The following is a 72,089-nucleotide window of genomic DNA, read 5'->3' on the forward strand; positions in this document are numbered from 1 at the left end:
AGGCGGACTCAGGCAGGTGGACTCAGGCGGGCGGACTCAGGCGGGCGGACTCAGGCGGACTCAGGCAGGTGGACTCAGGCGGGCGGACTCAGGCGGGTGGACTCAGGCAGGCGGACTCAGGCGGGTGGACTCAGGCAGGCGGACTCAGGCGGGCGGACTCAGGCGGGTGGACTCAGGCAGGCGGACTCAGGCAGGCGGACTCAGGCAGGCGGACTCAGGCGGGTGGACTCAGGCAGGCGGACTCAGGCAGGCGGACTCAGGCAGGTGGACTCAGGCAGGCGGACTCAGGCAGGCGGACTCAGGCAGGTGGACTCAGGCAGGCGGACTCAGGCAGGCGGACTCAGGCAGGTGGACTCAGGCGGGCGGACTCAGGCGGGCGGACTCAGGCGGACTCAGGCAGGTGGACTCAGGCAGGCGGACTCAGGCAGGCGGACTCAGGCAGGTGGACTCAGGCAGGCGGACTCAGGCAGGCGGACTCAGGCAGGTGGACTCAGGCAGGCGGACTCAGGCGGGCGGACTCAGGCAGGTGGACTCAGGCGGGCGGACTCAGGCGGGCGGACTCAGGCGGGTGGACTCAGGCAGGTGGACTCAGGCAGGTGGACTCAGGAGGGCGGACTCAGGAGGGCGGACTCAGGCGGGTGGACTCAGGCGGGTGGACTCAGGCAGGCGGACTCAGGCAGGTGGACTCAGGCAGGCGGACTCAGGCAGGCGGACTCAGGCAGGCGGACTCAGGCGGGCGGACTCAGGCAGGTGGACTCAGGCAGGCAGACTCAGGCAGGCGGACTCAGGCGGGCGGACTCAGGCAGGCAGACTCAGGCAGGTGGACTCAGGCGGGCGGACTCAGGCGGGCGGACTCAGGCGGGCGGACTCAGGCGGGTGGACTCAGGCGGGTGGACTCAGGCAGGCGGACTCAGGTTGATCTGCCCAGCGCCCAACGCCAGGCGCCTAAATGAAGCAGCAGTGAGTGATTAAATAAAAAGGCTTCTCACACTGCCTCAGCTCATCTCGGGAAAATGGAAACTGATTGATGACCACTCAAAAGTTGTTTCTGTTATTGCTCTCAGCCCTCCTCCTCTTCCTCATCGCCTCTCCATCCTCTTGTCATGTCCTCTGACAACTTTTTTTATTCCAGTCTAATTAAACTCTCTTCTCCATAATGCTCAATCTTTCCTTCATTCATCGTCTCTCCGTCTGCTTTCTGTTTCTTTCCACTCAGCTGCCTTACCGCTCTTTTATCCCTCCTCTCCTCTCATGTTCTACCACTTCTTCTCCCCTCTCCATCTTTCATTTCTTCCCTCTTTCCCTCTTATTTCTTTACCTTTCTGTAATCTCCACTTTTTAGTCATTTTCTCTCCTCTTCTCCTCTTCACCACTTATCTCCCCATCATGTCATTCTCTCTTTGTTTTCCTGTCCTCCCCCATCTCCGTTTCGCCCCTCTCCATATCCTCCCACGCACACTCTCCTGTCTAATACCTTCCTCTCATCTCTCCATCCACCTTTCTCCTCCCTCCTCTCTTCCAGCCCGTTTCTACCCTCAAATCCCGCTGGTCTTCCTCCTTTCCTTCAAAAGATCTTGTCCTCGCTCCCTCTCCTCTCTCCCTTTTCTTTCATCTCTTCTCTCTGTTAGTCTCTCCTCCTCCTCCTCCTCCTCCTCCTCCTCCTCTGTTTCAGCAGTCGAGAGCCACTGAACAGCGGAGGCAGCAGCAGCTCCGTCACTCAGCTTGGCAACAACTCGCAGCAAAGTGAGGACCCCTGATTTTCTGTCTTTTACCTCTCTTTTTTTAATTACATCCTCTTTGTACCTTTTTTCTTCCTGATTGACGGTTTCTGTAAATTCTTCTGCACTTTTCAAGCCTATTTTCTTCTATATTGATTTCTCTCGGGGTGCAGCAGTATGAGGGTACCATGCATCCCAAATAGGGTTTCTGTCCTTGCTCCAACTGGAGCATGCAGCCATATGCTCTTCTTTTCTTTTCTTTGCATCTCACTGGAAATAAGTAGGCCAGTCTGGTGGTTTTTATATGGCATGTTAACTTCTGATTGCCAATGTGCATGGATCTGAACGGATATTTTAAGGTAATCTCACATCATCCAAATCCTTCGTGCGGTGACAGACTGTGTTGGAACATGAAGACTGAAACCCAGCAGCTCATTTCTGGGTTTATTAAAAGGATTTCGTGTGAAAAGGACTGAAAAAATGCAGGTATAACTGTTACTCTGTGAGAAAGATCCTTTTATTTTTTACAAATCAAATATTTACAAGCTGCAGGATGTTTTTGGATGTTATTTTGGGCTCCTGAAAGCTTTTTTTTTTGTCATCATTTTGGAACAAAGTCCGTCTCTTTGCATCAGATGCAAAACTGGAGGATCATAATGTCAGTCATCTAAGCAGGATGGACTTCTCAGTCATATCCACACCGGTCATGGCCACGTTTCCGGCCACTTTACCGCCAAACTCTTCTTTAGAGGACGTCAACCAGACGTCGTCTTCCTTGTCGAGGTCCCCTCCTCTAGCTCCTCACTCGCAGGTGGCCTCGGTGTTCATCGTGCTGGTGGTCACGGTCATCATTCTGGGGACTGTGGTGGGAAATGTGCTGGTTGTGGTGGCGGTTTTCACCAGTCGAGCCCTCAGGGCGCCTCAGAACCTCTTCCTGGTGTCTCTGGCTTCAGCTGACATCCTGGTGGCAACACTGGTCATCCCCTTCTCACTGGCCAATGAGGTGAGGAGTCTATTATCATTATTCTGCCATGAGATGCCAAATACTCTACATCTGGGATTAGCATGCCCCAGAAACAAAACAGGCATCACAACACCTTTTATAAGACATAAGAAGGTAAACATGCAACAGATAAAGAATCCCTTTACCTTTTTACCTACAAACTTAATTATAAGAAAAGTTTCCAAAGTTTTAATTGCCAGAAACAAATACAAAAAAATAATCAGTTGTGTTTAGTAAATATCAACCAGGTTAAAATTTGGTGCCACTTTAAAGACGTTTAGTGGTTAGTAATAATTCACATGTGTTCAATCAGCTTCTTTTAAAGAGTTTATACTAAATATGGACGTTTTTCTTGTTTATTTCATGATTCCAGCTGCTTAGTAGTGTTTAGTTGCTGTTTGATTCACTTCTTCATGATGCTCCATACAATTTTAATAGTTATGGACTGCAGGGAGGCCAATAAAACACAATGTGCTGGAAGCCATGCAGAGAGAACTCTGACATTCTTAGTTTTCCCAAAGAGAAGCTATAACTCTTACTCATCTGACCAAAGAACCTGTGTCAACTGTTTTCCCGCCCATTTGAGAGCTGGACGCTGTGTCTCCACAGACAGATTCTGGCTGCAGCAGTGGACTGTGTAATGTACAAATGGTTTTCCAAATTCCTCCAGCTTTCTCCTGCAGAGCTGCCTGAGGGCTCAGAGGTCATGAATATACAACAGTTGTTTGTGTCCTTGGCTTAACACATGCAGATTTCCCCAAACTCTTTGAATCTGTTTGGAATATTTTGCTCTGCAGAAGAAATTCTTCACAAGTTGTCACTGAGAAATATAACTTTGGAAGTAATTCAGGAGCAACAACCATCCACACTTGACAAGACAAAACTTTAAACAGAGCCTCTTTTTATACCCAGTCCTGACACCCTCACCTTCCACCAATACACCTGCTGATTTACTGGATTGTTGTTTTTTTTTGTTTTTAATGTGTTACTGGCATCAAATTTTACACACATGTATTTTTAAAATTCCATTTCTAAAATTTTATATTTAGTAGAACTTTGTATGTTGAATGAAGCTTTAGCTTGAATCAGAATTTTTGCAAGATTTCCCAACTTTTTAGAAAATGAGGTTTTCTGTAAAGCCGTGTGGATGAGGAAACGAATCTGAGTCCCTCGGCTAAGAGATCTGTGATTTACCACATGACCACCCCTTCACCACCTAATTTAGACTTTGTCACATGTAAATAAGGCAGCGTTTGCTTCCATCTTGTTCTGCTGAAATGCTTCAGTACCGTAGGGGACGAGTGTTAAAATAAGATCCACATGAATGCCAGGATGCAGGTTTTCTCAGCAGAACATTGTGCTGTACCGAGACGAGCAGTTTTACTCAACCCTATGAATAAAATTTGTATATATTTCTATCTATCTATCTATCTATCTATCTATCTATCTATCTATCTATCTATCTATCTATCTATCTATCTATCTATCTATATATATGTATATATATATATACCAATATTACAGTAATATCCTATCATTTTATATGTAGCCTTTAATTAGCTTCATTAAAAGTGCACATTTACCAGAGTTCATCCAAGATGTTACAGGAGTCTGTTAATCAATGTCTTCATTGTGACTTTCACAGTTTCTCCATGTAAAAACAGATAATGCAGATTGTAATGGTGTTTATCTCTTAGATCTGAATATTTCATAAGATTAACTTAACCCTCCTGATATGTTGCAGGTCAAATTTAACCTTTTGAAATTTTAATAATCGGAGAAAAAAAAATTAAATTATACAAATTCCTTTGATTTGAAGCTTCTGCTTGGTGGTTTAATTAGTGTAATCAACATACAAAACAGAAATAGCTCATATTTGTTCACTTCATTTAAAGGAAACAACAAAATATAAATAATAGAAAATAAAATAATGTTGTGTAAAATGGTTGTGGTTTTTCTGTGAAGGTCTTTCCAGTGTACAATAAACAAAAAATAACGTTTTAAAACACATTTTTATAAAGAAAACAACTCACTTATCCTCAGTCAGTCAATCTTTGAGATGTAAATAACACCACTCCACTAAATATTCATTAAACTGTCAGTAACGAAGTCAGATATAACCCATGATTACTGGAATTTCTCAGTTTCTGACATTTTTGAGTGACTATACAGGAAACAAACATAAGCAGAGGATTAAATATATAAAAACTAGGGATGGAGGTGTCAGAATGCTCTCTAGAGGCCACGGCTACGGTAGTAACACTGAATCAGCAGCTGGCATCGCTGATTTCACCATGAGACTGGTCAGACATCAGGTTGGTGGGACAACTTTTGGTCTGCTACTGGATAAAAGGAGATCTTTTCCAGCGTTAAGATCAAATTTCGCTGTTTGGCCTTCACATAAATGGAAAAATAATTGCAATGAGTAGCTACTATAAACAATAACTACATAGTTACTTTAGAAAAACATTTACTTACCAAGTTGAAACAACCAATGCTGTTGGATTGTCAGGAGATGTTTGAAAAATTATTAATCCAATATGTAAAGTCATGACATATGCTCACCGGACACTTTATTAGGTCCAACTGTTCAGTCGCATGTCAACACAAACAGCTGATCTGACAACCACGTGGCAGCAACTCTGTGCTTTCAGGTATGTAGACGTGATCAAGGCGACTTGCTGGAATTCAAACAGAGCATTGAATTTGGGAAAACTGCAACAGTAGACTGAATAACTGATGTTGTTATAAATGGAGTCAGAATTAGGTGAAAATAACATGAGAACATGGATCCATCCTGCCTTGGATCAACATTTCAGGATGCTGCTGGTGGAATGGTCTGGAGGAGATTTTATTGTCCCACTTTGGTCCCCCTTAGTACCACCATGACCTGGTTTAACCTCCACAGCCTCCCTGAGTCCTGCTGCTGACCATGTCCATCCCTTTCTGAGCACAGTGTAGCATCTTCTGATGGAAACTTCCAGCAGGATGATGCACCATGTCACAAAGCTCACATCATCTCCACCATGACGATGAGTTCACTGTCCTCCAACGGCCTCCACAGTCACCAGATCTACATCCAGCAGAGTAGTGCTTCACATCCTGTTTTAGCCGTAAACCACGTGCTGTAACTATGCATGAAGCCAATGAATTAAATAAGTAGGTTTTATTCATCGAATGTTGCAGGAAAAATCTAGATTACCAGAATAGATATGAAGCACTCACTGACATAACTAAACTGACATATCTTTAAGTTGAAAACATAAGATATCCATTGTGATGTGGTGGAAGATTCTCATGGTGATATAGTGGAACGAAGTGGCAACCTCCGGTGGTTAAAGGTGACGCCGACGCAGAAATGCATAAAACTGCAGTTCCCCCTTCATCCACAAGGGGCTGCAAAACAGAGCGAATCTCCATAGACTCCCATGTTAAAAAGACCAACTTCTGTTTACAGCCTGGGTATAAAAATCCATTTTCGGTTTGATAGGTCAGGTTTACCTTCATGACAACTGTGGAGGGAGTGAATTTTTTTCTAACTCACCCGTTTAAAAGTAATTTAATCTGGAAATTCTGCATATTTAGGGGCGTGTCCTTTTGATTGACAGGTACCCAATCTCCTGCTTCAATTAAGAAGAACATAGAACAACCGCGGTTTTTAGCCAGTTAACAACGTGACTTAGCTTTAGCCTGCTTACCTCCGTTAGCTGGTTAGCTCCTGTTATCTCCAGGTTAGCTCGGTTAGCTCTTAGCTACAGGGAACTCGGAGTTTGTTTGATGTCAATCATCCAATATGACGCTCACACCCCCCTCTCAGCTCCACCTCTTTGCCCATATTTGTATTTTCCCGGCAAGATGACATGCATGACGCTGCCAAGATGGTGATGGTAGGAACCGCCCACCAAGCTTCAATTCAGCTCTTCAGAAACCTACGATTGACGTCACGGAGGCTATGTCCATCTTTTTATATACAGTCTATGGGTGGAACAGGAGATTCTCATAATGATGAGGTGGAATGGAAGATTGTCATAATGATGTGGTGGAACAAGAGAGTTGGCGCTCAGGTGGAGTTCATGGATTTTCAGCCAACAAATCACTTCATTTTTCAAAATTGGATAAAGACTTCTTTTAAGGACCGTGCAGGGTTTAAAAAGAGTTTTCTTTTCTTGTTATTGATTACTTTTTTTAATTACAAGGCAGGATTAAAAGGTGGTTTTAAAGCTGTGGGGACTAACACAAAGTAATTAAAGGCATGAGGAATCAAGTTTTTAATTCTTATTTGCTGAACGATGGAAGATTAAAGCTAATTTTCTTTGAGTCAAACAAAGATATAATTTTCAGCTACTTAATGAAAATCTAAAATCTTTGAATGGTCTAGTTTGAGGTCATAACACCTTTATAGTTTTAGGAAACACACAGTTAAGCAGTCATTAAACCTGTGATTAATCTTATAACATGTAAAATCAGGGATGTGCTCCACAAGGACACGAAGCTCAATGGGGCTCTTCTGCTCAGTTCGCACAGTAATGTGATTCTGCAGTCGCAGAGGTGACGTTCAGACTCATCTTTCCTCAGTCTATGGAGTCATTTTTGTTTCATTGACTGTGGTGATGAATACAAAGCGGGCATGACCCATGAAGTCTCTGTGGACAAGTCACAGAGGTGTTCGCAAGGTCATAATAAAATAAAAGACCTCTTTTTAGAAAAACATCACAGTTTTTACGGTAATTAAAATACAGTTTCATTTAAACAGTCTCAATTAAACTTTGTAGTTTTGTCTTTCAGAGAAACTAATGGTTCAGCTGCTGTAAACTAAAGAAAAAAAAAGAACTTAACAGAAGCTAATCTGGAGTTCAGAAGCTGAACCATCAGACTCTACAAACTGTAAATGATACCTGCACACATGACTAAACCTACGTTAAGCCATGCTACATATGTTTTTAAACTTAAAGCTCCATGCTACGCATTTAAAATGTGCATTCCTGGAGTTGCCATTACCCTGCAGAAAATGTACTTGCAACCTGTTTTTACTAGCTTGGGGCATCATGTGATGTTTTGAATGCACACGGGGGGGCTGATTCAGCAAAGAAACCCAAGAGGAAGGGGAGGAAAAGAAAGAGACAAAAGCCAGAGCAAGACAAGACAAAAGCCAACATCAAGCTGACTTTTACTGCCTAAAGAGAGCTCAGAGATGAGACAGGATGCAATATGGATGTCGAATTGGCCTTCATTAGGGGGCAAAGTAGAAGAAGTTATCAAAATCAAAAATACACATTTACGAAAGTATTCCCTCCTAAGTTTAAAATTCTGATCTGAAGATGTGGCGCTTGAACAGTTGTAAAATATAAAACACCTGGAAGCAATAAAAGGTAAGAAAAGATTACTTTATTCTCTGAGGACCACAAACGTCTATATAAAGTTTTACCGACATATTTCAAACAGGTCCAAATTTATTGAGCGACTATCCAGCAGGCTGAAGGAGCACCTTTATCCCTGCTGGCATGATGCATGAGCCTCTGCTATACAAGCTGAGGGCTACATGTATGGATCTGCAGATCAATAGGAACATTTCCATCCACCCAGTTCTATACATTTGTACAAAAGAGGACCTGAACTGGAAAAAAAACAGAGAAAAATGCCATAGAAACGGATAAATGATGAATAACACATGATGACGTTTATGTCGCTTGTTATATTCCCTTAAGTTTTCTCTCAGTTGTAGAGAAAGAAAAGGCTGAGATGGAACTAAAGGCAGCTGCATTACAGAAAATACTCAAATAAAAATCTGTCAGTTGGTAAATTTAGGGCTTGATCAAATGTTTTTTGCGTGTCAAACTTTAATTATTTGAGTTGTTTAAACCTAAAGTGAAATTAAAGTGTGAAGAATCATATCAATGTAATAATTAGATGTAGGAATATTAAGAGACCATGGTCCTCAGCCGGAATAGGGTGGATTGTCCTTGCCGGGTCGGGGGTCAGGTCCTGCCTCAAGTGGAGGAGTTTAAATATCTCGGGGTCTTGTTCACAACTGAGGGAAGGATGGAGCGTGAGATCGTCAGACGGATCGGTGCGGCGTCTGCAGTAATGCGGACTCTGCTCCGGTCTGTCGTGGTGAAGAAGGAGCTGAGCCAGAAGGCGAAGCTCTCGATTTACCAGTCGATCTACGTTCCTACCCTCACCTATGGTCATGAGTTGTGGGTCGTGACCGAAAGAACCAGATCTCGTATACAGGCGGCTGAAATGAGTTTCCTCCGCAGGGTGGCCGGGCTCTCCCTTAGAGATAGGGTGAGGAGCTCGGTCATCCGGGAGGAGATCAGAGTAGAGCCGCTGCTCCTCCGCATGGAGAGGAACCAGTTGAGGTGGCTCGGGCATCTGGTCAGGATGCCTCCTGGACCTCCCTGGTGAGGTGTTCCAGGCACGTCCCTCTGGGAGGAGACCCCGGGGAAGACCCAGGACACGCTGGAGGGATTATATCTCTCGGCTGGCCTGGGAACGCCTCGGGATCCCCGCGCAGAGTTGGCAAATGTGTCTGGGGAGAGGGAAGTCTGGGCTTCCCTGCTGAGGCTGCTGCCCCCGCGACCTGACCCCGGATAAGCGGCAGAAGATGGATGGATGAATATTGACCATCAGCCAGGCTAGGGTGGGCATTCTGACTGGATGACACCAGTAGTTGGAGCATCCCAGGTGTCTTTGACCCTGCAGCATCATACCTTGTTGTTAGCCAACACTGGGAATGTCCTCTTAGACCAGGGCTTCCCAAATCCAGTCATTGAAACCCACTATCTGTTAAGGTTTGCAGCAACCAATCACGGAGCTAACAGCAGGTAAGAAAACCAGTAGCAGCTTTGTTTATTGAGTCCAAAGTCTTCGGAGGTGTCACTAAAAAACAGAGGCATCTCCCATTAACCCCAGGTGAGAAGAACATCCAATCAGCGCCGCCACAATGCCAGTTGTATCTCTGAACAAGCAGAAACCAAACAACATAAACAGCAGTAACATAATCCCAACACTGCAGCGACTTTTAGATGCAACTCTTCTCCTACACACATGAATCAAGTGAATGGCTCGTTACTGGTTGACATGCGGAGGAGGGGATGTTGTACAAGCAGATCCAACGACCGGACTTGGGCACCCCAGCATGACTGATTATTATAACGGTAATGATGGTGGTAATAATTATTACTGTTTTTATGCTGCCTGGCCAAAACCAACAACAATAAAACAAAAAAGTCACCACCTGGGTTAAAATAAGCAAAAAGGAGCTTCCTATTGGATCATTTCTGCAAGGTTACCTTTCAGCTGATATTTAACTCCAGCTGAGCAGCTTGTCGTTTGTGAAACAAGCGTGTGGGAAGACACATGGCGTGTTCATGGAAAACGTGTTAGTCTGTTTAAAAAGGGTCAGATCATTCAGTCAGCATCAGACAGATCAAATATCTCAGGAGGATCAAGAAGTGTGTGTTTGTAAAATCTCTGAACAATTTAACAATTTTTATCAAAAGACAAATGTCTGGAAAAGATGAGCAGATATTTAAGGCTCTTTTTTTTTGTCACATTTGTCCCCGTCTTCATACATTTCCTCTGCCTTGCACAAACAAATGAGCATGATGGTGAATGTCCATAATCATTCCTGTAGTTCTCTAGACGGTGTGTATCCAGTTTAGTTTTATTAAACTGGAACACACACTGTGTATTTTCTTAAGGAGCTGCCAGTTTTTATCAAACAGAAGCTTTTTCTTTAAAAGGGAACCTGAAATATGAAACGTTAATGGATGAAACACTGAGTACATGGAAGAAATTCAATAAACATATGTCACCACTTTCCATATATATATATATATATATGTATATATATATATATATATATATATATATATATATATATATATATATATATATATATATATATATATATATATATGCTATATATTTCCTATATATATATATATATATATATATATATATAGTAATAAAAAAAGATCTAATAAAAATTAGTCTGTTAGTCTCAGAACATCTTGTTAAAGTTTCAAAAACCTCTGATATTTAATAGATTTTCTCCTGTTAGAGGTGGGTGTGTGTCTGCTTGATGTGCAGCTGCTGGTTCTTCTGATGTTCTCGTCTTCACCCAGCAATAACAGCCTTGTGCTTTTTTTTTTTCTCTTATCAGCCATTAATGCTTGAAATCCAACATGAGCGTCACATGCATCTGGGTTTGTTTCTCTTCTTCTCTGCAGGAAGCCTCTTTTATTAAAACATTTTTGTTCGGAGCACATCAAGCCCGGCACTCCGGGTCATCCCAGTCGTTCTGTGTGGTTCACCACTCATCTGATAATTAAACTGCTTATGTTGTTTTCCAGTCATGCACTGATGGAATTATAATGAGGGCGTTCATTGTATTAAGAGCTGCGACTCTGATTGTCGAGTCAATCAAACCCGTTATCACAATACGTCTCAGTTTTCATCACCCACTCATCCGTGAAGTATTTATATAATATGATGTCATGTGAAATTTCCACCTGATTCTGTGTTTTTAAACCATCGTTGTACAACAACATCAGGTGCGGATGTCTTCCTTTTAAAGGCCACTGGAAGCCCTTCTGATTCCTAATCTGCAACCGCAATCCCAAAATAAATGGATTCAATCTGAAGAGCTGCTGCAATGAATCATGTTGCACACAGAGCCAGCTTGTCCAAACACCATCCGTTACAGCTTTAACACACGTTTGTTGACCTCGTGGTGAACTGTGATCACAGACGGTGGTCTCTGGAAGCGTTCCTGAGCCCATGGAGGGATTTTGGGATCACATTGGTTTTTAAAGCATCTGAGAGGCTGAACATCATTTGATGTTGACGCTCATCCATATTACACCCATCCAAAGGCATTTTCTATGCTAATACTTTATTTTGTGGTTGTTTTGTCACATAAGTTTCATAACGTACACAGTGTGCATGGTGTTGTAAGTCTTTATTTGTGTTCTTCAAGGTGTGTTTTATATTGAGTCCATTTATCCTCCATTCCAGTGTCCTGGTCTCTTAGGGCAGATTCACATCAGCGATTTTGGTTCAAAACGGAGACAGTTTGCTTGGAAAGTCCGCTTCATTTGGGGAAATGTGAACACGTGTGAAAATGTGAAAATATGATACGGGCCAAAGAAGCGGATTCGGTCCGCCTACGAATGCAGGTCTCAGTGCGTTTCAAGCAAACCAAATACAGGAAGCGGACTACAAAAAAAAGTCCCTTCCTGCATTGGGCGTAGCATTGCATTGTGGGTAAATCCATAGTGATGGCATTAAGGGTCCTCCGCCTCGTCTGGTGTTCATACTGCGTCCATTGTTGCAGTGTATTTCTGCAGGATACTGGCATAAGACACAATAAAAAAAAACAAAAAACAAAAAACAAAAAACTATAGTTTTGTGCTCTATATTTAACCATAGACTGTATATAAAAAGATGGGCGGAGCCTCCGTGACGTCACCCGTAGGTTTCTGAAGAGCTGAATTGAAGCTCGGCGGGCGGTTCCTACCATCGCCATCTTGGCAGGGGCATGCGTGTCTCGCCCGGAAAATAGAAATATGGGCAAAGAGGTGGAGCTGAGAGGGGGGCTGTGAGCGTCATGGTGGATGATTGACATCGCTCGAATTCTGAGCTGCCTGTAGCTAAGAGCTAACCGAGCTAACCTAGATATAACAGGAGCTAACCAGCTAACGGAGGTAAGCGGGCTAAAGCTAAGTCACGTTGTTAACCGGCTAAAGACAGCGGTTGTTCTACGTTCTTCTGACTTGAAGCTGGAGATTGGGTACATGTCAATCAAAAGGACACACCCCTAAATATGCCAAATTTCTAGATTAAATTACTTTTAAACAGGCGCGTTAGAAAAAAATTCACTTCCCCGACAGTTGTCATGAAGGTAAACCTGACCTATTAAACCTAAAATGTATTTTTGTACCTGGCTGTAAACGTGTTTATTTCTGCTGTAAACATGTTTATTTCTGCTGTGAAGTTGGTCTTTTTAACATGGGAGTCTATGGGGATTTGCTCTGTTTTGCAGCCCCTAGTGGATGAAGGGGGAACTGCAGTTTTATGCACTTCTGCATAGGCTTCACTTTTTACCACCGGAGGCTTCGTCCATCTTTTATATACAATTTATGCTCGCAACAGTTTTCTTCTGGACACAGGTCTTGTCCCGCTAAATACTAGTGCAGCGCCACCTCTGGTGGGAATGAGGATATCCAACAGTTGTAAACATGATCTCGGTCTGAATGGATACACCCTCCTAAAACTGAGCCATGTCCTGAATCGGACCAAGTCTAGTGGACTATCCTGATGTGACGCACCCTTAAAGACACAGAACTTTTACCATTTAGTAGATTTCCTCATGTGTTGTTCCTCTGTTGTTAACAACTTTATAGCGACGCCTTACGACTTCCAACCGATGTCAAGACACAAAAGTGAACTCTGAACTCAGCACTGCCCACTAGTGGAGGAACTGACTCAACAACCATGGCAACATAAAAGGACGCATTGAAGTGTGACAATGTTTGAACGAACGTCCACCTTTACGTACATCAGGGAGCAGAAACGGACTTTAAGGTCCACAAACTTTCTGGTCTCACAAAAATACTTAAAATAAGACGAACCTCTTGAGACAACAGCAAACTTTGACTTTCATTTCCTTCTGGGACATGACATGATGAGACTAGACCATCCCTATGGACGTCTTGGGTCTTTCTTTATATGTTTGATACATCAAATTGCTGTTCAACAAGTTGTCTTTATTTCACAAATTTCTTGTTCTGTTGACAGCTAACATATTTCCACCCTTGCATTTATTTGAAATATTTACCTTAAAGTTGCTAAAATGTGTGTTTTTGAAGCCAAACTGCACAGAAGTGTCATACATGCTCCTTAATTCGCTTCTGAACATAAGAATACAGGTTATGTGTGTTTTGTTTTGGCTTCATCTCCCATATTTTCAGTATAACTGTGGTTAAATCAGGGGCTTTGGTGGAATTTAATGGGTCTAGGGGTGTCAGAATAAATCACTCTCAGCACAGATGGATTGATAACTGTAAACTTCCAGTAAATGTTTCCTCCGGAGTTCACAAAGCTGCAGCCAACGCAGCACTAATGAGATATTGACTGAATTTTTACTTATAGGTGAAATAATCCAGTAGGCGCCAGCAGGAGGCCTCCCTGATCGACTGAAGCTTATTGGAAAATCTAATGCGAACATAAATAACTTCTCGGCTTACATCTTAATGACTTTTTTGTCTCTTTCCAGGTGATGGGCTACTGGTACTTCGGTTCCACCTGGTGTTCCTTCTATCTGGCTCTTGACGTCCTTTTTTGCACTTCGTCCATCGTCCATCTCTGCGCCATCAGCCTGGACCGATACTGGTCCGTCACTAAAGCCGTAAGCTACAACCGCAAACGGACGCCTAAACGGATTAAAGTGATGATCAGCATCGTTTGGCTCATATCCATCGTCATCTCCTCTCCGCCGCTTCTCATGTCCCAGATGGAGACGGATTTGGAGATGGACGATGAGGAAAACGTGCACAGACAGGAGTGTCTGATCAACAACCAGACGTGGTACATCCTCTCCTCCTGCCTGGTGTCCTTCTTCGCCCCGGGAGTCATCATGATCCTGGTTTACTGTAAGATCTACCGCGTCGCAAAGCAGCGAGCCTCCACTGTGTTTGTGGCGAAGAACGTGATGGAGCGGCAGCCATCGCAGTCTGAGACCTGCTTTGTGGGCGCTCCCGTGACCTGTCAGAGGAAAGGCAAAGTGCCGTTTGAGCTGGACAGCCCGCGGCCCGCCAACCGATGCAGCTCCTCCAACGTGGACAGCAACAGCAGCACCCACAGGAGGGAGGAGCTGGACGACATCGACCTGGAGGAGAAGACCACCGAAGCTGACGTGAAGCTTTCCTCCAAGTTTTCCTCATCGCTCCGACTTCCAAGGAGGACCGTTGGGAGGGTGAAAACGGAGGAGGGAAAGGATGGCGAGGAAACAGCAAACAGACTGAAACCTCCTCCTCCTCCTCTTCCCTCCTGCGCCTCCATATCATGGGCCTCATCCGACCAGTGTTCCAACCACTACCTCCTCCCCTCTCCGCTGCCTCTCCGCAGCAGGCAGATGTCTCTGTCCAAAAACAAAGTGGCACAAATGCGGGAGAAGCGCTTCACGTTCGTTCTGGCCGTGGTGATGGGGGTCTTCGTCTTGTGCTGGTTCCCCTTCTTCTTCACCTACAGCCTCCACGCCATCTGCAGGGAGAGGTGCACCATCCCAGACACACTCTTCAACCTGTTTTTCTGGATCGGATACTGCAACAGCAGCCTGAACCCCATCATTTACACCATTTTTAACCGTGACTTCAGGAGGGCCTTCAAGAGGATTTTGTTCCACACTCATAAACAAACATAAACTGAGAATGTATGATGTTTGTGAGTGGCTTTTAGCTTGCTCACACATGCACAAAGACACAAATGTGCACACAGTTTCAATCCTGTTTTCCACTGTGCTGTCATATCGACATTAAAGGGCTTGTCACAGAGCTGGAGTATTGATTCATTATTCAGATACTCACTAATTTATTAGATAATCCCTTTCTTTTCCACCAGAGGAAAATTATTATGACACAGCAATGCAACAGAGTGTGTCAAACCCCGCTTCCTTGATGCAACAATAGTTAAACATTGCTTCTTGTATTGAGGCTGAACCTGAATGTTAATTAGAAGAAAAAGGCTGGAGGGCTGTGAACTGAGTCCCTGCGGTGCTTCAAGACGTATGTGCTCTGTAGCAAGCAAATTGACTGGCTCTGCAGTCCATATATTGACACAAAACATAGAAAGCTAGAAAGAGCAAAGATAAAAAAAAAAAGAAAAAAAAAAAGATGGAGGTGCTTTGAATAATACACAAAGCGTTTAAAGCAGACATGAGAGTAATTAAACACCAGCAGCATCTGAAGCTCAAACTTTAACTTCAAGTGCAGACATCTGAACAGCGCCGTGTGAGAAAGTTACTAGTTTGTCGTGCTACAACAATTTTCTGGCGACACTGCACAGCTCGGGGGCAAAGGCATTAAAAATTCATGCACAGCTAACAGATGGGCTGAGCTGCTGCAAACAGAGAGAGAGGGAGGGCCAAACAGAGGAACGCAGAGGGAGGAAACGACAGTCTAACCGAGCCTGAACCTCTGAGTAAATATAATCACGCTGAGGCTTTTACAGCAGTGGATGATCATAATCTTCTGGAGTTAAAAATGAAATAACTGGACAGGCAGCTGCGGGAGGAACGACCCGAAACTTAAAGAACTGAATGTCAACATGACCTGCAAATAAAGCGAGACGCGGAGCATCAGTCACTGCAGCTTTAATCAATCACTTCATGCTGATTGTAGAAGACTTTGTGTGATTAAAGATCATCAGTTCGCGTTAGGATGATAACCCGGCGTGATGCGTTTATCTGTTCCAACACTGACATGAGAGTCTGCAGCTGCGGGGGGAGCGATAAGTTCATCCTGGTTGCTATGCAACAGCATCTTTGGAAACAACTTATTTGCTTGTTGTTTATGTACGTATTGACTTATTAGCTGATTTTGACCGCATTGTTTAGCCGTTCTGAAGGAAAAGAAACACCTGCAAATGTCTGGGGCTGAAAAAGTCAACACAACTTCTATTTACATCAGCATGGCTGAAACTTAAAGCAGCTGTTTCTCCAACATGACACGCCCTGCTGTTGGTGTTCGTGACCACTGAGTGAGAAAACAGCCATTCTCTACATGTAAACCTAGAAAAACCCTCAGGATCTTCATCAGTAAGGAGGATAAAGTGGGTTTTGGTGGATCACCGCTGTGACAAGACACCTGAATCCCCCAAATCAGCTTCTCTTATGGAGCCAAATTCAGACTTTTGTTATGACATGTGTTCTAACTTTGTCCTTTTAATATCACATCTCTGCATGAATAGCTTCATTCTGACAGCCCAGGTAAAAATCCCAAATGGTCGATATTTTACAACTATCTGGCAACCCTGTGAAAGTATCTGCTGTGTTGCCTTTAAAGGAGCAAAAACTGGAATAATTTCAGCAGCACCGTTACAGTGTTACTAAATGAAAGACATATTCCTACAGTGTCAGTGCATAAACCCGCAGTTCTCGTTAACTCTTGTTGCACGGATGAGTTTACAGCTTTTGACAGGTTGCCAGGTAGCGAGGTTGCCAGGTATTGTTTTTTCAGGGTTTTTGAGGATTTTAAACTCGTTTTTCGAATTCCTTCTACCTCGTTTTCTTTTTCTAATTCCTTGTCAAAATCTGCATTTTGCTGTTCTTTGCTATTAAAGATGGAGGTTATACAGTATGTTTTATTCATTTGTAAAAAGATTTCTGTCCACTCCTCCGTCCTTCCATACCGCGCTGTCTTTGCCTGAAAAAAACTGGTCACGTGACTCGCTACATCACGTCTGGTGTTTTCATTACATGTTTTATATGCAATATATTGAAAATGTCTAAAAAAAAAAAAACCCTCATGAGAGTCAAGCGGCAACCTCCGGCGGTTAAAAGTGAAGCCTATGTGGAAGTGCATAAAACTGCAGTTCCCCCTTCATCCACTAGGGGCTGCAAAACAGAGCAAATCCCCATAGACTCGCATGTTAAAAAGACCAACTTCACAGCAGGAATAAACATAAATATAAACATAAACATAAACAGCCTGGTACAAAAATCCATTTTAAGTTTAATAGGTCAGGTTTACCTTCATGGCAACTGTGGGGGGAGTGAATTTTTTTCTAATGCGCCCGTTTAAAAGTAATTTAATCTCGAAGTTCGGCATATTTAGGGGCGTGTCCTTTTGATTGACAAGTACCGAATCTCCAGCTTCAAGTAAAAAGAACGTAGAACAACCGCGGTTTTTAGCCGGTTAACAACGTGACTTAGCTTTAGCCCGCTTACCTCCGTTAGCCGGTTAGCTCCTGTTATCTCCTGTTATCTCCGGGTTAGCTCGGTTAGCTCTTAGCTACAGAAAGCTCAGAGTTCGCTCGATGTCAATCATCCACCATGACGCTCACAGCCCCCCTCTCAGCTCCACCTCTTTGCCCATATTTGTATTTTCCGGGAGAGACGACACAAATGCCCCTGCCAAGATGGTGATGGTAGGAACCGCCCACCGAGCTTCAATTCAGCTCTTCAGAAACCTACGGGTGACGTCACGGAGGCTCCGTCCATCTCTTTATATACAGTCTATGATGAGAGTGTAAAAACTTTTACTTTTACAACATTACAAGATTCTGTTGCAATTTTTCAATTTTGTCCAAATCTAGTGGAATCCTAGAGGTCTAAGCGAAGCGTCATGAGCTACACATCCCTCTACATCTTCCTTACATTTTTAAAAAAAAATTTCTCAAACAAAGATACAATACAAAACAAGGAGGCACATTTGTGTAACACTATACATTATTTGAGAAGGAGCAGAAGGAAGCCCAAGGCGTATTTAATTACTACTCCTTATTTACAGTCTTTAATTTACACAGTTATATGGCTGTATACACAGATTACATCCTGAAAGTCATCAGCCAGATGGCAAAATATAAAGCAGCAAAATAAATCATGAATTTTCTTCTTTTTTATATTCATCCCAAAAAAAAAAAAATCTGAATTGAATAATTATTCATTCATTTTCCAAACCGCTTATTCCAATTCAGGGTCGCGGGGAAGCTGGAGCCTATCCCAGCTGGCTTTGGGCGACAGGCAGGGTACACCCTGGACAGCTCGCCAGTCCATCGCAGGGCCACACAGAGAGACGAACAACCACACTCACACCTAGGGGCAAATTTAGAGTGAACAATTAACCTAACATGCATGTCTTTGGATGGTGGGAGGAAGCCGGAGTACCCGGAGAGAACCCACACATACACGGGGAGAACATGCAAACTCCACACAGAAAGGCCACTGACCAAACCAGCCAAGGATTGAACCAGCGACCTTCTTGGTGTGAGGCCACAGTGCTAACCACTGCGCCACCGTGCAGCCTGAACTGAATAATGTTTTTACATAATTTTAAATCATCACTTAGTCCATTCCATAAAGTTACTCCATAAACACACACATCTGCTTTTTATGGCGGTGTGTGCGTATGGCTTCTGTAACATAGTTTTACCTCTCAGATTGTCCACAGCAACTCTGTCTTTAAACACATTTTGTATATTACATGTCATATATAACCCCCTAACCCGAACCCCTACATTGTCTGAAAGCAAACAGATTAAGTGCAAACGTGCATCCAAACAACATCACCCTTCTGTAGAACATGTAAGTAATCATGTAATTAATCCAGTTCAGGGTTGTGGGGAAGCTGGAGCTGATCAAGGTGTACCAGATACACCTGAACAGGTCACCAGTTCATCACCGGGCCAACACACAAACGCTCACAGTCTCTCCTGGAGAGAAACCGTGCACACATGAAGAGAAACTAGGCAGAAAACTCCAATTATTTTAATCTCAAGTCTTTATTTGGTTCCTTAATTTTCCATCATTTCCCACCATGTTATGGATCAGACTTATCAGAGTGTAGTCTGGTGCTTCCTGTATCCATCAGGACGCTCATCAGATGGTCTTCAACAGGATTTAGAGCAAAGTTTTTACCGTGAAGTGATGCAAAATGTAGCAGAAACTCTTTAAAGCAAATGATACGTTTGGCTTTGTGGGGTTATATGGATGCAAGAGGTGTTCTCCAAAACTGTCAGAACATTGCAATGAGGAACACAATGACTTATTTCCAGAGAGGAGGATCAGAGGAGACCAGGTGCTGGACTCTGTCCAGAGGTGCATACTGCTGGGTTTAATGAGCTAACACATCAGCCTCCCTCACTGCGTGGGTGTCAATCAGCAGATTAAAGTCAATAATTTACTGGTCAGTAATTAGTATAACTGAAATATTCTGGTTTGCATCACATTTTACCTGATCAGCCTGTTAAGACTTTAATTATAATAAAAATAAAACACAAATTCTCTTCTTTCTTCCTGCCAGCATGGATAAAACTGATCATTTTACTCTCTGAGATGACCACACTCCACTTTTCCTCGCATTTAGTGAAGAATTAAATGTCTGCATGATTTCTCGACAATAGAGCCAATTAAACATCTTTTGCAGATTTAAAAAAAAAAAAAAAAATCAACCTCCAGGATAAAAAAGAAGAGATCTGGAAGGAGTTCAGCTCTTCTCGCTGCATTACTGACTAAATGCTTCTGCCCAAAAATGACACTAACGGCTTTGAATTGATGCTCCGTGTTGAGGTCAGATCAGTTTTTCATTTTCTATCAGGCAGCAGCAGAAAATCCCACTTCAATGGGATTGTGGGGAAGGGAAGCTGAATCCTTCCAGCCCACACTGACCTGTGAGTGGGTGCTGTCTCTCCACACCAGCCAGAATCCACTCAGTGTTTGAGCTGCAAACCTCAGCCTCCAGGTGGAGTCAGATGTTATTTAGATGATGTGGTTCTGTTCAGCTGAGCTGAGATCAGCAGGTGCTGCTGCACTGACTCCATGCACCCAGTAAAATACACAATAGAATTTAAAATCTTTCTCCTTTCAGCTATGATGGAACTTGGCCATGTTTATATTAAAGCTCCATATTTACCAACAAGCTTCTGCAGAATGTCTGAAGCTTCCTGGAGTCTTTAAAGTATAATGAGGAGGTTATGAGACTCCTCCTCTCCCACTGCACCCATGCTTGTGTTGTCTGTCTGTTCACGCAATGTGACACCTCAGTGTGGGTTTACTGGTTTACGTTAAGAAGAATGGAGAGATTTCACTGTTCTGACTGGAGATTCCATCTCAGGATGTCAGAGACACAAATTAACTTACGACCCCTTCAGACAGTACCTGAAGAACACAACGAGAGGTGGAATGAGTCAAAGTCAAGATGGGGTGAAGGAGAAGAAATAAAGATGACAATGAACAGACTGATGGATGGACGGATGGATGGATGAATTAATGGATGGATGATGGATTGATAGATGGGTGGATGGATGGATGGATGGATAGATGAATGGATGGATGGATAGATGGATGGATGGATGGATAGATGGATGGATGAATGGAAGGATGGATGGATGGATAGCTGGGTGGGTGGATGGAACGATGGATGGATGAATAGATGGATGGAAGGATGGATGGATGGATGATGGATTGATAGATGGATGGATGAATGGATGGATTAATGGATGGTGGATTGATAGATGGGTGGATGGATGGATGAATATATGGATGGAAGGATGGATGGATGGATGATGGATTGATAGATGGATGGATGGATGAATGGAAGGATGGATGGATGGATGGATAGCTGGGTGGGTGGATGGAACGATGGATGGATGAATAGATGGATGGAAGGATGGATGGATGGATGATGGATTGATAGATGGATGGATGAATGGATGGATTAATGGATGGTGGATTGATAGATGGGTGGATGGATGGATGGATGGATGAATATATGGATGGATGGATGATGGATTGATAGATGGATGGATGGATGAATGGAATGATGGATGGATGGCTGGAAAGATGGATTAATGGATGGTGGATTGATAGATGGGTGGATGGATGGAAGGATGGACGGATGGATGGATAACGGATTGATGGATTGGATGGATGGATGGAGGGATGGATGGATGGATGGATAGATGGGTGGATGAATGGATGGATAGATGGATGGATGGACAGATGGATGGATTGCTAGATAGGTGGATGGATGGAAGGATGGCTGGATGGATGGAAAGATGATGGATGGATGGACGGATGGATGATGGACTGATAGATGGGTGGATGGAGGGATGGATGGATGGATGGATGGAAGGATGGATGCATGGATGGATGGATGGATGGATGGATGGATGGGAGATGTATGAGGACGAATGAGAAGGAAAAAGTCCAAATTACATTTAAAATCTAAAATCGCTTCCTTTGAGTTTATCTACTTTGAGCTGCGTTTGTACAAAAAGTCTTGTATAAATAAAGTTCATTTTGTCCCAGTTTCCCTGTTTATTTGTAGGTTTTTTTGTTGTCTTTGGTTCCAGTTTGCTGTTTTATCTTGTAGTTGTCCTCTTCTTCCTATTTCCTGTTCGTGAGTTGACCTGGTTTCGTTTTACTCATTCGCTCCACCTGTGTCTTCTTAGTGTTCTGTGTATAAATACCACTTAGTTTCACTTCAGCTTTGCCAGTTAATTGTTTTTATCTCAGTGACAAATCTGAAATTATGTGTTTTTGACAACAATCTGTCAACCCCCTGGAATGATCTGATGATCTCCATGGGTGTCTTAGTGTGAGAGCCGCTGCAGCGAGGTGTCATCCTGGTTAAATTTTACAGGAACCTTGCTTAGTTTCAGGAAGTTTTAATGAGACAACTCAGTTGTATCCTCCTGCTGAGGTACAAATCCCAACGATAATCTTCTTCTTGCACATTTTCAAATAGTACTTGACTCACTTCTTCATGTACCAACATCCAACCAGCTGCATCTGCGTCCGGATATTTGTTTTCACTATTGTTCTCATGAGGAAGATGAAGAAGTCGTCAGATCCAGGAGAAGGACAAACTTCTGCACATGAAGAGCGGTGAAGACAAAAGGAGCTGTGCAGCTCAATGAAACAGACACGAAGAATAAAATCAGCTCTCAGCATGTTGTCTGCCTCTGAATGATCTTCTGGGTCGCCGGGAAGAAAATAAAGTAATAAAACAGACAAGTGAAAATGTTTCCAAAGAAAAAGGAAAAAGCTCAATAAGTGAAGTGACCACAGGTGAACGGAGAGCAGAAATGCTATTAGATCCTCTGTGTGTGAACAGAAAACCTTTGAGATTCCAGTACAATGAAAAGGCCGACAAGCAGCAAATATTCAAGCCAGGAGAGCACAATGTGTAACTGCAGCGTGAACATAATAACCTGGACGATTCTCTCATTTCAGAGACAAAGCAGCTTGTGGAGCACGAAATGCATTTCATTATCGCTTAAAGGAAACTGCTCTTTATTTCTTTTACTCAGGATTTAATTCTGCTTTTCAGGCTGAGATTTCCAGAAGACTCAATAAGCATTTCATCCGTCGGCGTGGCCAGAAAAAACTGCTGAAGCCAAGATAAGTCTGTCTTGTCCTGAAGTTGGTTTTTAAAGAGGATGTTGCATGTTTTCTAGAAATCCTTTTTAATATATTTTTGTCAAAAATACATTAAACGTATCCAACTTCCGGCTGGATACGTTCAGGACTCGTGGGCCAGATGGAGACTGATGTGTCTGGCGGTTCTGTCCTCTGAGGACATGGAGGATGTTTACATGTTTGGATTATTAGTGATCGGTATTCTGCTGATTGGTGCTGGCGGAGTCCTGATCTACCTGAAGACCCGTGAGATTCTGGCAACAACTGGCAGCTTGCCTGAATTCTGCAACAGTATGGGCCGAGCTAGCAGTGCACAGACTCTTGCGCTGACTGGACTCGACTGTAAGCAGGATACCAGTGTTGCCTAAACTAGTCATCCTGCGTCGGTCCCGGAGCTGGTCTGCAGAATTGACAACAACATGGAGAAGATGTCTGCTAGGATTGGTGGAAATTAAAACCCCCATCCAGCTGTTTGGAGCTGCCAGCGTGAGACCTGCTATGGACTCAAGGCCGAGGGCAAATTGCTCTCCTCGCCTGGAACCCAAACAACAATCATATCTGGATTCGGCTTCCCAGCGGCCTTGGGCCGGTGCAACCCCCCGTGAGAACAGAAGAAGAGATGTTCATAGACGCTCTGTCCCCTCCCACATGACTCAACGTCTCCCTGGACTTTGTGTGTCTTGTTTGAGTTTGTCATTAAGTGTATGAGGTTCTTTTCTCTGTCTCTCCGGACCGCGTCATCTAGTGGCGCAGTCCGGAATTACATGATCCCCCATGACCCTAATGTATCTCTGTTCTTATCTGTTATAAGGCGACGGCGGTAAAACTGGCTGCGTGGCCGAAGCTTCAGTTTGGTTCTGTAATTCTTTTTGTTACATGTCTGTATATCAAATCTTGGACGAGCTGGCTTGAACCTTGAATTTCCCCTCAGGGATGAATAAAGTATCTTTGATTAATTGGTTTGATTGATAAGTCCAGGAGGGCCCAAGTCCTGGAGATCTACCATCCTGCTGTTTTTTGGGTGCAACCCTTCTCCAACACACCTGAATCAAATAAGTGGCTTGTTCGCCGGCCTCTGCAGAGCTGAATGACATGCAGAACAGGGATTCAGCTATTTGACTCAGCTGTGCTGGACAGGGGTTGCATCTAAAGATTGCAAGATGGCAGATCTCGAGGACTGGACTTGGGCACTCCTGGATAAGTCTTTCTTGTCCTGAAGTTGTAATTTAAAAAGGATATTGCATGTTTTATAAAAATCATTTTGATATATTTTTTGTCAACTTTTAGCTTTTTTGCGCTTGGCTTTTCTTTGGTTTGGCCAAAATTACAAAACATACTTGATATAGTAATGGCATGAGGGGTAGTATTTGTTTGTAAATTTCTGGGAAATGGAATTTGTTTTGTGTGTTCCTTTACAAACGTGCAGTCAAGCTACACCTTCAGTTCTTCACCTCAGCTCAAACACCCAAACCTGCAGGTTAGTTTGGTCCTTATTTGGCCTTGACTTACGGCTTGGACTCCATGTGGCTGCCAAACTCAGTCACGTGACCACCACATCTGGAGCACAGGACACTCACCATGGTCCACATCCATGCCAACAACATTCATCTGGACCACATGTGGCTCACACAAGAGTCACACCTGAACTACAAGGGCCAAAAGTAGCCTGGATTAGGCCCACATGTCTGTTGTCTGGGAATTTCTGAACCTGTAACTTGAGACACTTGAGAAAAGCACCAGGCATCGTCTCAGGAGGTCGCAAAAAACTATTTCTGTTATGATGTGAGGTTTTTCATGTTCCAGGTTCCTGTTTTATTTTGTAGTTTCCTGTTCAGTTTCCTGTGTAGCCTTTTTGTTTCTGTTTCACCTGGTCTTGTTAGGTTAGTTTACTACACCTGTTTCCTGTTTGGTTTCCAGGTATTTGTGATAAGAAAAACCAACAGACTGCACTGGATCTGGACTTCTCCATCCTGAGCAGCACGAGGCGACAGTGGGAAGGAAAAACCTCCTTTTGAACCCGGTTATAGAGGACGGCCTGCTTGGACCGGTTGGGGTGGAGACCACAGGAAAGAGAGACCAACATGCACTGCAGCTTTTATCCAGGAAGACCTGCAGAAAGAGGAGAAACATGAAAATGATGCAGATACTGTCATATGTTTCTGCATGGAAGATGAGGAGCAGAGAGATGAAGAGGAAGAGCTCAGTGCATCATGGGACGTCCCTCAGCAGTCTTAGCCTTTGGCAGCTTAACTAAGAGATGGCTGGACCTCCGAACTATAAGATTTATCAGAGAAGAAGGTCTTAAGCTTGATCTCAAAGGTAGAGGGGGTGTCTGCCTCCCAGAGCCAGACTGGGATCTGGTTCCATCAGAGCCTTATAGCCGGAGGCTCTTTTTCCCATCGTTCTCTTAGTTCTCCAGCATTTCTTTTTTTTCTATTGAAAACTTACATTTGTTCATCTGTACTTCAACACACTCTGATGTTACTTTCCTCCTAGCCTACAGGAAGAGTCTGTAGATCAGAAGTGAGTGACCTGTCAGATGGCATCCTTTGTGATGAAGCCAGAGTCTGATCCTAAAGATAGAAACGGATGAATCCTCATTTCAACTTTTTTATTTCTAATCCCAATTCAAGCTGATTTAAAGACTCATTTCATGTTAGAGGGCCGCTAATGGTAGAGTTAGACACTAAATGTTCATTTTTTTCTTACTAAATATAGTAACATCTGTTATCACCTTCAGTCTGAAACCCTTATTTTTGTCTGTTTGTCATGTTTTCCCTCTGGGAGCTGCTTCATCATTTTCATTTATAACGTCTATTATGACACATCCAGACAACATGACCCTGTGAAGTTGCAGGCGTGCAGAGAAGAGTTCATTTTTCCTGATCAGCTTTCTTCTGCACTAATTAAACCATTTTACTGCAGAAAGAAAGACGAGCACAATGATTAAAACTCATCTCCAGCAGATATCTCAGAGAGCACACTGCGATAACAAGCGCTGACATTTGTTACTGAGTCAGAAAAACTCCAGAAGCACAAAAACACTGGAACTTTTTATATAAAAATAACTTAAATGTAACTTCTCTCTTTTTTAGGAATGATTCAAATCAGAGCCTTTTCAATCCTGCATGAATTGAAAGCTATATTTGATATTGGAGAAAAGTTGTTTTCAGGCCTGAAAAGTTTTTGTCATTTTGTATAATATTCTAGTTTAATAATAAATTAGTAAAAGTACCTTGCAGCTGCAAAGTCATTCTCATTAAAAGCCAAAACAGGGTTTAGAGCTTGTTATAGCTTAAAGCAGACTGTTAGCTATGCATGTCCATATGGTTGGATCCCAGTGGCTCTCATTCAGCACGACATGCAGACCATTAGCCTCGCCTCCGACGTCCTCCCATCAATCTTTCTTTATGAAACATTTTCTGCTGTTTCTGACCATATGCTAAACTAAATGGTTGTTAGAATTTAATCTCTCACGAGGCTTTCATAACACTTCAGCATGGTTCAAAACAGTTTCATGGGGGATTTTAGTTTATTGAATTGTGTTTTATATCTCCTGCAAGGCGTCAAGGGATCAACAGGAAGCTGTTTGTTATGCAGCCACAACTTCTCTGGTCATTAGAACAGAAGGAAAAGCAAAAAATTATGCATGTTTAATAATCAGCTACTTTAGATGATTGTCATGCAAGGAGACTTTGTAGAGCAAAACGAGGATGGGCATCCCAAGAGACCGGTTGGATGGATGAGTCCAAAATGGAGATGTTTGGTCAGAATGCACAGGAGCACATCTAGAGGAAACCAATCAGCATATCAGCACAAACACCTCATACCAGTTGTTAAGCATGGTGGAGGAGGGATGATGATCTGGGCTTGTTGTGCAACTACATGGTCTGGACACCCTGCAGTCATTGCATGGACCATAAAACCACTGTATACCAAAGTTATAGATGACATTAATATTATCATTATTATTATTATTATTATTATTTCCTGTAATCTCAGCTTGAACCTTCCATCCACATCGTTCTAAACTTCATTTACTGTAAATAAATCATTTCTTTAACGTTCCTTTAAAAGTGTAATATTCATATGCACCAGTTTTCATATCTACGTTCTCATTTCCCATTATCTGAGGCACAGTTATGGTAGCCGCAGGCCAAGCTAAGTGTCCTAGATGCCCTTCTCCCTGGCTGCTTCCAGCAGGCCTTCCTGGGGTTTCAAGCTGTTCCCGAGCCAGACCAGATAAGTAATCCCCCCGGTGTTTTCTGGTTCTCTGCCCAGATGGACATGCCTCAGTAAGGAGAGATATGCTCACCAGATGCCCTAATCACCTCATCTGACAGCTATAGGAGGTTGCAGAGGGTTCGTGGTGACCAACAAAAACCCCGCAAGCTCTGCTGGATTTATTTGGATGGATGTCTGCTGTAGCGGAATAGCCTCTACAAATTATGAATTTATTAATTACCTCGGAGCACCACTCATCACCTTTAATTAACTTAAAATTCAGGCGGATGAGACACCTGAAATAAACTCAATTCAATAAACAGTCTCACTTCAAAGGAGTAAATCCTAAGAACGAATGAACCAGAAATCGTGCATTCAGAAATTATGACAATAACGGATGAATTGATTATACATATTTATTTACAATGATGGTAAACATACAGCAGTGAAAATGAGCAATGATGGAGAGATGTTATTGGTGAGATGGTATGATGAATTTGTCAACATGGAATTTCATTTATAACATTAATAAAGAACGCTGAGATTAATTAAATGAGATGGAGCAGGAAGAAACTGGTTGGAATTAAGCAAATAAATCGGGATGATTATCTTACTTAAATCTTTGACAAGAACGTGTTCAATAACTCTAAATTTGGATAAGAATTCGAATTTAATTATTTAATTAGAATTTGATGTACTGGTTTGGGACATCACAAATGTCAGAGCGCTATCAGATCCTACTTTGAACGCTGAATCCGGAGTGAGGTCGAAGCGGGTGGTTGGTCCCCTATTCGGCGCCTTTCCGGGGGAATTGGATCCCTGGAGCGTCAGAAGATGTAGGTCTACGCAGCTACTCTGGCCTTCTGGATCCGTTCAGCGGAGTTCCAGAGCGGTGTGATGATGATCCAGATTGTCCCAAAAATAGATAGTTCCAGATTTTACGTGTAAAGACGTAATGGAAAAAGTTGGAGCTACGGTTCTAGTTAATTACTGATCTCGGGAAAAATACTGGTTACAAATAAACACTTGTTGTACTTTCTCCTGTTCGGAAGAACGGAGAGGTAAAAACTTATAATGAAATAACAAAAGAAAAGAAGACGAAAGGCTAAAGACAAAAGCTAAGGACAAGAAAGAAACTTAGAGGAGACAAAAAGCTTAAACGAAGACAAAAAGCTCAGGAGGAGAAAAAGCTAGGAAGTTGGTCTGCCAGTCTAATTTAAACAGACCCGCCTTTCGAACTTCCAGCCAATCATGAGTTGCTTCTGTCAGAGGCTGACCAACCTTATCCAATCAGGTCAGCTCCAGTTCCTTCTCTCTGCATCTCATTAATGTGAACAGGATACTTTCAATTCCTTGCTTTGTCTGCCGCAATACACATCAAATCACATTCTTTCAGAGTTATGCAGATTCCTCGTTTGCTGGGGAAGGAAAGCATTTTATAGTATTACTTTCACACATGAAAAGATTGGCTACATGTAATTTTTATTAAAGGTGGATTAATTAATTGTCATGACTCGTCCTCATTGGGTGATCCTAAAAAGAAAACTCACATTTTATTCATTCACATTAGTAGCTTAAGAGAAGTCCGAAGCTTGGAAAACATAATCAACAATTATTTACTGCAGTGTTTATGATTAATGTGTGTGTGTGATCAGTTCAAAGAATTAAATCACATATCAAGATAAAATAATGGAAAAGAAGAAATTCAACCAAAACAATTAACCACAGTCTTTTAGACTAAGTTAGATCAGTTCCTTCAATTGGGGAAAGAAGTTTGGATTCCTTTTGTCTCCTTCTCTGTCAGGGTAGGGGTTGTTCTGGCACCATGGAGTCTTGTCTTTTGGCTTAGAAGTGTCATTTCTGACAAGAACCAGGGTTTGGTCAGATGCGACTCTCGGCATTTCCCCCGACCTGCGACCATAAATTGTTAGATGTGCTTTAATCCTTCGTGTTGACACAGCTGCATTCTGTAGGGAGTAAAGGTGTAAATCTCTGAGTGTCACCATGCCTCTTGGGTCAAATGGTCACTCTCTCTTCGTCCTGTGTGGACCAATCTTACTGCAGAGAAAGAAATACAACTATTGTTTAATCCAGTCGAATGTTTTTAATCCTGGGAGGCCAAGATCACTACACTGCATTCATTAGTAGAGTCCAAAGTCTTGTGGTGTCAACAAAAAGTCCTGTTTGATGGGATATGATAGATTAAACAACATGGTTTTGTGTTAAAATCACATGTGTTTGTATAACTTTGTTAAATTTGTTTCCTGTTTGTGTTGCAAATGTTCTTCATCTTCATCTTACAAATGACCAGTTAATTAAATTTGTTTACTCGTACTTTCACCACTACTATTAACCTGCTATTACACTGGTATCAATATCATTGATATTTGGATCAATGTGCCCACCACTAGTGGAGTAAACACAAGCTGAAAAGAAGAAGAGGATGTGAGTAGGAGTTCAGAAAGAGATGGAGGAGCAGGATGATGGAGGACATTGAGGATGAGGAGGAGGATTTTGTAGGTATGAAGGTGATGCTGAACAGGAAGCCAGAGGAGTTTGTCGACACGCGTGATGTGTTGAGTGATTAAAGCAGCAGACTTCTGACTTGTGGAACAAACCAGATAGAAGAAAGTTGGAGTAATAAAGGTGAGAAGATGATAATTAAGACTGTCACACTTCTGAACCCATGCGTGTTGGGTAGTTATAGAACGGGGGTGTCCAAATTCGGTCCTCAAGGGCTGCTGTCCTGCAGGGTTTCATTGTCTTCCTGCTTCAACACACCTGACTTAAATTGAATGGATCTAGCAGCCTATGAACTTTGGTACAATGACTCAGGTGCATTTGAGGAGGGATACATAAAAAACCTGCAGGATTGTAGCCCATAAGGAACGGAGATGGAGACCCCTGTTACAGAACAAGCATCGGCCCTTGTCAATATGACTGAACTTGTCCCTCAATTCATGTCAAAATCAGAAATGATAATCACATTTAGTTTAATTTTTGTTTATAAAAATAACATTTCATATATATATTGCTGATGCTCAAAACAAGAACATGTCAAAGCCTGAATACATGCATGTAATATAAGCAGAGAAAATGATGTAATGTCATTATAATGCAAAGCTGAGTTTGATAATGCTACCCTGTCATTTGTTCCCAAACAGAGAACTTTTTTATATCAAGAGGCTTTTTTACATGATACGATATGAAACGATACATTATGATACAATACAATACGATACCATAGATGTGATGTGATGTGATGTGATGTGATGTGATGTGATACAATATGATGCGATATGATACAAAATTATACGAAATGATACAATACCATACAATACAAAACAACACTATGCAATACAGTATGATGGATGACATGTGATGTGGTAAAATACGACACAATATGATACAATATTATACAATACGATACGATGCGATACGATATAATGTGATGCGATATGATGGAAGTGGTGTGAAACAATACAATGTGATACGATACAAAACAATACAATGCCATTTGATCAATGGATGTTATGTGATACAATACAATATGATGCAATGTGATGCAATGTGATGCAATGTGATACAATGTGATGCAATATGATGCAATGTGATGCAATGTGATGCAATGTGATACAATGTGATGCAATGTGATACAATGTGATGCAATGTGATATTATGCTATACGATACAATGCCATACGACACCATGGATGGCCATACAATACAATGGATGTGATGTGATACAATATGATGCAATGTGATGCAATGAGATGCAATGTGATGCAGTGTGATGCAATGTGATGCAATGTGATATTATGCTATACGATACAATGCCATACGACACCATGGATGGCCATACAATACAATGGATGTGATGTGATACAATGTGATGTAATGTGATGCAATATGATGCAATGTGATGCAATGTGATGCGATACGATAAGATACAATGCGATACGATGTGATACGATGCGATACGATGCGATACGATACAATGCCATACGATACGATGGATGTGATGTGAATCCACCTTTATTGTCAGGCATTTCTGAATTTTGCTTTATGTCTCGGCCACTTTTTGAGATCTTTTTGGCTCGTTAGCAAGTTGCAAAGAACTAGATAAAGAAGTTCATGACTCTGAATCACGTGTGGTAAAGTAGGGTTCTAAAGGTTGTAGAACGGTAGATCTCTGCATTTATTCGGATTGAATGTTAAAGTCCTGGTAAGTCTCAGCATGTTTCATAGAAGTAAACTTTTGTAGCAGGTAGAATTACAGGACAGCAGGACGGACATGATCGCAGATGTGCTGTTAAAACATGGGTGGAGATCTGTGGTCCTTCAGAGCTGGAATCCTGCAGGTTTTCCATGTATCCCTGATCCGGCACACAGAGCCAAATCAAATGGATCCAACAGCTTATCAAGTCCTGCCCAGTGATTCATTCATTTGAATCTGTTGTGTTGGAACAGGGAGACATGGAAAACTTTCAGGATGAGGACCATGGTTCCCCTTTCCTGCATTAAAACAAGAAAAACTCAGAAGAAGTCACGGAGCTACAACGGTCTTATCTCTGGGCTTAAAATAGAGTGAAACCCCAAAGTGAAAGCTAAACCTTGGAGACCTTGCAGTTGAGAGATTTCATCATCTGAAGATGAAAGCAATGTGGTCTCTGAACTTCTCCCTCTCTATGTTGAAGCTTCTTATCCAAAGAATGAGGTTGATTTGGGAGAAAGAAAAGGAGGAAAAGTTTCCTGTACTTTTCATCCTGACATGCAGTGTTATTTTTACCTGTTGCCTCTTCTCTGTTGTGTTTTGTTATTTTTATTCATAAATATTTCCTTCAAAATGCTTTTTGTGCCTTTTAATTTGAGTGGACTTTCGTTTTTCTCTTTTATTTCTGATCTGATTTGACATTCTTTCATTTTCCATGTTGTTTTCTTCTCCAAAGGGGCCACTGCAAGCGGGGAAATGAAACTTTGTGCTTCCATAATCACTTAATATTCATTTGAGAGAGAAAGAGGAGGCTCTTTATTTTCCTTCTATGCAAATTCGGCACAACACACAGTGATGTGACTTTGTCCCAAGGACAAAGAGTGCTTTCTTATAAGACAGTGACAGGTGGCAGCTCCTGTCCAAGCAGAGATGATAAGTAATATTCGAACCACTCAGGAATTCATATAACCCACATTATCGAAGAACTCATCTTCCCTCTCCCAGTGGAGGCTCTTTGTAAACAAGTGATGCTCTGACTCAGAAAGAAGAAGAAGATAACTTCAGCCCTGAATGCCTGAATCATCCCCTTGTGCTCATGAATAAGTTTAAACAATATTTCAGTGATGAAGAAGCACCAAAAAAAGGATATTCAGGAGTATTTGGAGGATAATCAGTAAACTAAGAGCTGATTTAATTGTAGCCTGCAGGAGGGGATAATCTGGGCTTCACTGTGGATTTTCATTTAGATTAAACAGTAAAGCAGAGAGATCTGGTTTCTGTGTTCAGCAGGCTGAGGCGAGCGCATACTGTTAACGCAGTGGAGGAAACTCCAACAAATTGTGTTGTTGAATGGTTTTTCCAAGTGTATTTAGTGCCGCTACAAGCCAGTTTAAAAAGCCCAAATGTATGAGTGACGAGCACATTAAAGAAATCAAACTCCTTTGCTCTCTGGCTGCAGTCGCTGCTGCAGGCCCAGAGCTGTACAGCAACTCGACCCATCCTGCACTGGTGTGTGTGTGTGTGTGTGTGTGTGTGTGTGTGTTTTGTTTCTTTGTGTTGTGCGGACGTGCAGAAAGGCTCATGGCTGCCAGCTGGGTGCCTGGCCTCTCTTCTGAGGGAAGGAATCCCCATTCCCCCCCATGCACGTCGGGCTTTGGCAGCGCATGTTTACAGCACAGTTCATGTACAAAACAATTCAAAGTGCTTCACAGAAAACATTCAAACATTACAGATGATGCAAAGAAAGCGTCAAAAAGACGTAAATGGCAACAAAACAGCAAAGATCTCAGTGAATCATGAAATAACTTAAAATATTTAAAAGGAAGTTTAAAGTTATCCTGCAGATTTCATGCATGTGAAGAGAGAAATGTTTTAAACCCGGATGGAACAGGAGAGACGTCGAGTCTCCACTGGAAGTTTGTTCGTCTGAGTTTAGTCTGGAGCCTGGTCTGATCTCGGTCTGGATTCTGCTCTGGAACCTGGTCTGGACTCTGGTCTGCTCTCTGGTCTGGACCCTGGTCTATATTCTGATTCGGACTCCTGTCTGGACTCCTGTCTGGACTCTGGTCTGGACTCTGGTCCAGACTGTGGTTTAGTCTCTGGTCCGGACTCCGATCTGAACTCCGGCCTGGACTCCGGTCTGGACTCTGGTCTGGACTCTGATCTGGACTCCGGTCTGGACTCCGGCCTGGACTCTGGTCTGGACTCTGATCTGGACTCCGGTCTGGACTCTGGTCTGGACTCTGATCTGGACCCAGTGACCTGAGACCTCTTATCTCAGATCTGCTGGTTTTCGTCCCCTGAAAGCACCACAGATGTATTTTGAGCCTGAACCTTTTCAGGATTCTGTAAACCACCAGTAGGGTTTAAAATCTACCCCGTGACTAACTGGAAACCAGTATAAACCGGAAACCAGTACAAACTGGAAACCAGTATAAACTGGAAACCAGTACAAACTGGAAACCAGTATAAACCGGAAACCAGTACAAACTGGAAACCAGTATAAACCGGAAACCAGTACAAACTGGAAACCAGTACAAACTGGAAACCAGTGCATGTTAAATGTCGTTTGGTGAAGGAGACCATCTTTTTTTTTTTTTTCTTCTTTTTTTTAACCTGTCCTGTCCAGCATCTCAGCATACAGAACAACAATCTGCGTGCCATTGTTTGCCAGACAGATTTGCTCTGTCAAGGGAGACATCTCATGTATATAGCTGCCCTTGATAATCTGAATATTTTTATTATTATGATAATTATTTTATTTTATTTATTTATTTTCCTTTTATCATTTTGCAATCATCGTCAGTCTTGATATGGCCGAGCTGGACCTGGCAGGGAAAGAGGAAAAAAAAGAGGAAATGAAAGCAGGAAAAAGAGAGAGAGAAAAGAAAGGCGTGTCTAAGCTGCTAAAGTTACAGTATTTGCAAACCAATATAAATTACTGAAAAAATACAACAAGACATAAGTAGGATAGTGACAATATTCAAAATCAGACAAAAAAATGAAAAATAAAAGTAAATGAATTAATAAAATAACAATTACAATACCAACCGTTATTAAACATACCTACAGAGAGTCATCAGCAACATTTAGTAGGAAGCAGATGGGAAGATGAGCGCTTTGTGGGCGTGCACGTGTGACTGTTCAACCTCTGATCATGCAATCAAAGATCAGCTGAGTGCTTGTAGGGGAGCACGACCACGACCCGAGGCGTAGAGGAGGAAGCCAAGGCCCCCAGGGCCCGGCAAGCCCACCGCGCACCGAGCCCAGGCAGGCAAAGCAGAGAGAGCCTCCGTCCCCCAAGCCCAGAGCAGTGGAAGCCTCCAGGCAGGCGCCACGCGGCGCCACGAGGCAGGGGCACCGGGTAGCACAGGGCGACCGGGTGAAGGACACCATCTAACTGACCCGTTTTACTGAACCTTGTTGCATCTCTGGTCTGAACAACATTTTTTCTTCCATTTTTGTCACGATATTTCTTTGTACTTCTGAATCCAGCGGAGGATTGTTTGTCTGGGGAACTTTTCCAGCCGTGTCCAACTCGGATGAGGCCTTGGAGCCGACCCAGAACCTCTGGAGGGATTGAATCTCACGGCTGCTTTGGGAAATGGTCTCTGAGTCCCTGCAGAAGAGCTGTGGAGAGGCAGCTTGGAGGAATGCTGTTGTCATTACCTACAACACATTTCTGTCGTGTCATTTCTAAAGTTTCACTGCTAACGTTTGTAACTCTCCACTTTCTTCACCACAAACTATAAATAATGACAAGATGCATGAAAACACTGACTGATATAAAGTCAGCGCAGCGGTGAAGCAAGTTTCCGTTGGTGAGATGTGAGCTTGAAACACGCGGTCAGACGAGGAAGTGGATCACTCGGCAGCTGAAGACGTTTCTGTGAATACTTTGGTGCCATGAAACTGGGTCAGACTGTGACTGCTGTGTAACAGCTGTAATCCAAGCTGACAACCAGTGAAGGAGCCGACAGAAAACCTTGTCAGAGACACTTTTCAGCTACATGTGGAGTGTTTCATACTCGGTTCAGAGACAAACTGGGAGATGTGAGCTGACAGTTCTGCTACCACCACCTCACCTCCAGTCCAGATCACAACGACTTTTTTACACATGAGGTGTGAAACACCTGCTATTTTCACTCAGTTTGATGCCAGTTCAGGGATTTAAACCTGGATTTAAAGCCACAAAGGCCATATGTATTATTTAAATAAGTATTATTTATAAGTATTATAATAAATCATAGATAAATAGTTAAATAATAAAATAAATAAATAATAAAGTAAAATATAAATAAAAATAAAATAAATAAGTCATAAGTATTATTTAAAGCCATATGTAGGTATGGATGCAAAAAATGGCAGAGAAAAATCACAGCAAAATAAAATTTTATCACTATTACAGCAGCGTTTAGTTGTTTTCCTGCTTTTTTTTTTTTTTTAAAGAACATCACATTTGAATGAAATTAGGTTTTTAATTTATTCTTTTATCATACGAGGAATTTTAGGTAAATGGAAATTTTATTTCATTGTTTTAAAAAATGGAAATTTTATTCAGTTTTTCATGTCACTTTGTTTCAGACGTGTGAATTTCCAAAATCGTATTGGTCCTTATGGCACTTATGGAAATTCAAATTGAAGAATTGGATATTGGGATTTTTTTGCTTCACAATTTTAAAATATTTCTTTTGTTAAAAAATTATTCATTCATACATTCATTCATTATCTTAACCACTTAATCCAATGAAGGGTCGCGGGGAAGTTGGAGCCCATCCCAGCATTGTCATTTTCATTGTTTTAATTGATCTTTTTACTTGTCTTCTTGGGCATTGTAGCAGCAGAATGATGTTTCTGGCTATTGTGTTGTCTTTTTCTAATTTAAATCAAGAACAATTACAAGTAAAAACAGTTTTGTACATTTCTTTTTTGTTTTTTTTGTTTTTAGTCTACAAAAATCACAATTTAAATCAAATTGGCACCCAAAAAAATATTAATCAAATCAAATCGTCACAGCCCTGAAAATATGTAAGAGAAAAAAAGAAATAGGGCTTCCATGTTGTGCACAAGGAGCTGTCGGATGGGAGGGGGGTTAGATACCTTGTTCAGGGTCCAACAATGGCTTATCTATGTTGACACACCAGGAACATGAATTATTATAAAAAGCAATTATTATTAAAATGACTACACAGATACAGAAATGTGCAGGTACGTTCATGTAAAATAACTTAACAGGTCATAATGTGAAATGCTGTATTTCCAGTTCCAAATACCTGCAGCTAAAGATTATTATAAGTTATTTTGCTGGTCCAGACCACTGGAGATTGCTGGACCTCCGCTAAAATGAGTTTTACACCTCTGGTTATAAACTGAGTCTCTAGAATGAAAACGGCTGAGATTATATTTTCTTTTTAACTTTTCGTTTCCATAAACCTGTACCTCCAACATGAGCGGAATTGTTCTCACACATGCTTTTACTAGCATGAACCAGTAGGGGGCGGATTAGAGAACTCAGACCAGTTGGAGTTGCTGAATATGTCAGGTGGAAATAAAGTGGTAACCATGGTAACAACAGAGGAAATTAGCACTTGGTTCATTTTGAGTCCAGTTTCGGGTCAAAATGAACCTATCCCAGCAATCACTGGGTGAGAGGCAGGAACACCTGGAGAGGTCACCAGTGTTTGGAAAACATTTAAAAACAAATGAATAAACAAAGCATCCGTATTGTAGTCTGTATGTAGCCTCTCTCAAGCAGTGTTCCTCAATCTTGGTCCTCAGGGACCCCTTCCTGCATGGTTTAGAGGTGCAAATTCATTGACACATTTGGTCGCTGATGATCAGGATCTAGAAATACTCCTCTAAAGCTAGGGGTGTCATTAACACTTTACATCATTTTCACTGTTGTTGATCTTCTCATCTTACTTCCGGTCTATTTAAGCAAATAAAACCAAAGTGGTCCTAAAACTGACCCCTGTGGGACACCATATTTTACTAGAAAAGAAACTAAAGCTGTGGCTGCTGACCGCAATGTAACATTTTCTGTTTGATAAATAAGAAGCAATAGAAACCAGGAAAAAGGACAGACAATCAAAAAAGAAAAGATTTTTAGTAACCTCGAGGAGTAACACCAAATCTTTTTCTCTAAAAGTTCACATAAATGTACATTTAACTCAATTTACATTGCCTTGTAAGACAGATTTACAGCCCGACAGTCACAAACCCAATTCATCTGGCTGAGTGGAATGAAAGAAAATACTTTAATAAACCCTGAAGGGAAATTATAATCACAATAAGACACTTTTATATATAAAAAAAAAAACAAACTCAGTGCTGCAACTAATCACCGCAGGTTAAATCATGAAGGAGGAAATTTGAGCTGTGCTGTTAATGAGATGACGTCACCAGATTGTTAGATGATTGGAGGATGAATTAATCCACTTCTGATGACTGTGATCAATGTACCTGCGTCACTTCAGATTTGTGCTTCGGTGAAATTAAACACGTCGTTAAAAGTTGCAGAAAACTTCCAACGTGATCCTTCAGACACCGTCGGGTTGAAAAGACAAGCCCACGAAGTAAAAACCGAAGCTGCACAGGCTCAAACAACACCTGCAGGTTCTCAGCAGTTCCAAAATCAAAGCCAAGCAGGGAGGACCACCAGGGAACTGGTAGGACTGGAGAACTGGACTGGACCGGACTGGTTTAGAACAATAAGCAGAATAAAAAACACCAAACAAGTATGAAGTTATAATAAGAATATCTTCTAGTTTTCAGGCTTTTTTAAGCAGAAAGAGGCTGCCGTCCACCAATCTGCACCAATCAAAGCCCTGCTGTTTGGCCTGCAGGGATTCAATTTGTTCAGTCGCTCATCAGGAACAGTTTGGAAAAGATCATATCAGCCCTTTCCAAAGCAGTTTTCTCTCATACTTGGCTGGAAAGAGCAGCTTCTTGCTTCACTGAGAAAACCCTGAAATTCATCCAAAACAAGAAACAGGAGAGCTGAAACTTAAAAGTCTGAAAGGCCACACATTGAGAAACACCAGTGTCAACAGGTAGAGGCCCTGAGTCAGTGTTTCTGCAGAAGCTTCGTATAGAAATGAACATTTTAAGGAGGTTTAAAACAGGAAGGGATGGGTGCATTGGCTCCTCGTGTGTTTCAAGATTGATTTGATGGTATTTTAGTTGTTGCTGAGAGTCCAGAGTTATTTATCTGACAGGGAGGGGTCAGTGGGGGCTACGCCCCCTAAAACAAACACTTTGCCCGCTCAAATCAAATCTGCTAAAAATGCATAAACTACCTAAACTCTCTCTCTTCTGCACCGAGCTGCGTGCCGGTTGTCCAGCATTGCACTGCAGGACCCCCATCTTTCTCCTCTCAGTAAACAACCAATCAGTGCTTAGTATGCAAATGAGCTGACAAGTAGCCTGATGTGCTCTGTTTACATGGAAGTTTTTAATCCTGTTTAATTCAGAATAATAGTTATTTCTGCTTTAAACTGATGAAAAACAACCATGTAAACACTTAATTTCTGATGCAAATTTTTATTCGGAATTAAACTTAATTCGGATGTAAGTGTCTGATTTATTCGCATTTTAATTCCGAACTGTTTAATTCCTCTATCATGTAAACCTTCATTCCACTCTAAGTTAATTCCGGTCGTTCTGAGCATGCTCGTTACCTCGTCCTGTCCCGATGACGCGCGTTGTTTTGCCTCTCGTGTTCGGTGGTCTATCTTTCTTCTCCTTCTCAGTTGCTGCGGAAAGTGAAGTAGTATGCTGGTGTTGAGCTGCTACTTCAAAATTATGATAAAAATAGCGGTGAAACTGGTTCTTATTATGTAGTTTTCACAAGTTAGGACTGAAAAGACGAGAAGCAGGGAGTCAGCTTTGTTTATTTCCAGTGTACGTCATACGTCACGTGCACCCTCTGTCCAATCAGAACCCTTCCCAACCCGCCGCTCTAAAGAGGAATTAATTAAGGACGTGTTTTAATCTAAACACTCATCCGGAATTATAATTCTTATGTAAACTCATAGGAGAATACGTTAATTCCGATTTATTTAATTCTGAATTATTAATTCCGAATGAAAAAACATCATGTAACCGTAGCCATTGTTAGGTGTCAGACTTCTCCCCCTCGCTGGCTGAGCTGCTGCAGCGGTAAAACTTTAAAGAAGTGAGGGAGTGAAGCTCTGTTAAATACTTCCTGAGATAGGCTACTTGATAACTAATTAACAATAAATAATGTTGTTAATAATAACAGGCTGCATGGTGGAATAGTGGGTAGCACTGTGGCCTCACAGCAAGAAGGTCACTGGTTTGATCCTCAGCTGGGCCTTTCTGTGTGGAGTTTGCATGTTCTCCCCGTGTATGCGTGGGTTCTCTCCGGGTTCTCCGGCTTCATCCCACCATCCAAACACATGCATGTTAGGTTAACTGGTTTCTCTACACTGCCCATAGGAGTGAGTGGTTGTTTGTCTCTGTGTGTCCCTGCGATGGACTGGAGATGTCCAGGGTGTACCCCGCCTTTCGCCCAGAGACTGCTGGGATAGGCTCCAGCTTCCCCGTGACCCTTCATCGGATTCAGCGGTTAGGAGAATTAATGAACAATAAATAAATTACATAACATCTGTATGTTCTGTCAGCAGGGGATTGTTACTTTTTTAAGTGTGTGTGAGCCTGTCAGTGTACCAGTACTGGAGGCGTGTGCCCACTCAGCCAATCAGACTGATGGAAAATGACCTGTGTGTACCAGACCCAATCAGAAAGCTCCATCCAGCCTCTAGTAGAGAGCAGGACCACTAGGTCTTTTCGGTCTTATTTTGTGTTTTTAACTATTTTGTTGTCTTTATTTTAGCGCTTTTAATGTTGATTTATTTTATTTTACCTGTACAGCACTTTGATTACTTTGAGGTCTGTGAAAGTGCTCTACAAATAAAGTTTTGATTGATTGATTGCTGGTGTAAGGCTAATTACACAGTTTTACTTTTTACTTTTCCCCGACTCACGCTCATTTAACCAGCTAATTTATTTTCCATTTGGTTTATTGGATTATAAAAGATTAAATAGCCAGAAGTAATTTAGCTTTGAATAGGACAACCGGTTGCAAAGGAGGATGACATGGAAACGTGATAGAAAAGTTATCTGTGAATCACTAAATTACAAACAAAACAGCGGATTTATCAATAAAAAAGGGTTTAAAAGTTGAGCACACAGTTTGCAGCATGAGTCTGTCATCTTGTGTTGTCTGTCAGACATCAGCAGCTGGATTCAGCGCTGTACGCCCCTCAAGGATGTTCAGCAAAGTCAGTGAAATAAATGAAATCCAGCCTGCAGTCAGTTGATACTAATAGTCTATTTCTTCCACAGTACTGTCTGACAGCTGCTTTATGCTGCTGAGAACAAGAGTTCAGGATGTCTGTGGGAGACAAACAGCTGCCAGGATAACCACATCAACATTGGAGACATGAGCATTAATTATTACTTCGATGGCATCAGTCCGGTGTTTTCTTCAATCTAAACAGTTGCACTGTTTTGTAAAATAAACTTAAGATCAGCCTCTTTAATTGATGTTTTAGTCATATAATTATATCTTTTATTGAGTTCAATGGATGAATATGTGCATCTTTGGTGGAACCAGAGTTTATCTGACTTCCTGTTGCTTTTCTATCATCGCCAACCATCTTCCTCTGACCGCTGACATCTTTCTGGTCCAAACATTTGACTGTTCCTTCCCTTCTTTGTAAACCTTAGAGATGATTGTGTGTGAAAGGTCCAGTTAAGGCCCATGCAGGGCTACTGAAGTGATTGGTGGGTTTATGCAGAAATAATGAACCAGGCATAAATTTAAGTTTAGAAAGAAAAGAAAACCATCCTGAATTACGATCCTGAATCCAGATGAACCCATCTTCCAACAGAATCCAGCTCACCTGTGTGCCAACTGGAATTACATCTAATTTACCAAAAGTTGTAGCCCTTTATTATTTCATTATTTTTATTTTGCTGCTACGAATCATGTTCATTATCACTTAATACACCTTTTACCTGTAATACTTCAACCTCAACTTCAGTATAAATATTAATACGAACACTAAACATGCAGCTGAGAACAACTTTACATTCCCTAAAGCCAAAGCAAATGTAATAAAAAACACAGTTTTCTTCATCAGTTACCAAATTATTGATAAAATAAAAATAAATATCATCATTGATATTAAAATTAAACTGCAGCATTTGTTTGTTTGACAGATACAGTTTATGTACATTGGATTTGCGTATGTTATATGTATGAATGTGTTTGTATTTGCGTGTGTACACAAGTTAATATACAGTATATATAATACATTGTTTATGAAAAAATGAAATAATTAAATAAGAAATAAAAAAAATTGATCAAATAAACACATTTTTAAATAAAAACTAAATTAAATTGATTTTTATGCATTAATGTGATGTATTTGTGTATACTTGTGTGCATGTCTATCTGCATGTATGATTGTAATGAACTGAGGAACATCCAAATACGTCGGCGGCAGCCAAAGCGGATCCAAATAAAAATGGGAAAACATGAGAGTTAATGTGTGTTTTGAGAGCAAACATTTTGTTTTTTTCATTTCTCTTTTTTTTTTTATGAGTCAGAAATATTTTGGTTACCTCACTCCTGATAAATGTCTCGCTGTGCAACAGCCCACCACCATCCCTAATGGATTCAGGAGAAAACTGGCTCCCAGCCATGCTAAACCTCCACCTCCTCATCTGTCAGAGGGTCGAGATGGAGAGGGTCCCCTTAACTACAGTTACACTTTCCTCTTCCTGCTCTGGAAATGGAGGAGGATGGCCAGAAGGGAGACAGATAAAAACAAGTAACTTGTGTACATCTTGCAAAGCTGAAACCATCTAATCTTAAATAAAGAGGCAGCAAAAAGCTCACCGTCAACATTCGGCTCTGTTACCATGGAAACTCATCCTCAAAACATCATTACACATGTTGCATTTACAATATGCACCCATCTATCCCCCCATCTTCCCAAATAAATTCTCTCCCACTGAAGTAAATTTTAATTACAACTCTAGTTCGCAGCATTCAATGAAGCTCAGCAAAAATCAATTTCCATTCTCTCACTCATTCATGCCGCTTATTCCACTTCAGGGTCGAGGGAAGCTGGAGCCTGTCACAGCAATTAGCAGGCGAGAGGCAGGGTACATGCTGGACAGGTCGCCAGTCCATCCATCAGCTTCCTCATATAATGACTACAAACCTTGACAGCGCAGCCTCATTGCTTATGAAAGCAGAAAACCAGGCAGCTTCTTCTGTTCAAGCTGATATATGTTGTTCAGGATGTAAAGTGGGCAGATTTCCCCATTTGTTAGCTTCTCCCTGCAAGCAGCTCGCTGTCTGACGGCAGTTGGGATTAGTGTCAAATTAAACACCTTCCATCCTTTCTAACATGGTTTCTCTTGGTTTTTTATTTTAAAACATGCGTTTGGGCATCAGCTTCATGGAAATAAAAACGTGATTCATCATGTCAGGGTATATCCTCCCTCAGCTTCATGTCTGCAGGTATGCAGGCTTAAACGCCGCAATCAGGTTTATTCACTGACTCTTAACCACTTATTTTAACATCTGACAAAAACTAGTGATTAAGAAATAAAGTGTGATTGGACGTACTGCAGAATAGACTCTTGGCAAAACCTGGCAGCACATTTGGGTGTCAATCAAGTCTCATTAAATACAATTTATACAGTTACGTGAAAGGGAAATTGAACCCTCTTTCACTATTCAGGTGCCAAGCTTGCAGCAAGCACCACGCGGAAAGAGAGTGTAAATCTGTTGGCTTTTTCCACCGTGAGACTGGCAGACATGTTAATGTTCAATGTAACACAACTGGTAAAAAACAGAGAGAGGCGAAGGCGAGGGAGGGGGTCCCTTTTAAGTTTATGAGGAAATTGCTTTTGAAAGAAATCATGGGGAGCAGATGAATGGAAAAGAGAGAGCACACGCAACATATCGCAACCCGTTTTCACCGGTAATAAAGTACTTTCTTGCCTAAAGTCTTCTGAGGATGATTGTTGGTCCGCTAGCGTCTCTGATTCCGAAGGGAAAGCTTTCTGAGGTTCATGGTTGGTTGGCTAGCGTCTCTGATTCCGAAGGGAAAGCTTTCTGAGGTTTATGGTTGGTTGGCTAGCGTCTCTGATTCCGAAAGGAAAGCTTTCTGAGGTTTATGGTTGGTTGGCTAGTGTCTCTGATTCCGAAGGGAGAGCTTTCTGAGGTATATGGTTGGTTGGCTAGTGTCTCTGATTCCGAAGGGAGAGCTTTCTGAGGTTTATGATTGGTTGGCTAGCGTCTCTGATTCCGAAGGGAAAGCTTTCTGAGGTTCATGGTTGGTTGGCTAGCGTCTCTGATTCCGAAGGGAAAGCTTTCTGAGGTTTATGGTTGGTTGGCTAGCGTCTCTGATTCCTAAAGGAAAGCCTTCTGAGGTTTATGGTTGGTTGGCTAGCGTCTCTGATTCCGAAGGGAGAGCTTTCTGAGGTTTATGGTTGGCTGGCTAGCGTCTCTGATTCCGAAGGGAGAGCTTTCTGAGGTTTATGGTTGGTTGGCTAGCGTCTCTGATTCCGAAGGGAGAGCTTTCTGAGGTTTATGGTTGGTTGGCTAGCGTCTCTGATTCCGAAGGGAAAGCTTTCTGAGGTTCATGGTTGGTTGGCTAGCGTCTCTGATTCCGAAGGGAAAGCTTTCTGAGGTTCATGGTTGGTTGGCTAGCGTCTCTGATTCCGAAAGGAAAGCTTTCTGAGGTTTATGGTTGGTTGGCTAGCGTCTCTGATTCCGAAAGGAAAGCTTTCTGAGGTTTAAGGTTGGTTGGCTAGTGTCTCTGATTCCGAAGGGAGAGCTTTCTGAGGTTTATGATTGGTTGGCTAGCGTCTCTGATTCCGAAAGGAAAGCTTTCTGAGGTTTATGGTTGGTTGGCTAGTGTCTCTGATTCCGAAGGGAGAGCTTTCTGAGGTATATGGTTGGTTGGCTAGTGTCTCTGATTCCGAAGGGAAAGCCTTCTGAGGTTTATGGTTGGTTGGCTAGCGTCTCTGATTCCGAAAGGAGAGCTTTCTGAGGTTTATGGTTGGTTGGCTAGTGTCTCTGATTCCGAAAGGAAAGCTTTCTGAGGTTTATGGTTGGTTGGCTAGTGTCTCTGATTCCGAAGGGAGAGCTTTCTGAGGTTTATGGTTGGTTGGCTAGCGTCTCTGATTCCGAAGGGAGAGCTTTCTGAGGTTTATGATTGGTTGGCTAGTGTCTCTGATTCCGAAGGGAGAGCTTTCTGAGGTTTATGATTGGTTGGCTAGCGTCTCTGATTCCGAAGGGAAAGCCTTCTGAGGTTTATGGTTGGTTGGCTAGCGTCTCTGATTCCGAAGGGAAAGCTTTCTGAGGTTTATGATTGGTCTCTGATTCTGAAAGGAAAGCCTTCTGAGGATGATGGTTGGTTGGCTAGTGTCTCTGATACCGAAGGGAAAGACTTTTGAGGTTAATGGTTGGTTGGCCAGCAATGGCAAAAGTTATTCTTCTTTCGTAAATGAAGAAGTGACGCATAATTCAAATATTAGTAGTATTTGGATGTGATCGTAACCCACTCTTATGAATTAGAAATGGACGATACTATTAGTACAATATCACAATATCAGTATCGGCTGATACTGGCTTGATAACTATAGGATATTGGCCATTCCACCAATATAATTCACTGATAAAATAACAGGTGCTGGAAGAACATAACCCAGGTTTGTTTTTATTGGGATTGGATACGTATATGTTATTTGTTTAGTTTAAAAATAGCTGCAATGATTAAGTTTGACATGTTGTACATAATGCAAATTGAAATGTTTGTTTTTGTTTTTTTAAATGCACAAAGACTGAATTTGACATAATTTTTTAGATTATTTGTACTTCTGCATTTGCCAATGAGGCAACATGACCAAGAAAAATACTCTGTTTAATCCCACAACAGAGAAAACTAGTATCTGCCGTTGGGATTAGGGGGAAATATTTATACAGGTCATCAGTCAAATGAGTTGTAAAATATTGTCAGATATCGACCAAAAATCCAAAATTGTGTATCTCTCTCTCTCTCTCTCTCTCTTTTTTTTTTTTTTTTTTTTAATTTGCAGTATGCCTTTAAAACTTAAAAACCTCAGACAACTTAACCTATCAGGTCACGATAAAGAATCAAATTGATTCTAAAAAGCCCAAAAATAATCTCTGATAAGCAACAACACTTGAGAAAGTACACTGTGGAGTTTTTTTCTTTTAAGGATCAAGTCAAAATGCAAAAGCAGAGTGTAAATGATTAATACAGCCCACAGTTCAGCGGCTTGTGGAACCTCCTCCAGCAGTAGAATAAATTGTTTTTTGGATGACTTTATCAGTCTCTCACATGATTGTGGAGGAATTTTGGTCCACTTGTCTCTTAGCCTTTTAGAACATTTCAGTCTGGTTCAGGTCTGAACTGGATCATGTCAACACCTTGATTCATAGCCTCACATTTGATGCTAACCCTTCTGAACAAAGCATGATATTTAATTGTTCGTAGCAACTCATCAGGAGACTTTCTACACAGATATTGCATGTTATCCAGGAGTTGTTTGTCACTGATGGTTTTTAGCCATATTAAAACTAATAAAACTACATAATAACCATTTTTAAGATTTATGTTTGGTGACATTTCAGATGAATTAGTTTCAGACAAACTAGACTTCATTTTGAGGTCTGCAGGTTAATTGTGTTGTTATTCAAAAGTAGACATGTCCTCTTCAGTGGGATCTATCTTGAAAGCTAATAAGGCTCAAATTAAAAAAAGAAATCAGCTGCATTAGTATAAGCTTTTACTGACAGTACAGTATGACGGCTTCCAGAAATAAAAAGAACCATTTAGACATTTTAACACTTCCAGATGCTCCTGAGGGGACAAAATAGACGCATAATTTAATAGTGTAATGAAATCCAAGGTTGTTCCGCATCATCCATGTTTTGGCTTGTGGCATATCAAATGTAAGCCCTTCAGGTTGCACGAACACTTAAATCCCTGTTGAGGTCCGGCCTGTTGGAGGCATTGATCAGTGAGCATAAGGCTCATTTTTAAAGCTAGCTTCAGGTGCTAACATTAGCATGTCAGCACTTTAGCATAGTTTTCTGACATAACTTTGTTACTGTAGTGTTTATGTTTAGCTCTATTCCATTTTTATTGCTAATGTCTGATGGCTTGGCTTCAATTTCTATCAGCTGTCAGCAATTAACTGTGCTTCAGGTTATTGGTCGGCATTTCTGCGGTTTATCAATGCTTTCATGGTAATCTATAAAGGATAAAGTTAACCTAAACTTATAAAGTTGAAATGAAATAAAACCACAATCTCTGACATGTACTATCATTGTCTCATTGCAGGTGTGATACAAAAATGGATGCTTGAATGTGTTTATTTTAATTTTAGCATTGGTGCTAACATTAGCATAGTTTTAATCTATTTGACATAACTTTGTAAATAGTGTTTATCTCTGTTCCATGTATTGCCAATCGTCGTCAACTAACTTATATGTTTGTTACTAGTAATTTCTGCTGGAGATCAGTGTTGTCAAAAAATATGAAAAATCTCCATTTATACAAATAACACTTCATACGATAGCAGGTTGGTACGAAAGAGCTAACAGGGTCATATGTACTGACATAGTCCCAGTGGATAAATCCAATATGAATCAAAACCATCAGTTTGTCATGCTATGAAGTTTCTGGTGTTTTTCTCAGTTTTGGTTTCCTGATCTATTTTGTAGTTTGTTTGTTTTTTTTAATCTGTTCAGTCTCTTTGTTTCCTGTGTAGCCTTTGTACCTGGTCATAGTTTTCACCTGGTCTCGTTAGTTTCATTCACTGCACCTGTTTCTTGTTTGGTTTCACAGTATGGTTTCTGTTTGCTGGTTTGTTTGTGTTTGCTTCCCTCCAGTCCAGTTCTGAGAATAAAATTTCTTCATTCAGCTTTCCTGGTTCTGTTTCTGCATTTGGGTCCTCACCTCCACCAAACCCTGACGCAGTTGAGATAAATTTATTGGTCACTGATGGTGAAGAAAGCCTGATTTGTTTTTCACATCATTTGTTCTCTTTAACTAATAATTTGTTAATCAAACTTTTTGGTCATTTAGCTTTTTTCTCATTTACACGTTCCACCCTTTTCTGAGCCCCCCCATCAATCTTTTTCTAGCACCGCCCCTGTTTTAGTGACTAAAGCATCAAACTTTTCAGCAAACATTCTAAAAGTGATTTAAAGTTTTCCAACTCTGAAGGCAGAACTTTTTCTGTGCTGGAGACAACCCAACACATCATTTTTCAGAGCTGAGAGCTGTTTAAACCCCGTTTCCTGCTTGAAGGAGCCGCTTCACAGTAACTGACCTTGTAATGATATATTAACCAATGAAGAGCAATATTTTACTTTGATTTCGCAACTTGAACTTGCTCCGTTATCTGTGTACACTTGCCGTTGCTTCTCCTTGTTCTTGCTTTACTCTCACAGTTTTGGCTTTTTTTTTTTTTTTTTTTTTATGAGAAACTTTTGACTGTCTCCCTGCTGAGGCTGTAAATCATCCTTTTCTTTCTCCTTTTGGACAATTTCCAGACAAAAATCCACTTTTACTTTGTTGATTCTTTGTGGTTTCTTTGTCATCAGCATGATCTAATAGTAGTGTGTGATAAATAACACGTTATTTGAACAGTGCGGTGTGTGGTGGAGGTACTTTTTTCCCATCCAGGCTGTACTCTCATTGATTGAAAAGTTTATTTGAACATAATGAAATCTAAAAACAAAAACAAGAAGAAAAAGACAAAACATAGAAATAAAAGATGACAAAACGTTCAAAAGGAGTGGGTAGAAGCATAAGCTTATGTAATCCTCTCTCACCTTGTAGCTCTTAGGATGGACTCCAACCTATACTTTTTTGCTTTATATTCAGATATACAACCTGTGTCCTGTACTACAAATCAGAATTTAGCAACTTATCGTGACAACTTCAGGTTTTAGCTCAGGGCTTTTGGTATCATGAAGCTCCTTCATCTCTTGCTGACTTATGCTGGCATGAAATCTGCTTAGGTGAAGCTGTGCTTCCTGGCCATTAGGTCCTTTTAGAGTAAGGAAAGAGGAAAAAAAATGAAGAAATCACTGTCTGACTCTCCTGTAGTAGTACCACTTTGGCAGGTTTTTGGCATCCCTAACAACGGCCATCTTGCATCGTTTATCTTCTCTGAGCTCTCTCCAACCAATGAAAATCAGTCTGATGTTGACTCTTGTCCTTACTTTCTCTTGCGTTTCTCTCCCAAATCGGCCCTGATGCACATTTAAAAGCCGGCATGTTGGTATCCAGTTTCTGGATAGTAACGTGGTGCCATTAAGCATAACTGTGTTGTAAAGTGATGTTTCCGGATGGGAAAAAAGCTATGAAGTTCAGTTTCTTAGTCTCAGGATGCTGCAGGGCAACAACGACTACAAGAATGATCACAATAGATGTCAGTATTAAATGAAAATGAGTCAGACGCAGAGTTTTAAGGTCGGAAAGTTATCCAATGTTACTTTAAGTAAAGGTTGGACTGCTTTAAATGGGTTTCAGTCTACAGTGGTGCAGTCATTGCATTTGGTCTGAAAGGGCCCCGATAAGCACAACATTGGCAGCAAAGCAGCCTGTTAATGCAAACACCAGGATCCATCAGTGACACAGTGTTGTGATGCATTTATACTCAGATACGGAGCCTTTCGTCCATTGTCTGCATCCTTTACACGTACAAGTTGGTCCATTTTCCAGACCCTTGTAAATGCATGCCCCAACAGAGCAAACTGAGTCATTCCACTGGAAACTGTGGGGGCAGTGTTGAGCCGTATCGCTGATGTGCAACCAGCAAACAGAGAAGATGTAGAAGAAGCTGAGATGTATATATGAGCTGTACAGACCATCTCTACCATCTGCGCTGCTGCTATTTATGCCTCTTTCCTAAAATGTACATTGCCATGATCTCTTCCATCGTCGTCACGTTTGCTGTTGTCTGAAGCCGACAGAACTCGGATGTGAACTCTACACTGCCCTCTAGGGGATGTGTTGGTGTTGTGGATGATTGTGGAGGAGAATCCTCTTGACGCCACAGATCAGAGACACGAGGGCTTCTTTTAATCATCCGGACAGACTGACAGAGATTCAGTGTGCACACAAGGAAGGCTTCTCACAGCAATTTCATTCAAGCTTATGTAGTGTCTCTCTCTACAGAAATACTTCCTGACATGGAAAATCATGTCTCATCTTACACAGATTCTACACTGTCCAAGCTGACTGCTGTTGTTGCTATGTTCTTGCAACAAACACCTGTTGTTTATACCAAGCACAAAAAGTTAGAAATTACCTCGAACCACTCTATCTCCCACATTGGCTAACTACCATGACAACATAAAGGATATATATAAGTATGAGTGCAGTGATGTTAGAAACTATTTACGTACATAAGGGGTGCAGAAATGGGTCTTTAAAGCTTTAGAAGCTCGATTGTGTCTCATTTTCTGGTAAACAAAACAGAAATATTGTCATATTTCTCTGTGTTTAAATCTCTGCTGAAGATCCATCTTTTCATACTGACCTTTTGTACAAAACGACAAGTTGACATTTTGATCTGAATTTAATTTGATTGTAATTACTTTACTTTTATTTTCTTTATTTTACATTTTAATGTCTTCTTAATTGTTGTTTATGCTATTTATATTTAACTCTGCACATTGTGGCACTTTGGATGAACTTTGTTGTTTTTAAAGTGCGTTATAAAGTTACATTGCATTGCATAGTTCGTAGTTTTACCGGCAGCTTGCTTGTATTTTAAATCATACTTTTTAATTCAAGTCATTAAAGGAAAGAAACAGCATTTATTTGTGTAAATTAAAAACAAATAGACTGAAATTACTTTTCTGTTTGAATCTACAAAATATGAGAAAAGTCCAGAAGAGTGAAATGATCATCTTTAATCCCGCTGAAGCATGCAGCGAGCCGACAGGAAGATGGCTAAAAGGAATTTTGCATGTTCCTGACTGAACAAATTCAGCTGAGAAGGATGTTAATGATCATGCTCTGCAGACTCTAAATCACACAAGTGTGCAGAACATCAGGGTCCGCTGAGGCCTGAGCTTGAAGTTACCACTAAGCAACTTTCTCTCTAATGACTGAGGAAACATCTTGTAATCTGCTTTTGTGACATCTAGTTCTTTTTAATGCTTCTGTGATGTTTGGAGATCCCAGACGCAGTCTGACAAATGTTTGTTCCAGTCGGATCATTTGTGTTGACGAGACATTCGTGTAAAAATGAGGATTATAGGAAGCTGCAGAAAACAAGAGCCTTTTCCTTGATGTAAGCTTCGTTATGTTTCTCCTCATCTTCCCTGAATGTCTCAGAGCCACAGATGAGGACATGTTGATGGAAACAAACCACAATTATCCTTTAACACTAATGATGAAAGTTTGATGCAGAGGAGATATGAAGTCTCTAAAAGCCTTTGTTCCAGAATGAATCAGGAAATGCTTTTTCCATGTTAACAGAAATGTGTCGTTTCTGCACATTTCAAGTGGAAAGATTTTAGATGATGTCAGTCACAAAGTTGCATTAGATAAGCGTCAGAAAATAAAACGTGGATTTGGATAATAGCCTGTGCATGTGCTCTGCGAAGCGCCCGCAGAGCGACTTATGTGATGGCAAAAACGACACAAATTAGCAGGAAAAGAAGAGATCAGTCACGAAATTCAACTCAACTTAAATTTATTCATAAAGCTCTTTAAAAAGAGCAGATTTAGAACAAGGTGCTGTACAAAATCAGCCAAAATACCAGAATAAAACTGTTAAAAGGCAAATAATAAACACAATAAAAACAAGAGTTTTTACAAGAAATTAAAACAATAAAACAAAATGAATGAATAGTAAATAAAAGCAATAATTAAAACCAAACTGTAACACACTGACCCGAAGCACACTGGGTTAGAGGCCAAGGAATAAAAATGGGTTTTAAGATAAGTTTTAAAAGTGGACAGAGGAAGCTTGTCTAATGTGGAGGGGAAGCTCATCCCACAGGTTTGGACCTGCAACGTCTCCTCTGAGCTTCCGTTTGGACCTCGGGACGTCCAGGAGCAGCGGGTCAGCTGACCTGAGGCACCGAACGAGAGGGTGGCGTTGGACAAGAAATGACTCCACTGACTTAACAAACCAAACATGCATTTTAAATAATCCCTTAGAAAAACAGCATCTGTTAAAAAAGCAGGTAAACAACACAATCAGAAGCTTTATGCAGCAGTATTTTCTCCTCACGTCTTACCGTGGAGCCTTTTCTCCTTCTTGGAAAACATTCCTTCTTATCTCATCAAGGGTCTCTCTGGGTTTTAATTCTGACAAGCGAGGAGAGGTTAGACCACCCCAATCATTAGATGACACACGTTTTCCTACTCCTGCATTCTGAGAGAGAGATTCTGTGATGATGAGACGTTGTTTGGACTGTTTGGGAATTCAGTGATCCACAGCGAGGGAATTCCTCGCCACGGAGGCCAGGGGTCTGATTTCTGCCCACCCAGAGCTGCAAACAGCTCTTTGGACCTTCTGCAATGGCTCCTGAAAACATCGGCACAACAATGAAGAACCAACAAATGCTTCTAAATACTGATTTAATAACAAATGTATCTCTTTTCATTTGTTTTTTATTGAATAAATTACGCCAAGATTTACTTCTCTTTTCGTTAGTCTCTATGTCCCGTAGAAGAATATGTTTTCAACAGTTTTATGTTTTTCTTTATATTAAAACCTAAAATTGGAATAAAATTGTGGTTCTTGAAAATATCAAGTTTCTTATGGTCGATATTTATCAAACATTAAGTCATTTGCAGCTGAGCTGAAGGCAGCAATGCGTCTTTGTATTGTTTTTTTTAACCCTGCATATAAATAAAGCATGAAATCAGAGTTATGTCTCCCTGATTGAATCTAGAAACTGAGGTTTCTTCTCTCTGGAAGTTTCATTTCTTTCCCCATCTTAAGTCGAAGGATGAGCTCAGTCTGCTGTGAAATTTAGCCTCGTTTCCATCAACAGGTGCAATTCAATTCAATTGAACTTTATTTGTACAGCGCCACTTCACAACAATGTTGTCTCAGGACACTTTACATCCACATCATTTTAAACCAATTCATACATATCCTATAATAGAAACCAACTGATTGCATCGAGTCATGACTTGGATCCAATCCTCCATCCTGAGCTGCACGCGGCGACAGTGGGAAGGAAAAAACTCCCCTTTAACAGGAAGAAAACCTCCGGCAGAACCCGGCTCAGGGAGGGCAGCCATCTGCCTCGACTGGTTGGGGTGGAGACGACAGGAAAGACAGATCAACATGTACAACTGCACTTATTCAGGAAGACCTGCGGAAAAAAGGAGAAATAAGTTAGAGACGGCAATATTGTCATATATTTATGCATTAATATATTAGAGAAATAGAGCGAGGTACTTCTCAGTGCATCAGGTAACATCCCCATTGCTACATAAGTAATGGATGGCTAGACTACCCATAACTATAAGAGCAATGAGCAGAACCTGGACAGTTGGGCAGACTGGGATGCATTTCTTTGCATTTCCACATGGAAAACCTGGGAACTGCACCATAATATCTGACCCAACCAGCTTTTATGGATCTTCAGTCTAACATTTCTGACTCACAGGGGGTGGAGCCTGACACACTGCAATCCGTTGATTGGTTAAAACATAAAACATCACTTCCTGTGTGCGACCTCGCATGAAAGCAGGAGACTTTTTATAATCTAGTTATGATGATGTACATGTTCCTGTTGTGATCTTTGCCGTTTGCCTAAGGGGGGGCGGGGACCGCGGGTTGAGAACTGCTGTTATCATCAGTAGCAGCTGTGATTATTGGCTGTGACACTGCTGGTGTGTTACACACAGCTTACTATCTATAACACCCACATCTAAGTTAAAAAATACAGTAATATAAAAACTAACACACACATTCTTCCTTCATAAACAGTGATTTTCACTCAGAAGAGGTGTTTGTGTTATGTCGGTCGCGCATCTTGCCCTTGGATGCTATGAACTTCTCTCTGTTCTGATAAAAAACACTTTTAGGTTTAATCACCTTACTCCTAACTAACAAAAAATCTTTGGTTGCTTGGCAACATTAACGCAATAAACAGCCCATGATGCCACGCTCTAAGGGAGGATCCCACATGTGAGCTCTCCAGAGAGGACGAGTGGCGTGTAATTGCTTGTTGCAGCTATTTTAACCCTAAACCACAAGAAAAGGTATTGAGCTAATGTGTCTGATGTGTTGCAGTTCCTAAATATGGTCCAAAGTGATCATCAAGTCTCACATTTTCAGCATGAGAATTTCTCCATGAGAAGGCACCGATGCTGATGGTGAAGTTGTGGATGATTTAGTTGGGACAAGATGCCTGGAAACATTCCCAGTTTTCATATTGTTTTATTTCAGCTTGCGGTGCTTTCATTGCATGTTTTATGCATGATTCAAAGAGGAAGTTTCACCTCCGATGTACTAAAATGTCATAAGTAACTTAGACTGGCCCTTTAACAGCTCTTAACCTCCCCTGCGGGAGATGTGAGCACAAGGTTTATATTCCCAGCACATTTAAAATTGAAAACAATTTGAGGGCACAGCAGAACACCAGCTGGTCAGATTTTCTGGGTTTGGAACCAAAACGTCTTCATCCTTGACTTCATGCACACATTAATCCACATGGTTTAATGACTAGAATAATTATTGTAGACTCCCGGTTGACATTAATAAAGTGGCATATTGTTTCTTTCCTTTAAAGCCCCGCGAGGCACTGATAAGCTCGGTGGTGAAGGTGGGAGGACAGATGACGTTAATTAGCAATTCTGTTGTAACAGAGATTTCCACATGCCCCTTATTTTACATGTAAAAAATGTTTCTGTTTTACTGCAACTGAATAAATAAAATGATCATCTACAGTGCAGGCAGTCAAAAGGTCGGTTGATGTTTGTCTTAAAATCCCCCATTTTCTTCAGAGCTGCTTTGAAGGGGGTTATAGATTCAACAAGGTGGATACTTTTCTCACAGATCTAGCTACATATTGACATGAAGCATCACACAGCTGCTGCACATCACCATGAGAATCTCCCGTTCCACCTCATCACCATGAGAATCTCCCGTTCCACCTCATCACCATGAGAATCTCCCGTTCCACCTCATCACCATGAGAATCTCCCGTTCCACCTCATCACCATGAGAATCTCCCGTTCCACCTCATCACCATGAGAATCTCCCGTTCCACCTCATCACATGAGAATCTCCCGTTCCACCTCATCACCATGAGAATCTCCCGTTCCACCTCATCACCATGAGAATCTCCCGTTCCACCTCATCACCATGAGAATCTACCGTTCCACCTCATCACCATGAGAATCTACCGTTCCACCTCATCACCATGAGAATCTCCCGTTCCACCTCATCATGATGAGAATCTCCCGTTCCACCTCATCATGATGAGAATCTCCCGTTCCGCCACATCACTATGAGAATCTCCCGTTCCACCTCATCACCATGAGAATCTCCCGTTCCACCTCATCACCATGAGAATCTCCCGTTCCACCTCATCACCATGAGAATCTCCCGTTCCACCTCATCACCATGAGAATCTCCCGTTCCTCCTCATCACCATGAGAATCTCCCGTTCCTCCTCATCATGATGAGAATCTCCCGTTCCACCTCATCATGATGAGAATCACCTGTTCCACCTCATCATGATGAGAATCTCCCGTTCCACCTCATCACGTGAGAATCTCCCGTTCCACCTCATCACCATGAGAATCTCCCGTTCCACCTCATCACCATGAGAATCTCCCGTTCCACCTCATCACCATGAGAATCTCCCGTTCCACCTCATCACCATGAGAATCTCCCGTTCCACCTCATCACCATGAGAATCTCCCGTTCCACCTCATCACCATGAGAATCTCCCGTTCCTCCTCATCACCATGAGAATCTCCCGTTCCACCTCATCACCATGAGAATCTCCCGTTCCTCCTCATCACCATGAGAATCTCCCGTTCCACCTCATCACCATGAGAATCTCCCGTTCCACCTCATCACCATGAGAATCTCCCGTTCCACCTCATCACATGAGAATCTCCCGTTCCACCTCATCACCATGAGAATCTCCCGTTCCACCTCATCATGATGAGAATCTCCCGTTCCACCTCATCACATGAGAATCTCCCGTTCCACCTCATCACATGAGAATCTCCCGTTCCACCTCATCACCATGAGAATCTCCCGTTCCACCTCATCACATGAGAATCTCCCGTTCCACCTCATCACCATGAGAATCTCCCGTTCCACCTCATCACCATGAGAATCTCCCGTTCCTCCTCATCACCATGAGAATCTCCCGTTCCACCTCATCACCATGAGAATCTCCCGTTCCACCTCATCACCATGAGAATCTCCCGTTCCACCTCATCACATGAGAATCTCCCGTTCCACCTCATCACCATGAGAATCTCCCGTTCCACCTCATCATGATGAGAATCTCCCGTTCCACCTCATCACATGAGAATCTCCCGTTCCACCTCATCACATGAGAATCTCCCGTTCCACCTCATCACCATGAGAATCTCCCGTTCCACCTCATCACATGAGAATCTCCCGTTCCACCTCATCACCATGAGAATCTCCCGTTCCACCTCATCACATGAGAATCTCCCGTTCCACCTCATCACCATGAGAATCTCCCGTTCCACCTCATCACCATGAGAATCTCCCGTTCCACCTCATCACATGAGAATCTCCCGTTCCACCTCATCACCATGAGAATCTCCCGTTCCACCTCATCACGATGAGAATCTCCCGTTCCACCTCATCATGATGAGAATCTCCCGTTCCACCTCATGATGAGAATCTCCCGTTCCACCTCATCATGATGAGAATCTCCCGTTCCACTTCATCACCATGAGAATCTCCCGTTCTCATCTCACTCTCATATTTTGTTAAAATATTTCTACAAAAATCAGTAAAGATAAGACAGTTTGACAGGCAGAAATAGGATTTTTGTGACCTCACTGTGATTTATAAAAAGCCGTTTGCTGAAAACTTGGCAAATCTCAGCATGAAGTGCAGTGTGCCCTTAAAACATCTGAGGAAACTATAAAAGCTCTCTTTTACCACAGATTCAAAGACAGTGATTACAACGTGTGAGAATCACGTTTCGTCACGGACTCCAATAAAAAATTCACAGAACTGTTTGTCAGATTAAAGCCATGACAAAAAAACAACCTCTTAACATGACAATGCTAGCAACGTGCTGTTAGCCAACGTCAAACGCCTGCTGTAGTGGGAGTCCTATAATCCTTGGTTAATATAAAAGGTATTTTGGCTTTAAAGTAGCACTACATAACTTTCTAACTTTGTGTTCTTGACGTGTTGTTTTTGTCAGCATTAACGATGAAGAAATCATGTTGTTTTCATGACGATAATAAGATGTGATGAGCTATGGCTCTGTTGCATGTGTAATCTGTCAAAATCGACAAAGAATGAGAAACGCTGCTTCATCTGATCCTTGTTTGGCCACAACAAGGATCAGATGTGGATATTTGGAGTCCAGGCAATTAAATATCAAAAATAAACATTATAGTTTCAGTTAAAAGCATAAAACAAAGAACAACAACAACAAAAGTACACATGGTGTAAAGATAAAGGTTTTGTAATGTCAACATCAATGCTAACATCTTGCACAGTTTTGTTAGTTTGCTTGTCATAGTTGGTTGATTTCTGTAATCACAAATCTTCATACAACCAACACGTAACTTCCTGTTCTGACCATAGACTATATGAAAGATTGACGGAGCCTTCAGCGGTAAAAAGTGAAGCCTATGTAGAAGTGCATTAAACTGCAGTTCCCCATTCATCCACTAGGGGCTGCAAAACAGAGCAAATCCCCATAGACTCCCATGTTAAAAAGACCAACTTCACAGCAGAAATAAACATCTTGACAGCAGAAATAAACATGTTGACAGCAGAAATAAACAGATTTACAGCAGAAATAAACGTGTTTACAGCAGAAATAAACGTGTTTACAGCAGAAATAAACATGTTTACAGCAGAAATAAACATGTTTACAGCCTGGTACAAAAATCCATTTTTGGTTTATAGGTCAGGTTTACCTTCATGACAACTGTGGGGGGAGTGAATTTTTTTCTAACTCACCCGTTTAAAAATAATTTAATCTCGAAGTTCGGCATATTTAGGGGCGTGTCCTTTTGATTGACAGGTACCTGATCTTCTGCTTCAAGTAAGAAGAACGTAGAACAACCATGGTTTTTAGCCAGTTAAAGTGACTTAGCTTTAGCCCGCTTACCTCTGTTAGCTGGTTAGCTCGGTTAGCTCTTAGCTACAGGCAGCTCGGAGTTCGCTTGATGTCAATCATCCACTATGACACCCCCAGCCCCACTCTCAGCTCCACCTCTTTGCCCATATTTGTATTTTCCAGGCGAGACGACGCGCATGCCCCTGCCAAGATGGTGATGGTAGGAACCGCCCACCAAGCTTCAATTCAGCTCTTCAGAAACCTACGGGTGACGTCACAGAGGCTCCGCCCATCTCTTTATATACAGTCTATGGTTCTGACGTGACTCTTTTCTTCTTCGCCTCCTGTTTACGACATGCCACAGTTATGATAAACATTACTGACTCCTTGTGGTCAGCTGTGGAACAACTTGATCATCACGTCCTCCTTTCTTTGAAAGCAACATGAACACAATAAACTTATAACAGAAATGAAACAAAGGATTTTAGCAGTTAGACATCAAGTCTGAACTCACAACAATCACATCTATTATGTAATTTTCTGGCAGACAAACCAGTATTGAACTGGTTATTATGCAAACGTATGAAGATTAACTGTTTCATGAATTGCAACGCTTGACACAACCTGTCAGACTTTTATGCTATTTAATAATACTTTTGGACCTAAATCAATTTAAGACTAATTATTTCTATTTATTTTACTAAAAAAAAAAAAATCGACTAAACCTATCACACCTAATTTAATGCGACTAAAACTAATAATCATTTTAATCCAAAAGACCAAGACTAAAATGGCTGCCAAAAACGATGATTCCTGATTGTTTTGATGGAACTGCAATATTCAAAGTGCTCATTCCTGTTTATTTATATACATGTTAATTTAGCAAGGTCAAATGCATTAATATTCCCCATAAAATCATATATGTGAATGTAAAAGAAGCATGCATGTGTTGACATAAAGTGGAAGAGCACAAGTATAAAGACGAGGAAAGAAAGAACCAGCGTTCCCCCGCACCATCCTGAGGCTGAGAAACCACACTTTACAGTCCTGGGACTTTAAATCTTTAGAGTGAATATCATCTGTGTTATGACGGCAGCGGAGATGTGGACCCAAACACAGAGATGAGGGGAACAGGGATGTAGATGCTAGTGGATTTATTTTAACAAAGGCACGCAACAAAATGATCCAGCAAACAAGGAATGAAACTGAAGGGTATAAATACACAGAACAAAACGAGACACAGGAGAAACCAATTAACTAAATGAAACCAGGTGAACTCAATAACAGGAAATCAATGAAGCTAAACAAGAACCGAGGGAACTAAACAGGAAAAACTACAAAATAAAACAGGAACCCCGAAAACAAAGCAAAGGGAAAAACCCAAATCATGACAATCTGTTTGAGATGTAGAAAAATAAATGCCAATGAGCGTTTGGCTGAGCTTAATGGGAACCGATTACTTATATTTCTTTGGTCAAAGTCTGAAACTCAATGACTAAATACAAACATATAATCAGGTTTTGGATCCACCAGCTGTGAAGCAGATCTTCAGCTGTAACTGATCGTTTTTATTATATCTGATGTTATCAGATTTCTTCTGGCATACCAGCTTCTCAAAACATGGCATCCGTCAACACAGCCTTGTATTTGTATTTGTCTAGACTCCATATTATAAATTGCCAGGCGTCCCCATGCGTAACCTTCCGTCTTGTGCACACTGTAAATAACTCCAGCACCCCGACTCTGAAAACAGAGCTGTCTGGAGAAATTGAGTGGATAGAGATTAAATTAGCATTTGATTTATCAAATCTATTTTCTGTCAGAAGGGGAAAAAAACCCCTCCAAATTCAAAAAACAAATGCGTCCAAATAAACACCGCATCACAGAAAGACACTGACAAGGACATACTGAATCAAATTTATGCTACCTTAAATCACTTCTATGTATTTGTGAAGAGATTGCCGTCATAATGCAGAAGTGTCACAGCTTCCCTGCTATGAATCAAAGCAGCTGACTAAGACTTAATGCAATTTTCAATTTAAAGCTATTTTTCAAGATGCAGTCAGAAAAATCAGGACCTCATTAGAAGGAAGTATAACACAGCTGTGAAAGAGAGCTGAACAGGCTGCTCAGCTCGGCATAACCTGCCTCCCATGGGACATAATTTACACTTAAACAGGTCTCAGATGTTAACACTCTTTTTACCCCCTACTGGAAGACACACTGACTTTTAATAAGCATATTCAACTCCATATACTCACTCATAAAATCCATCTATTACAGCAGAGCTGCAGTGAAAAGGAAGAGGACTCTTATGGGAAAAACACTGTTGAATAAAGGTGGAAAAAAGTTAATGAAAATGCTTCATTAACAACATGGTAAGGGCACAAAAACCGGTTCTGTTTATAACTTTTATGAGCAGAATTTTTAGGACCAGCCGAGGATCTGGTTAGATGACTTCAGGATTTTTCTTTATGCAGATGATGTGGTTCTGTTGGATCAATCGGGATCACCAGCATTCACTGCAGCCAAGTTTAAAGCAGTTAGGATGATAATCCGTACCTAATCTAAAACCATGCTCCTCAAAAAAGGATCGAGTGTCGTCTCCAGGTTTGGAATAAGGTCCTGCTCCAAGTGGACAACTTCAACTATCTGGTGTTCTTGCTCATGAGTGAGGGAGGGATGGAGCGCCAGATGGACAGATGGATCGGTGCGCCATATGGACGCGGACTCTGCATTGGTCTTGTGAAGAAGGAGCTGAGCCAGAAGAAAAGACCACGCCCCTACCCTAACCTCATGAGCTGTGGGTGGTGGCCATAGACTGTATATAAAAAGATGGGCGGAGCCTCCGTGACGTCACCCGTAGGTTTCTGAAGAGCTGAAGTGAAGCTCAGTGGGCGGTTCCTACCATCACCATCTTGGCAGGGGTCTTCTTGTCTGGAAAATACAAATATGGGCAAAGAGGTGGAGCTGAGAGGGGGGCTGTGAGCGTCATGGCGGATGATTGACATCGAGCGAACTCCGAGCTTTCTGTAGCTAAGAGCTAACCGAGCTAACCCAGAGATAACAGGAGCTAACCAGCTAACGGAGGTAAGCGGGCTAAAGCTAAGTCATCTCGTTAGCTAGGAACAACGTGACACATTCCTAGCTGATGAGCAAGGAATGTAGCTGGGAGAGGGAAGTCTGGGCTTCAGTGTTAGATAGTTGCCTCCATGACCCGACCCTGAGTAAGCAGCAGAAAATGGATTTATGGAGTTTTAAATCACGTTTTTTAAATTTGCATTGTGTGCTACATCAATTTTTATTTCATCGAGTTGAACAACTAAAGTCTGACTGACTGTTTTATGTGGTCTTTATTCTTAGTTTTTCAGGGACAATCATTTTTCATCAGTTTCCTCATCCATGTTCATATTGGGGTCTTATTATTTTTCCCTCAAAACACAATAGATAACACAATACAAACTTGATTAAAGCATGTAGGTGAATGAATCCCACAAAATGCAGCCAATAGTACATCTTAGTGAAAACTAACGGGATCATTAACAGTCACAGAAACCACAACTTTGCCTCAGTTTTAACTCAAAGCTTAAGAACAATCTTCTCCTTAAATCTGGAACATATTCCAGTTACGTGTATGCACAAAGTGAAACACAGAAACTAGTTTCCACTGCTTTACACTTGAAACAATCTGAGGGAGGATACCTGTTCGCTTGGTCTCCATGGAAACAAGATGTGGATTTTACAGAGGCTACTTATCTCCCTGCAGCCGTGTGTTCCTGCATGTGCACGTGCTCTGTGTGCTATTAACTGTGTATTATCTTTCTGCTCACTCATGAATATGTTGGTTTTTCCACCCATCTGTCTGTGAAGCTGCTCGGATGCCTTCCTCGCTGTCTGCTTGCATCCTCCTCTGCACTTCCAGTGAAAGACCTGAAAAGTTTTCAGTCTTTGTTTTCCATGTTCCACAGAAATGACACCTCAACACACTTCACACAAGAAGCAGGTGGAAGTTTAGTTTAGTTAGAATAAAAAGTGTCATGTAGAATGCATTTTTTTTTTCACAATCTTCATCTGTAAGCATTCATGTGTGGAAGAATGTAACTTTATGAAAGATAAAGACACTTTAAAATGGATACTCCTCTGTTGCATGCTAATATGTATAACATTCTGTGTGTCATTTTGTAAACAAAGAAGAAAGTTATAAGCAACTATGTTCAGACATTGAGACCAATTAACTCAAGTTTTTTACACAATACCCCCCTATTTATGAAAATCATAAACTTCACACCCTTCACACTAAATGAGGATGTGTGAACAGAAACATCTTTATCTTAAGGAAATATCTTAGAACAGCCTTCTCCATGGTGTCGTCAAATGTTGGCAGAGATTCGTGAGTTTGAGATGACAGAAGAAAATGACACATTTATCTTTTCCTCCATGGTGAAATCTGGGGTTAGGACTACAGACGGATCACAGTCTGTCCTCTAGTCCGTCATGTTAGATTGGCGAAGATCTCATTCTTCATGTGACTTTAGAAGGAAGTCATTAAACATGATTGATAAGATAACCATGCAATATTATCTCAGACCAAAAACATGCAATATGACAAAGTTTGGGATTTTTTGACAGCAGCAGCAGAAAAATAGGTTTCACAAACACACATTCAATGCTGTAATGGTGGCCTCATAAGACAGACATGGGAAATAAAACTTCTTCACATAAATTAGGTAGATCATTAATGTGAAAATATTTACAAGTTGCAAAAGCCTTGCGATGGACTAGCAACCTGCCTCTCGCCCGAAGTCTACTGGGATAGGCTCGCTTCCCTGCGAAGCTTAATCGGATTAATAAAGTTACAAAAGATCTTTGTAAAAGTAATTTAGTAGTTGTATGGAGCTTGATGTGATAGGAGTTCTGGTTTGTTGTCTGATTGATCCTTGTGTGACTTGCTCCAAGTCAGGAGCTATTAGCTTATCTCAGCATCATCTGCATACTTTGTCTTTTTACGAGAAAATCAGAAATATCTTCCTTTATCTTCATTCTTAACTCTTCCTATTCATAATAAAATTCATTCTAGGCTATTTATGTCCACATTGTTCTGCTGTTGCTTACTTTAAAGTCATTTAGTAGCTTTGCTAGCCTCCCGTTTAAATCATGTAGCACTAGCTTAGTCAGCGCTAGGTAACTGGAGATATACTTTCAGCATCCTTATAGTTTATTTTCATGTCAAATGTAAAGATTTTGATAAAATTAAGTTAGTTTAGAGTTCCTCAATAAACTCAGTGAAAACTAAATATGACATGGTTTCCCAAAACTACCATAAAACTCCTTGAGTGCTATCATATCACCAGATTAGCACTGCTACGTGGCTTCATGCTAACATCAGGTTAATAGTCTTTGTGTTTATAAAAATGCTCACAAGACAAATGTTCATACTACTAAGAAAAAGATTGAATTATAATCTATATATTAACAACAAAAAGGTAGTTTACAGATCTGAAAATGTAGTGATTAGCCCTGTAGCCTCATAGCAAGAAGGTTGCTGGTTTGAGGCTCGGCTGGACGGAGGTTTGGAAAGTGGCCTTTCTTTGTGGAGTTGGCATGTTCTCCCCGTGTATGCATGGGTTCTCTCCGGAGTACTCCGGCTTTCTCACACCGTCCAAAGACAGCTTTGAAAATTATAATTGGTAAGACAATTAGTAAGGATTTGTTGTGAACATTTGTAATGGAATCATGTATCATATCTGCACAGGGACGAAACTTAAACTAGAAATCTCAAGATTTTTAAGGAAAAACTAATTAGGAAACTCCTAACTGATGTAATGACACTGTGGATCCATTCTTGTCTGGAAAGATGTTTCTGTCCTCCTACAGTGGCCCGTCAATCACCTGCAGAAGCACCTGGTGTCCAATCATGTTTCAGAGGTAGCCAGCACCACCTTGGCCCCCCCTGTTGAATGCACAACACGTCCAACCTTGGAGCAGATGGTCTACAGAAGCAGACGACCACGCTGGGTGCCACTCCTGTCAGCTAAGAACAGGAAATTGTGGCTAAAATTCACACAGACTCACCGCAACTCTCTAAAAACTATGATATTAATTACGCCCTTTCCACATGTTTTTGTCATTTGGTGTTGTGCTGCTTTCTGTCGTTTTGTTTGCCTCTTGATAATAAACAAAGTTTTGAATTTAACTAAATTGAAATGTTTTTCAGCAGAAGACTGAAAAATTTTACCTGGTCTGAATTAAAACAAAAATTCACCAAAATGCCCAAAGGTCTATAAAATTTGAAACCACTGCTGAACCATTCCTTTTATTACTTTAAAATTCAACAGTAGAAACTTAAAATCAATCCTGAAACAGACAAGAAGCCAGAATTGGATGCCAAGGGTATAGTTATGTGTTCATGCTTTTCAAACCAGTTAAAAGATGAGCTGCATCATCTTTACAGTTTATAAACAATGCAGGGAAGACTTGTCCAGACTGACATGCTATGCATTACAGTAGTTCAGTTGAGAGCTGATACAAATAACTTTACAAGTCTGTGAGATGAGCAGTAAAGCTTCCCTCTAGTTGGAAAAAACCTGGATGTAACATCAGCATTGATCTGTTTATCCAACTTAAAAGCTCAGTCAGATAAATCACAGCCAGATTTTTGACAGCAGAGTGACTGTATGGAGTCAAAGGTTCAGGAGTGACGGCGGAACTGTCAAGTCTTATGTTTCAAACCAAAAGAGCTCTGTCTTATTTTCATTATAGTGGATAAAATTCTACTTTAACCAGGTTTTAAAGCCATTTAAAGAGTTTAATAATGTTTTGCAGCCTAATACTGAGCTAAGTAATAGTTCAAGTGGGTTTTTGCAGCCTAATACTGAGCTAAGTAATAGTTCAAGTGGGTTTTTGCAGCCTAATACTGAGCTAAGTAATAGTTCAAGTAGGTTTTTGCAGCCTAATACTGAGCTAAGTAATAGTTCAAGTAGGTTTTTGCAGCCTAATACTGAGCTAAGTAATAGTTCAAGTGGGTTTTTGCAGCCTAATACTGAGCTAAGTAATAGTTCAAGTGGGTTTTTGCAGCCTAATACTGAGCTAAGTAATAGTTCAAGTAGGTTTTTGCTGCCTAATAATGAGCTAACAGACTTAAATGCAGTGTTTTCCCATCAGGGTCATTAGGACCCCCTGCCCTGCATGTTTTATTGATAAACCTATAAAACTTGTTTCAACAGGCTGCACAGAACTTGATGAGAGAGTTCATTACTCGGGTGTTTTGGAGGAGGAACATGTCTAAAAAGTGCAGGGCAGGGGGTCCTGAGGACCTGGATTGGGAAGCACTGCCTTAAAGTTATCAACAAAGCAATGCAAAAAAATAGTACACTTCCTGAAAAATAGATCCGACGGGGCAGGGATCCCAACTTCCCAGCAGACTTTCAATGTTTCCCTGCTGCAACATCTAATAAGCATCCAACACCTGCGGGATAGTGAGCTTTGAGGACCAGGGTTGTAGATAACTGCAAAAGGCAATATATAAAGTGAGTAGCATTGGTCCAAACATGGACCCTTGTGGAACTCCACATGAAGAGGAAATGTGCTGGGAAATGTGGTATCTTCTTTTTGAATTAGGTCTGTGTGTTGATTTAAGAACTTTTTGGTTTTCTTGTCTTGCATTCTTCTGTAAAAATTGTAAAATGACATAACTTTAGCAGATTTTCTGAGAGGGTCTTGGCTGCAGACTGGAGAATGAGATAATGACAATCAACATTTTGATTTGTGGCCATTGCTAACCCTCACTTTATCCCCTAACACCCATTGCCCATCTAACTACGCTCATTTGACATCCAACCACGCCCATTTGACATACAACTCCGCCCAATATCCAGCCCCGCCCCATTCTCCAGGCTGCAGCCGGGGGTTATTGGATTTTTTTGGTGACGCAGCTCTATCAAATGCTAATTCATCATCCATCTTAAATCGTACCTGTACTCAGCTCTCTCCAGCCAGTAGTATTCTCTTGACTCTTGTCCTATCGTTTATTCTGTTGCTTTCTCTCTTTTTCTTCTCCTCCTCCGATGTGTTCTTCTGTTTTTTTTACTGAATCAGACACGGTTCATGTTCAAAACAGTCTTTGTTTTTGTATCCTTTTGCTAACCCGTGAAACCATGAATACAGCAAAACTAAACTGCAACGTCGCACTGCATCCTGGAAAAAGATGTTGTGACTCCAGAAATGCACATAACAAATGTTACTGTACCATCAAATGAGTCTGGAACGCAGAGTTTTAAGGTCAGAAAGTTACCATCCTGTCTCTTCTCTGAGTTCTCTCCAACCAGTAAAAGTCAGTCAACCGTTAACTGTTATTTTGTTGCTTCACTATTTTCCCTCTTTTTTCTTCTCTTTTCAGCAGTGTGTTGACACCATAGACTGTATATGAAAGACGGACGGAGCCTTCGGTGGTAAAAAGTGAAGCCTATGCAGAACTGCATAAAACTGCCGTTCCCCCTTCATCCTCTAGGGGCTCCAAAACAGGGCAAATCCCCATAGACCTCCATGTTAAAAAGACCAACTTCACAGCAGGAATAAACATGTTTACAGCCTGGTACAAAAATCCATTTTAGGTTTAATAGGTCAGATTTACCTTGATGACAACTGTGGGGGGAGTGAATTTTTTTCTAACTCACTTTAAAAGTAATTTAATCTCAAATTCAGCATATTTAGGGTTGAGTCATGTTGATTGACAGGTACCAATCTCCCGCTTCAAGTAAGAACGTAGAACAACCGCGGTTTTTAGCCGGTTAACAACGTGACTTAGCTTTAGCCCGCTTACCTCCGATTGCTGGTTAGCTCCTGTTATCTCCGGGTTAGCTCGGCTAGCGCATGCCCCTGCCAAGACGGTGATGGTAGGAACCACCCACCAAGCTTCAATTTAGCTCTTCAGAAACCTACAGGTGACGTCACGGAGGCTCCGCCCATCTCTATATACAGTCTATGGTTGACACGCAGTTCCTGACGTGAGACATAGATCAAAATGCAGCTGCCACATGTGACCCTCCGTGATGGACAGAAAAATTGTTAATCCTCAGAAAGCTGCAGGACATTGACAAGGAATGTGCATAATTAATGCCTGTGTGTGATCAAAGCCATTCAGAAGGACAGTTTGAGTAATAAGATCAGAAAGTAATGCAGTGGCTTTCATGCTGCTTCATTTTGTCCCGATATGAACCAGATCTTCTGAAACATGTCTCCTCTAAGCAAATATTTTTGTCCTTTTGTATTCTTTATGTCGTGATGCCGGCCATGTGCAGTCATACGTGCACTCAGCCCGTGTGGTTATGAGTATTCGTCTTGCATGCAGGCCGTTGTGGTCCGATGAGGATGACGAAATTTACATTCCACTGCTGTCACAATTGCAAGAGGAGGAAACTATGAATTCCCTTTAATTCTGTGAAGACATTTCATTTTCCAGCAGCTTTTGATTCCCCAAATATCTTTAAAGTGTTTGATCTTCATAATGCACATCATCCAAAGAAACACCAGGTCTTTTTTCTTTTATTTCATTTTCAGACTAATACCTCAAGGAAGGAAATACTTCAGGAGGTATCTGTGAAGAGGACCACTTCAGAAGCTGCACTCTAATCACAGAAGAAAAACAGAACGACCCACCCGCCCTCCTCCGAGCACTCGACCCTTCCCAGCGGTGTTGCCTGAGGTTCAGCTTACATACAAGATTTGAGTTATTTTAGCTTTCCAGGTAGGAGATCAAGTGAATCCTCAGCTTTTGTTGGCAGGTCAAACATCCCACTTTGAGCTCAGCCGGCAGTCTACAGCAGGACTGGGATTAAACTGCTCTGGTAGGGTCTTCAGTCGTGGGCGTCCCTGCCTGATCTGCACAAACTCCGGATCAAACCGCCACCTTTCAACTCCACCGCCACGGTTTCTTTTTTCAGATCTGCAGGAATGTCTGCAATTTGTCCACTAATTCCTGCACACCTGTTGTTATTCTCATCGGGATTTATTTCCATTCTCTCTATATTACTCTGAAGTTTACACAGGTCACCTGTTCCTTAACAATTTAACATGCAATATTGAAAGTTATTTTCAGCTGCTTTCTGTTTCTGTCCTCAGAGAAAAGGCCCCGGCTTCTCACAGATTACTGCAATGCTTCAGAGTCTTTGCTCCTGCCACGATGGATTCATCTCGACACGGTGCATGCCTCCATTATTCACTGTATGATATCTCATTTCAGGAGAGAGTGCCGGTAAAAGCAGCCCACTTGCATTGTTTGTTTAGCCCCTTAAACCTTAAACTGTCCACAGAGATCAGCTCTGCGTCACTGCAGGTTAGCATTTTACCTCTCGCCGCCAGTGGATCATGAGCTGTTCTCACCACTTCAGCTCCAGTTAATAGTTAACGTTGTTGCACCATAAAGTAAATCACTGTAACAAAATCATACATTTGTATTAACCGCTGTATTTGATATAATATTCTGTTTTCAGCACTGATGATAATCTGGAAATGCCCATTTATATTATGTTTTGCAGACAAAACCATGGAATTTACATCTGCTACAAATAGATTTTTAATATAAGATGTTTTAGGGGACTTTAATATCTTAATTTTGTTTCGCTCTACTTTGTTTTTCTGTACTTTTTCTCCTGTTTTTCTGCATATAACATTTGCACTGGTTGTTTTATTGGAAAATTACCTGTAATGCACACAATACCGTTCCCGGTCTTGCATAAACAATGGAAAGATCCTTGGAAACCATCAATACATTTTCTGCCAATTTTCCCAATCAGAAGCAGGGAAGGCCAGACTTCCCTCTCCCCAGCCACATTTGCCAGCTCATCCGGGGGATTCCAAGGCGTTCCCAGGCCAGTCGGGAGATGTAATCCCTCCAGTGTGTCCAGGGAGGCGTCCTGACCAGATAGCCCCCTCAACTGGCTCCTCTCGTTATGGACGAGGAATGACTCTACTCTGAGCTCCTCCTAGATGACCGATCTTTTCACCCTAACCCTCACGGAGATCCCAGCCACCCTGCGGAGGAAACTACTCCCAGCTGGTGACCATAGGGAAGAGCAGGAATGAAGATCAACCAGTAACTCTGGAGCTTTGCCTTTTGATTCATTTCCTTCTTCACCACGTCGGTCCGATGCAGAGTCTGCATCCCTGCAGAACAATCCATCTGTCAATCTCCTGCTCCATCCCTCCCTCACTCATGGACAAATCCATGAATTTCCCTGCTGTGCTGCAGGAGGGAAACTCTGCAGCCAACGAGGACCGAAGTCATCCACCCCTGCTCTAAACCATAATTTTCCATCACTACATTCACCAGACCGATGCGAACCTGCAAAAGCCACGTAAGTGAAGGTCATTCATACCAGCGGAGGGTTAAATAGTCCAGAAACTTCTGGTTTTCCTTCCTCTACATACTCTACATTTAAACCAACCAGCATAACAATGTCTGACAGCTGCCTCTGTGGCACGATGCGCTGCTTCCCTTTTGAATGCACACAATGCATTCAGCATGACACAAACCCCTCTGTGGTGCTCTCCTCTGCCTGGAAGCAGGTGCTGAAGTATCTTGTGTATAAAATAGAAAAAAAAAAAAAAACTATGAGCCAATTTGTAGAGTGATTGATCAGGCTTCAAGCTCCGACATGAGAGAGGAGGACAGATATTGGATTTGCTATTGATCTATTTATGGAAAACGTAAAAGCTCAGCAATCAAAGCGCCACCAGGAATAACAGACGCCTGAAACTCTTCGTTTCTGTCATCCTGTCAGGACGGTAAAAACATGATGTTTTACATGAAAATGGAGAAAAGGCGTTCGATGAGAGCCCGTCCTCTTGTCTGAATGTTTTTCCAGTAAATTGGTAAACGGCCACGGAGGCTTTTAATCAGCCCAGCTTTCCCTCCATTGTGCTGCTGATAATGATGCCTCAATGTGCAATTTCTCTCAGTCTCACCGGGTTTTTCTCGCCCACTTTTTTAAAAAAAAATCAGACCACCTGAAAGCCCTCCAACACATCCCTGAAGGCTTGATAGCCATTAAGAAAGCCAGACATATAAAACAAAGACTTACAAGCATCACAGCCATCGAAGGGGGATAATGAGTCTGCCAGCCCATTTTTAATTACACTCCCTCACATTAAGACCAGAAATTTTCTTCATCTCTGCTTTGCTCTGGTTCTCCTAATGAACTAATTGTTTTTATTTAATGCCAATCTTTTCCAAAACTCCAGGCCCAGTACAGCGGAGGGTCTCTGGCTACTTCAGGAGGAGTTTGATGCCCACTTCGTATTCTGACCCACGCCCCTGGAGAAACATTTGGCCGTCTATTGTGTCATTCTTTAAAAGGGCTGCTTTTTTCTCTCTCCGTCTGTCTGTCCTGGATTTCTTACGTCTTAACTTTCATGTCAGCTTATTCATTGGCTTTATAAATACTTAAACAGTGACTCATCGTGATTCACTATGAAGCACAAACTTCTTTCTTTTAAACAATATTCCAGTTGAGAAGTTTTCTGAATGTGACCAAACATGATTTGACGCCCTGCAGTTCACCTTCTTTCATCAAATATTCTGGACCCACCACAGAGCATCCTTCAGAAATCAGCGTCTTTGCAGGGACTTGCATGGAAGCAGCTCCCACTCGGAGCTCATTCACTGCAGAAAGGTTTATCCATTTGCATCTTTTCTGCTTTTTGTATTTAACATAAGCTCAAGGATGCACACAGAACTTTCATGTTGTTAATCGAGGAACCGGCATGTAAACATTTTGCTTTTACAAATACATTGACACGAGAAGTGACTCATTGGCAATTAAGATTCCCTTCAAAGTTGGATCAGTCAGAGTTCCTGGATTTAAGTTGTAAATAGCACATTAAAATGTTTTATTAAAAATATCCTCTTGCAAGCTGAGAAGAGCAGGAAGCTTTATATTATTTTTATTTTTGCTGCAGCTCATGAATTCAGAGAAGATTTTAGTTATAATTCTTTGAGTTTTGTGCTGTCTTTAAGGCTTCTGTTCATGCATACATGCATGTACAGTTGTGCTCATATTTATTCATATCCTTTTATTAAAGAAGGAAAAAAACAGCTGCCTGTAAAATAAGATGAAATTGACTAAAGTAATAATAAATACAAATTTCATGAAAATCATTACATTATTTTCTAATTCTAGAAATATATTTTTTAAAAAGCAAATAAATAAGATCATTTATTACATATTTACATGAGTCATAAAGTAATATTTAGTTGAACAATCCTTTAATGTTTCCGCTCCAGTCAGGTGTTTTCTGTTCCTCTCAGTCAGACTTCTGCACCTGCTGACAGGTATTTTGTCCCACTGTTCAACAGAAAAGTCTCTAATTTGTCCAGGACCTATTTATTTGTTTGTTTGTTTTTTCTTTCTTCAGCTCAATTAAATGAAAAAACTGTGTCTTACATAACTAAATTATATTTTTGCAAATTTTTAGTTATTGTTCCTTTTTTAAGTTTCCAGTTATTTGAGTGACTGTTGTAAATTCAGCCTTTTCTTTAATGAAAGGGGATGAAGACATATGAGCACAACTAACCAGATGAGTATGTGGAAGAATAAATGAAGTGGCACATTAGTGCCATGGTACGTGGAAGTGTGGGGACCCAACTGCAGGAACATAGAGGAAGAAGGCAGACCAGATGCAGGACCAAGATTTAATTCTCAAACTAAAGTGAGCGGAAGACAGAACGGAGACATCACGGGATGATCTGACCCAAAGGGAGTAACGAGGAACAGGTGTAATGAATCAGTAAATCAAACCAGGTGATGAACAGGAAGCTACGACACACAGGGGAGTTAAACTACAAAATAAAACAGGAAACTGGAACTAAAGACGAAACACGAACGTCACATCCTGTGGAAAAAAACATGTCTAACCTTAGTGAGTACACTAAAATCCTTTTAAAAAATATGGATTAAACAGATAAAAATACAGAAGAAAGACCCCATCCACATTGCGAGATTTTGATTGATTGGTATCATTACATCCTGTAGACTCTCAACCAGAACAGTGGCTGCTTCCTGCAACAAACTTACAGCTTAATAAAACAGGTTTTTATAGATTTATACACCTCAGAAAGTATTTTAAGCTAATGGTTAAAATGGTCACCTGCTGCTGCTTGGCTCAGACAGCCTAAAGAACTAGTCTGCAACACTGTGGACTCTGTTGTCTAAGCCAGTCTGAAAGAACCTCCGCTAACTGTTTAGTCTGCTGCTACCTCTGCTTTTTTTTCTGTGACTCCTCCAAAGACTCTGGGCTTATCAAATAAAGCTTGTTTACCTTCCTGGTTCCTGCCTGATTAAACCCTAACACTGACACCCATATCAAATTGTTTTTTAAAAAGAAAGAAAAAGGGTTCTTTAACTAAGGCCAGCCTGAAACCCC

General features: G+C 41.4%; 1 protein-coding gene across 1 annotated transcript; it reads left to right on the forward strand.

The window, feature by feature from the left end:
* Nucleotides 1-2,394: 2,394 nt before the first annotated feature.
* On the forward strand, nt 2,395-15,148 carry LOC306760424 (alpha-2Db adrenergic receptor-like; the record flags this gene model as incomplete). Its single annotated transcript, XM_079246258.1, has 2 exons — nt 2,395-2,721; nt 14,003-15,148. The coding sequence occupies 2 exons, from the start codon at nt 2,395-2,397 to the stop codon at nt 15,146-15,148; spliced, it is 1,473 nt and encodes a 490-aa protein (XP_079102384.1).
* Nucleotides 15,149-72,089: the final 56,941 nt, after the last annotated feature.

This window comes from Telmatherina bonti, assembly GCF_933228915.1.
Source record: "Telmatherina bonti genome assembly, chromosome: 1".
NCBI lineage: Eukaryota > Metazoa > Chordata > Actinopteri > Atheriniformes > Telmatherinidae > Telmatherina > Telmatherina bonti.